This window comes from Muscardinus avellanarius (assembly GCF_963383645.1).
Source record: "Muscardinus avellanarius genome assembly, chromosome: 1".
NCBI lineage: Eukaryota > Metazoa > Chordata > Mammalia > Rodentia > Gliridae > Muscardinus > Muscardinus avellanarius.
The window spans coordinates 140,363,509-140,434,400 of NC_137786.1; the positions used below are offsets into that span (position 1 = coordinate 140,363,509).

The following is a 70,892-nucleotide window of genomic DNA, read 5'->3' on the forward strand; positions in this document are numbered from 1 at the left end:
AAAGAAAGGTGAAGTGACTTTCCTAAGGCCACAGAGCTAACACGATGCAGAGCTAGGATGCAGCCCCAGGCCCTCTGGTTCCTAAAAACATAACTAACATAATGTAGAGTGTGATGTGAGGTACTGTGGAAAATGGTCCCACTGGATGTCAAGTGGTCAGAGCAGCCCTTCAGAGGTGTGGTGCTAGAGTTGGCCCTAGACCAGCAGATGTTCTCTTCCATCCCACAACACACTTCACAGCCCCCAGCAGTTCTCTGCCCCTGCTCCTCAGTGTACAGAGCAAGGTCTAAGCACTAGATCAGCTATGGAAACCACACAAGTGCTGGGAGCGGCTGTCTTTTCTGTGTTCATTTTCTATGCTGCATCCCCAAAGGATCCACAGGCAGCTGGGCTGCCCAGAGGACATTGACCTTTCTCATGGTTTCCTGTCTGACTCCTGGAGAGTGGGTCATGCTTCCGATTACTAGAAAGTGCCCATTTACCGCACACAGTTTGGAATCAGCCTATTCTTGCTGCATGGGCAGCACAGCAACTACAAGAGCCGAGCCTGAAGCCACGGACCTGAGGAGGGCGTGTGCAGGAGTCCTCTCAGGCAGCTGATGGGCAGGCTGCCAGGAGCTCAGTGTGCTGCTGCCACCAGAGGAGGGCAGAAGGAACAAGATGCTGGGGCTCACTTAGTCTCCTAATCCATCCCAGCTACTGCATTTTCCCACGAATGTTTACTTTTTGAGTCATGTAAACTAGTAAGGTAATGCTTTTCAAAAGGTTAAAGCCCTATTTTTTAAATGATTACATGTGATAGATTTATTTAACTCATTATTGGGGGAACCAGTGGGATGACAAATCTTTGTCCAAAAAAGGATATAAGGAATACACACACACACACGCACACACACACACACACACACACACACACACACACACCACTGGAAGAGAGAATAAGATTGCTAAATTAGTTCATAACTTCTTTTCTTTCTCCTCCTCTTCCTCCTCCTCCTCCACCTCCTTCTCTTCTTCCTCCTCCTTCTCCTTATTTATTTTATTCTAATTTTTTGGTACTGGGGATTGAACTCAAGGGCATTCTATCCTTGAACCCAGGAGCATTCTACCTCCGAGCCACACCTTCACCTTTTTTAAATTAATTTTTATTTTGAAACAGGGTCTTGCTAAATTGCTGAGGGTCTTGCTAAGTTGCTGAGATTGGCCTTGAACCTGTGATCCTCCTGTATTAGTTTTCCATGTACTAGGATTGCAGGTTTGTGCCACCAGGCCTGGATGTCTGAATGTCTTACAGAACAATAAAATGATAAAGTTCAGTATCTTCTCCCTCTACTAAATGGTAGTAATTTTATGATATTAAATTTCCTATTTAGTAACATCGTGTCATAGGGCAATCCTTATGGTAGGCAAACTGTGAACAAATACAGTACTGCCTCAAGCCAATGGCTCTTCTCTTGGCTTGCTGTATATTTACAGTTGATGGATACATTATCTTAAAAGCTCAGAGGAATGTGCCTGGTCCTGTGCTATGGGGGATTCTGCATATTGCTGAGTATGTCTATTCTAATTACACATTCTGAAACTGGAGAAATAATCAGAGGGGGTTCAAGGATCCACTGGACCTCCTGTGAGAAGGACTTGAGCTAAAATTCTATGGATTTCCTGGTCCCCTTATATCTCTACTCTGTCTAGTGGACCACGGTGATGTTTTGCATCTCCTGGAATTAGCATTATTCAGAGCTATTATTTAGTAACCCCCAATCTGATTATTTCCTGCTTGCAATGTGTAGTCACCCTGGTGACTTTTAGCAAAGAAGGGGAGAACCAGTGGGATGACAAATCTTTATCAAAAAAAAGATACAAAGAAAACACACACACACACACACACACACACACACACACACACACACGAAGAAAGAATAAGAGTGCTAAATTAGTTACAAAACAACAATTTCTCCTCCTCCTCCCCTCCTCCTCCTCCTCCTCCTCCTCCTCCTCCTCCTCCTCCTCCTCTCCCTCTTTCTTTTCTTCCTTCACAGTATAAATGTTGTCAATGTGGTGGGGTTCTCCTTCAAGAGGACCCAGCCTTCTCCCATTCAAGAGGTTCTGGATCTGTACATTGGAGAGCCTGTGACTCTCTGTTTTGTTGATTCAAGTTGGACTTCTGCTCTCTTATCTAGAGCTTTTCTGTCTTTAGAGATGAACAGAACTCGGTAGACTGCCTGTCTACTTCTCTTCTGAGGATACCATGATCTACTAGCCAGTGTCATAGGTCTTAGACTATTTTAATAATTGCTTTGGTTCTGTTGCTCATTGTGCGTTAATTTGGGGAAAGAATCTATAATCAAGAGTGTTGAGATGTGAGTTCCGATCTTGCCTTTGCTACTAATCACCTGCGCAATCTTGGGAAAATTAATAAGCCTTTCTGGGCCATTTTCCTCAGCTTTTAAATATGGTATACTAATTCTTCCCTCCTTGGGCAGAAGGCTGTTGTAAGGACTGTAAAAAGCATTAAGGACATCTTTAACTGTGGCTCTTTGTCAACAGTGGGTGTGTGTGTGTGTGTGTGTGTGTGTGTGTGTTTTACTGGGGATGAAACCCAGGGGCATTCTACCTCTGAGCTTCACTCCTAGCTCTATTTTTTATTCTTATTTTGAAACAGGGTCTCACTGAGTTGCAGAGGGCCTCACTAAGTAGCTGAGGCTGGCTGCGAACCATGATCCTCTGGTCTCAGCCTCCCAAATGCTGGGATTACAAGCGTGTGCCACCATGCCCAGCTGGTCAACAGTGTTTTGAAACTGGTGTTTTAGATGGTGTGATTGGAGGTTGCAAGTTGAGTTTGACTCATGGAAGCACTTATTCATATAGTGTGATGAGTTTGTTGCCAGCACTTAAACATATGTGGATTTCAAATAAAAGCACAATTTCCTGTCTTCCTTTAAAATATTGGAGATTCTGGCACATTCTCCTGTAGCAAAAAATAGACTGAGGAGCTGCTTCTCTCCAGTGCACCAGCCCTCTCCTGCTGCTTTATCCTTGAACATTCACCTAGGGGACCCCGGGGTGCCAGGGGCAGAGCTGGGAACAGATGTGCGCAAAAGGTGGCGAGATGGTAACTGCAGTGTGAGAGGTGCCACCAACAGGACTGGGCCCAGTCTGAGCAGTACCTCAGAGCAGCCAGCTCTGCCCCCAACAAGGATGAGTCTTTTCCTGCTCAGCACCACCCCCAGATTCGTTCCTGGGCTTCCAGCCATCTTGCTTTGACTTTGGGGTGACTTTTCACTTCTTTGGTAGTGTCTCTAACTTCAGTTTTCGAGAGACCGATCTGGCTTGTCTAAGTCTAATCGCTTGCCAGATACAAAGGCCATTTCTACTCTTTCTTCAATTGCTACCGCAGCTGAAAATCTTGGCCTCGCCCCCTAATCGCTTTCCTCCCGTCATCTTGATGGGAACAGCTCCTTGTCATGCTTGTCACCCTGCTAGCATAGCCTTTATTCATTCAGCACCTTTTACAGAGCACCTCCTATGGTGTACATTCCATGGGAAGATGCATGGTGCTTTTCAAAGCTGCCGTTGGCTTAAGCAATCTGTTCCCACTGGAAGGATACCTGGCTCCCGGGCATCGCACAGTGCTCGACACTCTTGAACCTCATGAATGCCAAGCATCGCCTGCCTAACTTCCCAAGACATCTAGGGCTCCCTCCTCCCTCAGGATTACAATATTCCTTAGCTTTACTGGTCACCTTGCCTCAGCTCCCCCTGTTAGATTATAGGAGTGCAGAAGGAAGAAATCTTAATGGACTCAGGGGTCAAGGTGGTCTCTTTAGGAGGTGGCCTTTTTCCCTCGAAGTGCAGGTAGATATGGGCTACTGGGAATGGATCCAGGTGGGAAAATGGAGACACGCAAAGTTGAGGGAATTGGGGAAGATGAGGCTAAGAGGTTGGATAAGCCACGAAACAGACCTGCTCCAGTTAGAGCTTTGCTGCTCCACAGGAGAAGCACAGCATCTTTAGTTTTGGAAGACAGAAGGTAGAGAGGTAAGAAATCCAACATTTCCTTCAAGCAAGGTGATGACATGAACCTACAGCCACAGCTTTAGGAGGTGGTCCTGGTGGGAAGGTGCAGAATGGCCAGGAAGTGAGGATAAATCCAGGAGTGGGAGGGGAGACCCCAGATTCCAGCATTCTCCTGACTCCTGCCATCTCCTCCACCAGGCTCCCAGTCTGCCTGCCTGGCTTCATCTGCAGAAGCCAAGCTCGGCACAGGCCCTCTGGAAGTGGCCAGGGAGGAGTGGCCTGTTCCTATCAATCCTTGCCACCACAGGGAGACTCAAAGGGAGCCTGGCCCCGGAAGGCAGAGCAGGCTACCTTGCTGTTGCCCTTGGGTAGGGACAGTTAGCAACAGGCTCCGCATCACATCTGCATTCCTCCAGCTCCTGCCTCTGCTGGGGCTGGGATGGAGAGAGCTGATCTAACCACCTCCCCTGGAGGAGAAAACACTGTGGCAGTGACTCCTGGGCTCATTAGTGTGGGGAGCCTCTCCAAGAGGCAGCCGGCAGCCTCTGCGTTCCCAGAATAGCCAGGGAGTTCCCTGTGCTTGGCAGCTCCTGGGCTGCGGTGCTGGAAGCACAGTCGCTGGCTGGTTGCCTCTAAGGCTGGGCTTCTCCAGGTTGAGGCTAGACCCCCTGGCCTGCTTCTGCTTCTCCCTCTGGGCGAGGGTGTTCCACTGGCCTGCAGACTAAGGGTCTCACCACGGCTGAGAGAATGTCACGAGACTTCTACGTCTTTCTGTCTTAACACTTGTTATTCCTGGTGACTCACTCACTAAACCCCGCTTTGTTGGCCTCATCTCTTGGTGAGACGATGACTTCCTGGCCTTGTGCTCCTCTGGTCATAGTCTCTGTGGTCAGGCTCACCCCCAGAGGCCACTCAGGGTTCTTCTGTGGGAACTGCCACCATCATGGCCACAAATACCTGCTATACAGGTGTGGTGACTAGAACTAAAACTGGTCCCCTGACTGACAGGCCAGGAGGGCCCACATGGCTCCTCCTTTGGCCACTGGTCCCTGAGCATGGGCAGGGCTGGAGGTCACTTCCTGGCAGGACTGAATTTGGCACCAGGAGCATGAAGCCTTGCGAGTGCTCTAATGTGGCCACATGTGTATGTTAAGGAAGAGCAAGCTGGGGGCCAGAGGAAGGGAGGGATGGCTTGAGGCAGAGCCAGCTGCCAGCTCTCTTCACACACCCCTGCCCCCGCAGCTCTGTCCCACAAACCTCTCACGTCGCGTGCACCTCTTCATCCTGTTGCCCACCGAGCCTGGCGCGGTTGTTGGTATGCACGGTGAGTCGCGGGTGTGCGGCTGGCTGACTCACGTCCTCTGAGGCGGCTGAGCACGCGTGGCAGCGTCCTCTTTTCTTTTCGCCTTGAATAGTGGCAGAGTTTGCTCATTCTGAGTCTCACAGCTACTTCCATCCATGCGTAGCAGGACACAGCCGCAGGGATATGCCAGAAACCACAAATTCAACAGGAAGTCTGAGAGAGCGGACCCAGGAAAGGCGCGGGACGGGGTGAGGATTCTAAGATTCAAAATCAACTTCAGAGAGCCTGTGCAACCGCCATGGGGCCCGGTGAAACAGGGTATGGCTGTCCCCCTGTTCTAACCCCATCCCCATGCCAGGCCCAAGGCGTGAGGGCTGCTCTCTGTGAGGCTGGAGCAGAAGTGGGACAGGTTGGGACTTTGTAGCTCACCTCACCTGCGGCAGCCAGTCAGGCAGATGGGAAAGTGCCGGTGGTTTCTTGAAAACCTCTCAGGCTTTGAAAATTCAGAGACGCTTGCCTTACTGTCTGTAAGAGCATCCTCTCCACCTGTCATAGACACCTGGCTCCCAAATGGTGCCATTAATACTGCACATCTTAATAGGGCTTTTATCTGTCTGTGCATTACCAGAAGGCCAAGGCCAGCGGGACCTGGCTCTGACAACGACAGACGCATGTGGGTGTTGGAGCCAGAGGAGCCTGGATCCGAACCCCAGCTCAGCCATTTATTAGCTGTGCAGTCATTCAGAGTGTCAGGAAATGACCGGTGGTAGAAGTCAGCACTGTATTTCAGGAGAGGCAGCATCATCTCATCCCACACCAGCCCTGGGAAATGCCAGAGGTTTCTTTTCCTCTTTCTACAACAACTTTCATCAATTTATATTGTAAATTAGAGTCACAGTATTGACTTTGTAGGATTACTGTGAGGATTAGCAGTGATAGGAGTAAAATATCTCCCAGTAACCCATCTTGAATTCATAGTCATTGGTGGGGCCTGGTGCTAGGTGGAAAGAGCAGCTTTGCAACTAGAGACATGCAGGCTTCAGTCCTCCACAGTGCTGTCCTCACTGCACTAGTTTACTGAACCTCACTACTTCCATCTGTAATAAAAGGGTCAGTAATGTTTACTGTTTATGGTTGTCTTCAATGTTAGATAAGCCAGGCATGATGGTGCATACTTGTAACCCCAGTACTTGGAATGCTGATTGCAGGTTTGAGTCCAGCCTCAGTAATGTGGTGAGACTCTCGGCAACCTAGTGAGATCCTGTTTCAAAATTAAAAAAAAAAAAAAAAAAAAAAAAAAAAGAGCCGGGAATGGTGGCGCACACTTATAATCCCAGGATTCGGGAGGCGGAGGCCAGAGGATTCCGATTCACAGACAGCCTCAGCTACTTAGTGAGGCCCTCCATAACTTTGTGAGGCCCTGTTTCAAAATAAAGAATAAAAAATAGGGCAGGGGGTGTAGCTTTGAGGTTGAATGCCCTTGGGTTCCATCCCCAGACCTGCAAAAACAAAACTAAATAAATAAATAAAAATAAAATAAAAAGGGCTGAGGGGTATAACTTGGAGGTAGAGCGCCCCCAGGTTCAATCCCTAGTTACCCACCCTACACACAGAATTAGATCAAAAGATGTGTAACAGCACAGTGTTCCGTACACAGTTAATACTCAACAAACAGTACTATTGGTGCCATCGTCACGGTAAAGAAGTGTGTTTCCTTTAGCACTGCCAGCAGCCCCGTGCCTGGTCCTCAACGCAGTCAATAGGAACTGGCCATCTTAGCAAAAATGATGATAAGAAACTCTCGAATGGCGAGGGTCCTAGTTACTAAGGGTGGGGTCTATGCACCTTGGGCAGAGGAAGCTGCTCCGTGTGCTGCATCATATCCATCTGCGGAGGCCTGGGAGATCTGCTAAAAAGCCACCAGTGCAGGAAAGACAGAGAGAAGGACTCCTGCACCTGGCCAGCAGGTACCTTGCTGGAGCTCACAGACTCAGGCCTCTGGAAGCGCTCCCACAGCAGGGCCACTCCCAGCATCTCTGCAGGCTCTGGGAGAGGGATGACCTTGCTAGAGTCCCGCCCCACCACCAGACAGCTGGAACTGTGGATAAATTGCTAGAAATCTCCTGAAAAGTGGGGACATTATCAAGATTAAAGAGAACACCTGAATTAGGAGTGCCGCGGTGCCCAGGACACAGTAAGTGGTTGAAATGCTCGGTATAAAAATTGATCAATTAATAGACCTTTGCTCTCTTCCTCTGTCCCCATCCCCCACCCCTTGCACCAGCGGCCAGCACCTGCCTGGTACACCCCTGACTCACGTCAGGACCACACACTGTACTTGTGGCATCTGTGGACGGCTGAGCAGGGGAAGCTCCTCCTCTTGGCCCAGGTACCCTGCGTCCTAGCCCATGGGTGAGAGGAGAGAGGCTGCGGGAAGGCCCGGAGAGCCAGGGGTGCTGTGGCCAGCCACACAGCATCACACACAGGCACCGGGGTGTCGGAGTGCCTCCCACCTGGCCATTCTGGGATGCCTATTTTTTTATTTGAGATAATTTTAGACTTACAGAGAGTTGCAAAAGTAGTTCAGCGAGTTCTTGTATACCCTTCACCCAGCTTCCCCTAATATTAACATTTTATATAACTATGGTGCAGTTGTTAAAACTAAGAGGGTAACATTGATTCGATACTATTAACTAAAAGGGATTTTATGTGCATTCTGCCAGTGTTTCCACTGATGTTCTTTTCCTGGTCCAGCATCCAATGGCCTTCTGTTGTTGTATCTCCTACCTTTGGTGACCTTGAGACTTTTTTTTTTTTTTTGAGGGTCTGGAGATGGAACCCAGGGCCATTCGACCTCCAAGTGGCACCCCTGCCCTGTTTTTTATTCTTTATTTTGAAACAGGGTTTCATAGTCTCACTAAGCTGTGGAAGGCCTCACTAAAGACTTTTGAAGGGTACCGTTCAGGCATTTACATATTGTGAGACACCTTAAACATTAGTACCGGAGCGGGCAGCACTGAGATTTGCACTCTGGCATGAACACTTTTCTATTTTCTTCTGTGCCTCTTCTCTCAAAGCCTTTGCTGTTTTCAAAAATCTGTCCCCTGGAGTGAAAGATCCTACGCAGCTCTGGAAGCGGCAGTAAGTTCATCTGTTTAGTGTGGGGCATTAGCCGTGTCACCTCCTCTCTGTAAATGTGAACTCTCTTGTCTGACCCTGCCCAGCCTCAGCTTAGAGTCATCATCGTGACTCCCTAAGGACGAGGGGTCTCGCCTCTCTCACTGTTGATTCTAATATTGCTGCATATAATGGGGCTCAGCGACAGGGGCTGAGTAAATGAGCCACTGTTTATGGATGGTTTCCTCCTGTGGAAAGGACAGGCACGCATATTATAAAAGCGTAAGGTCTGTCTCAAGGAATATACTGCCCCGTTAGAAAGACCAAAACTAGCCGGGCGTGGCGGCGCACGCTTGTAATCCCCGCGCTTGGGAGGCGGAGACAGGAGGATCGCGCAGGTTCGAAGCCAGCCGTGCTGGTTTAAGAGACCCTGTTTCCAAACACAAAGTATAAAATAGATCTGGGAGTGTAGCCCAGAGGTAGAAGGGCTTCCAGGAAACCCAGTACCACAATAAATAAATAAATAAATAAATAAATAAATAAATAAATAAATAAATAACCAAAACTAGAAAACGCTAATAGACTTAGCTAAGCAATAGGGTAGAAGCCCTCTTACCTAAGTGTGCTTAATTGACCGGTTGAAAAAGATCATTAAAGAGGAAACTCATTAACAAATGATACTTCAAACATTTCATTCTACTGTAAAACCTTCATGCATGTTTGTTCACCAAATTTTTTCTTTGATTGTTGATTTTTTTTTTTATTTGTTTGATTTTTTCTTTGATTAATGAGGCAAAACTCCAAACAAAACTCTGTTGTTTGGAGTTTTGCCTCATCTCATTTGAATAAGTATACCCAGAATGCTTCCAATTTTTAATTTCATTTTTAAAGCAGAACAAAGCCTTAAGTTTAAAAAAAATAATAAAATGTAGAATCTTAGCTTTTTAAGAATTCTTAGGCTTATCTCATTCACATATAACCAGTCAGGGTTTTTTGGTTTTAGCAATTTCTCTCTCTTTTTTTTTTTTTGTTACTGTCCTTTCTCGTTTTAAATTTATATGTTTTGTATTAACAACAATTTTATTTGCAATTTTTCCTTATCAGAAAATTTCTCTGCTGTACTCCACTTTTCTTTTCACGGATCAACACTGCACTTTGGAATCCATATTTCATTGTTTATGAGATCACGTGATGGCTAATGCAATGTGCCAAGAGCCCAGGAACCACTGAAGGGCTTCTAATGTGTTTGTTCTTTCATCTCAACCCAGTTCCCTCTCTAGGCTGGCATGGACTAGATGCTGGAGGAGCTGTATATGAAGGAGGCACATATCTTGCCATTAATGAGCACAGGAGACAGAAAAGACAGACTTAACAGATTCTGATGCCACAAGCACCAGGAAGGACGAGTAACATACTGTGACACTGAGGAATAAGTAAGCAATCTTATTCTGGGAGAGATCAAGGAAGGTTTCCTGGAGGAGGTACCCTCCAATGGGCAATAGAGACCACAGTGAGAAAGGGATTTGGCTTCATTCTCCTGAACAACTCAAGCACACAAATGGGCCTGCTCAAGGAGGTATTGTCCTCTGACAAGGAAGCTGAAGGGACCAGCGGCTGCCAGGCCCAACTGCTTACTATCTCCAGCACACATCCTGGAGGGGAGCAGACTCTTCTGGCCTCTGCACCATTCGACAAAACCCAGAAGATTTTTTTAGAATTAGAGATAGGAAGGAGGCGAGGCGGGAGGACAGCACCAGCTTCTGCTGCGGCTCAGAGCCCAGAGCAGGCAGCAGAGTTCGCGGCAGGCCCCTCTCCCAGGCCAGCAGCAGCTCTGCCTATCAGGCTGGAGCAGGTGGCAACGCGACACCCTCCGTGTGACTCCAGCCAGGAAGATGAAGTGTCTTGTTTCAATCTGCGGCACTCAGTCCAGTTGCTGAAGAGATTATCACTCCCTGGACCACAAATGTAATTAGACAATCAATCATAGAAAGTCTGAAGCAAATAGAATCCTTAAGGGGAGGGATTTTTTTTTTTTAATCATCATGTCACTTTGAGTATCGGCAGGAAAGGAAAAGGGCCCAAGGGAGCCAGTGCTTCAGAAACAGGAGGACGGAGCCAGGGTGATGGCGCATGACTGTAATCCCAGTACTTGGGAGGCTGAGACAGGAGCATCGCAGGTTCAAGGACAGCCTCAGCAACTAGTGAGATTCTCATCAACCTAGCAAGACTCCATTTCAGAATATAAAATAAAATAGGGATGGGAGTGTAGCTTTGAAGTAGAATGCCCCTGGGCTCGATCTCTAGTAAAAGAAAGACAGGAAGAAAGGAAGAGAGAGAGAGAGAGAGAGAAAGAAAGGAAGAAAGAAAGAAAGAAAGAGGGAGGGAGGGAGGAAGGGCAGGAAGACAGGGGCCTCCTCAGGGAGGTGGGGCTCCAGCGTGGGCCGACAAGTGAAAAACATTCTTGCAGTGTCCAGAAGGCTCCTTGTGCCTCCCCAGCCTCACCCATGCTCACCTCTTGCTGCTACCCTGTGGTGGGGGATCTGGTGACAGGGTCCCAGGGCCTCCTTCACACACAGCCTCTGTAGTTCAGGAGCATAATAACAGCTCAGTTATCCCTGTCATAAACTCAAATACCTCTGGGACCTGGAAATACATGTAAACTGAGTGAAACCGGTTGGTTATGGGGACCTAAGGAAAGGGGGCAACTGTGGCAAACTTGAGATCACATGTCCCAGACTTCTGGGACTAGATGTGGTTACAGGAGGGAAGGGAGTCGTCCAAAGCACTGGGGTCTTGCTTCTTTCAAGCTGGGGCAACAGGGGAGAGCATGGTGGGTAGAGCATAGGGTGGAGATGTAGGCAGTGGAGACACAGCCCCTTCCTCGTGAGCAGGGTCCTTCTCCGTCTTCTTCAGTCCAAGTGAGCCTTGGGTAAAGAGGGCTACCTCTGCTTGTCCCAGCTAATTACTGCCATGCAAGAATGCCAACCCGTGTTTCTAAAACATGTCACCCATTCTATAAAAGAAGCGAGAGGTCTGCATTTTAATGTGAATTCTCCAAATTTTAAATGTTAGCAATAAATTCCAATTTTCCCACAATGCCAGGTGAGCTTAACAAATCATGTCTGCAAACTCAACATGGACGTAGGCTACCAGTTTGCAGCTTTTCGGTGTCAGGAGGATTAGCTAACAGTGCCATGTGTCCACTGCCGCATTAGTAGAAACCATAACTATGTATGAAACAGCCTTGCAAATAAGTATTTTTACCAGCCTGCCACAGCAGGCCTCCATTTCTTCTGTGCAACTGCTTGGAGTGACTGAGTGTCATGGTCTGCCCAGAGCTGCTTCTACCTGGAGCTTGTGGTACACTGCTCACCTGAGGAAGATAGTAAACTGTGCTTTCAGCTATGCACAGGTTTAAACGTGTTGGCTGGTGACTTTGTGAGCACGGGTGCATGGTTTGCAGGTGAAGCCGAGTGCCTTGGCATCGGAGGGTTCTTTGCACAAACTTGGCAGCTCAGGCTGATGCCTGTGAGGAGCTCCCCCTCCCTCTTGCCACAGCCATCAAAGCTCTCATCAGCCTGTGCCTCGGGGAGCTGTCACAGCCTCATTACTGCTAATTCATCTTCACTTAGTGCATCAAAAGGCTGATTTATAAAATTGGGTGGGCGCACAGGAAGTTTGATTAGCAACATTATGTTGTTTGCCATGACGGGCTCAGAAAACTTAGCTCATCTGGGTCCCAGGAGCTCAAGATAAGACCGAAGTGTTTATGTTCTGCCTCGAAAATTGTCAGATCAGAAGCTAGTGTGGTGGCTCCAGCCTGGGGTGTCCCCAAGGGGCACCTTCTCTGTTTCTCTGTCATAAGTGGCTCTCTAGGGTACAGTGTGTTGATGTGTTATCAGAAAAGGACCTGATGCGAGCGAGGTCCCTGGTCCTCATCACCTCTGTGGGTAATGTGACTCTCCTGTTTGGGAATTCTCCTTCCTCTCTCCATCTAAAGAAGCACACTGGGATTGGGATCACTTGTCTCTGCTGCTTCCCCAGCATTGCTCACACCAGGCTGCTGAGCAACAGATCCAGAGGTTCGGTCCTTTCCTCAGGCTTGGGAGGAAGAATGGGACAGAAAACCTCTCAAAGGAATTGTTCCAAGAAGCAGCTTTCCATAAAGCAACCTAAGAGGTGCCGCGGCCCAGGCTGCTCTCTGAATGTCTGGGGTCATCTGTGAGCACATAAGCTGTGGGTGGTGCCTCCACCGATGTCCAGAGGGAAGGGAGGGAGAGGTGCCGGGATAGAGAAGGAGAGAGAGAGAGGGAGGAAGGGGGGAAGGAGGGAGGGAGTGATGGAGGGAGGGAAGGAGGGGGAGAGAGAGAGAGAGAGAGAGAGAGAGAGAGAGAGAGAGAGAGAGAGAGGAGAGAGGCAGGCATCTGACTGGGAAAGCATCCCTCATAAAGGAAGGTTAAGAGAAGAGTTATTGCCAGGAAATGAACTGGCTGGCTGCAGACTGTTTATATATGCATGGTTCCCAAATGCCAGCTGTCGCCCATCTCTGCGGAGAACAGGACTGGGAGAGATGAGCAATACACATGTTTGTAGATTCAGGAGAGATTTGAGAGAGGGACACTTGTGGAGGCTCCTTGAGTTGCTTTTCTTTATGTGACTTAATTTCTTTGAAGATGCAGATGCTGACTGACAAGGCCGGTGACCAGGATGATGGTTCATACTTGCCATCCACTGAGCTTGTTCTATGAGCCAGAGAGATGGACAGGACAAAGCAGAGGCCCTGCCTATGAATGTTAGCTACAGTCCTGGTTATGAAAACTACCGGTTCTCTGAACCTGGGCAGGTCACTTTTCTGGTTTTGATTTTTTAATATAAATGTTTCATATAAAATTTACATTTTAATATAAAATGTAAAATGAAGAGGTTAGGTTAAATATTCCTAAGGTTTCTTCCAGCAGTAAAATTGAATATTCTACATTTTTTGAGAATAGGAACCAAGAGAATAGAAACAACTGAATGCCTCTTCTGGCCTAGGATCTAGAGACTGGTGTACTCACTCCATCTTCCAAAGAACCCCACAGGGAAGGTGATTTCCCCTATTTTAGAGCTGTCTCTTTGGGCAAGTGCTATTGGTATCAGATCCCACCAACACTATAAAGCTACACTTATCAAACCAGTAGCTCTCTTGATAGATGCCAGAATACACACTATTTTAAGATGCCCCTGCTCCTAAGGGCTCAGAGTTGCATCAGAGAGATAAAACAGATCCAGAGTGAAGTCAATAGTTAGATCAAGTGGATGGTACCAGTCAAGCAGCTCCTAGCTAAGAATATTGGTATGACAGATTTGTGGATAGCCGAAGGAAGGTCTGAACTGGGATGATAACAGCACACTACCACATCTTCTGTAAGACTTCAGAGTTTGCAAGATACTTTGACATTTTACTTGATTTTTACACTTTGGATTTTATTTGATTTGTCTGCCACTCTCTGAAATTAGGTATGAGAGCTCTCATTATTAAATTATTATTGACTATTAATTATTCAGCCGAGAATTAGAGAAGCAGCTCATGCAAGGGAACAGGATTCTCTTTCTGCATGTCAGACATCCCTACAGTCAGACAAACTAACTCAGTACTGATGATGGCCTGATATGTTACCAGGCCTTGGATTTCCCGTCAGCATTACCTCTTCCCTCAGGGGCAAACATGTCTCAGAGCTGTTGTGTCCTTAGAATTTACCAGGGAGGCTACAAGTCAGGTAGGGCTTCATTTTATCAAAGCTTTAAAGGGAAAGCTCGGGGTTCCTGCAAATCTGCAAAATACAGAATGAGAAAACCAAGGTTGCCTACCAAGTGCCCCACGTCTCAGGGCTTTTAGCGCAGAGCTATGTGGCTTCATGGCTGAGGTCTGTGCAATATGCAGAGGATTGGGGGCCACAGAGAGAGTTTCTTTCTCTCAGCACCCTTCACCCAGCTCACCTTTCCTGGGACCCTTGCACAATTTAGTTTCATGTCTCTGGCAGCTGTATCCCTTTTAATGACATTAGCTGCCACTTACTGTGCAACTGCCACATGCTGGCCCTTTTATCCACATTTCCTAAGTTAATTTCCTAGCTTCTCCAATGAGGAGATTACTGCCCTGCTTTACAGATAAGAAAATTGAGGCCCGGATTGATCGCACTGTCAAGGTCATGCTGTCTGATACAAAAACCAAAAGCACAACGAAGCCAGGCCCCATCAGCTCCTCTCCTTCCTTTTCTGGGGTAGAAGGAAGCCAGTCCTCTATATGCTAGCCACGGCTGAGCATGGGAAGGGGCAGCCATGCCGGGGCTCTGTCTGTGGCCCCAGCCTTTCACTCCCTTCTGCACTACACATATTGCCCTCCTCTGGGTGAGGAGCCGGGGCCTGGGTGGGGCCTAGACAGGGCCCACAGTGCTGCAAGAGAGGTAGGCCCACACTCCCAGGAGGAAGGAAGCCCTGGGGAGGAGCCAGGGGAAGGCAGCTGAACTGGCCTGCACAAAGAGCCCAGAAGCTGCACTGGCACCGAGGGAGGGTGAGTGTGCCCAGCTCTGGCCCACAATCTCCATCCAGCTCCTCCCAGAATCCAGCCTGTCCAGTGTCCCCAGAGTTCACTTGTCAGAGCAGCCTGACAGTGACCTGGACGCTCCCAAGAATGTGGCTTTTTTTTTTTTTTTTTTTTTTTTTTAGAAAACAGCCAGAAACTTGGGTCTGGCTGGACCTCCACTTTCCTCTTTATAAACTGTGGGGGTGTCTTCCTGGGTCATGTGATCACCAAACACCATCGGGGGTTGAGGCCCTGGACACAACCATGAAGCAACTGTGCTCACAGTTTACTAAGGCACTTTGGGCCTGGAAGACCTCACTCCCTCCTAGGCCAGATAAGAAAAAGAGTCTGGATTCTGAACGCAGATGGACCTGTGTTCTTATCCCAGTCCCCTGGGCAGAGCACAGGCAAACTCCCCTGCTCGGTACCTGCTTCTTTGCCTGCAATATGGAAATGATGTCTGCCCTCACAGGGCTGCGGTGTGGAGTAAGTGGAAAATAAATGCACAGTACTTTATACAGTGCCTGGAATGTAATAAAAGCTCATAAGCCATAGCTGTTCTATTTATCATCCAGGTGGGTGTTACACTCCACCTCCTGTCCCTACTAACTGAGCCACTTTCTTCTGTGAAAAGAAGACATGACCCATTAGGCCAAGGTTGGCGCCTCCTCCTGCAGGAGGGGCCCCAGGTTGTGGAAAGTGCTTCCAGGGCTCCTTTTACCAGTGCAGTGAGCTCCCAGGCTCCATCTGTGTGGAACAGAGAGTGACCTTTGTCAGGAAAGACTGACATGAAAGGAAGCCAGATTTGTTTGTTTATTTGTTTTGAGTTTTGGTACTAGGGATTGAACCCAGGGGCTTTTTACCTCAGAACCACAGTCCCCAGCCCTTTGACAAATGCGACGGGGTCTGGCTAAGATGCTAAGGGTCATGCTAAGTTGCCAAAGCTGGCCTTGTACCTGCAATCCCCCTGTCTCAGCCTCTCAAGTACTGGGTTTACAGGTGTGTGCCACTGCACTGGGCTGCACTCATCCTTTCTGGGAGACAAGAAGATGATGGTTAAAAGGCAGATTAGATGTTTTAAAAGTTTTATCATAGAAAATTTAAAACATATTTAAGAATAGAGCAGCATCACAACCCTCAATGTATCCATCACCTGGCATAATCACAATATATGACCAATTTTGTTTCATCTGTACCCCTCCCCATGTTTCTCAAAAAATTTCCTGTAAATCCCAATAATTCTGTAAGCATTTAACTTATAAAAAGATAAGGAGTCTAAAAATTTAGCCAGGATGCTTATAGCACACCTCAAAATTTTCACTGGTAGTTTCCAATCATCAAAATTCTCTTGTTTCAGATTCTCAATTGTCTGAGAATTGTCATGGATTTTTAACAGATGCTTTCTTTGAATCAAGATCCAAATAAGGCTCACATATTACAATTGGCTAAACCACCACTGAAGTTCTTTTTATTCTTCAATCCCCTACTCCCCCCACCCCATCTCTCTCTCTCTGTCTTTTTTTTTTTTTTTTTTTTTTACAATTTATTTCTGGAAAAAGAGGGCCGTGTTTCCTGTGGCATTTTCTGCTATCTGGATCTTGGGACTGTGTTCCTGTGCTGAAGTCTGACTATCCGTTTGTCTTTGAGGGGTCGGGATGCCAAATTGGCATTTGTGTGGAAATCACAGGCTTTAATCTCACCTGCCCCACCCAGCAGGGCTTCTTTCTCCTTTTTCAACTGAGAAAGAAATGTCCCTGGCTCCAGCCTAGGAGTAGAAGAAAGGGAGACATGGTGTGAGAGGTTTCCTGAGGGTTCCCAGCAGCGTGGTCAGGGACTGTGCTATTATTTGAACTGCGCCTTCTCTCTGTTTTTATAATCAGAGACGTCTTCTCATAAAGCAGAACAGTTTTCTACCAAATAGCCAGGATTGTTTTCCCTCCTTCTAGAGCAATAAGGTTCAGGATTTGTCTCCCTCTTGACTTTCAAGAGGATGTTTTCTCAATTCTTTCCTGAAATTAAAGTAAAGGTCAAGGAGGCTGGTCTGAGACCCAGCTCTCCCTCCCCTCCTGACTCCTGTCTGCGAGGGGTTGGCAGCCACGTGTGTCTAAGTGATCCCCTGCCTCCTTGGGCTCTGGTGACCTCCCCAGCCCCCAAGGCAAACTGATCTCAGCTTCCCAATTCTTTTCTCTGTGGGGAAAAAAATTGAAGGGAAGAAAAAAGGGGAGAGAGAAAAAAAGAAAACAGTGCCAATTCTGGGCGCCCTTCTGAATTTAGATCTTCTGAGCAATTTCTAGAAGTTCCATTCTCTGCAAGTGCTCCCTGTCCCAGGGAGGGGGTTCAGGCCCCACCCCTCCACCTGCTTCCCACCCGCAACTGTACTGCACCGCACACGCACACGTGAGCTGCCCCAGCGATTGGCCCCTTCCCTCCCTTCCCTCCCATGGTGCTGATACCCGAGGGTTTTTCATCAAAAGGCAGCACAGGCAGAGAACAGCACCCCTGCTTAGCGTCACGGCAGCCACTCTGCCTGCCCCTCCCGCACTGAGTCACTCCAGCGAACAGTTAATTAATGTGTGACACTTTGACAGTTTGTGAGGAGACGTTTTACGGAGCCATCAAAATCCACAGGGATGGGCTGTCAGGCAGACACCCCTTCCTGCAGCTCCAGACCCTGCCTCACCTCTCTGCAGACCCTGGGGCCTGAGACAAGGCCAGGCAGCCAAGTCCTGATGTCCTCCACTGCTGTCTGGGCCTCTGGGGTGTGCTCCAGCTCCAGGGCCACCTGGGAAGGCTGGTGACGACACCTGAGAAAGAAGCAGGAAGGCAGGGGAGTCTGGGATGAGAGCCCTGGAGTTGATGAGGCCTGAGTCCTGCTCAGCTCTGCTCTCCCCTGCTCCCAGCAAGTCCTCATTCAGACCCAGCTGGGCCAGGAGCTTGTGCTCTGGGCTCTCCCTGGGGACCTCCCCCATCTCTGTGGATGAGCTGAGCCTCAGCGTCACTCAGCGCTGGCTGCGCTGATGTGGGAGGATGGCTCCAGGGCCACCTTGGCTGCTGCAACTTCACTCCTATGATGAGGCGTTGATCTAGATAGAGTGAAACCTTGGCTCCCGGGCCTTCCAGCAGCCAGGAAGCCATCCTGCCAGCTCTGCTTTCCTGTCTACAGGACACACATCCCCACCTCACATCTGTCTCTGTCTGCACTCACTCTTCCTTTCCACACCAAATAACCCTGGGTGCTGCTGTTGAAGGTCCCACTCAGAACACCAGGGTGGACCCCAAACAGCCAGGCATCCAACTCTGGCCACTACCAGGACCAGGACCCCGAGGGCCAGCGGGAGATCTCAGAACAAGCTCCAGTCCCTCCTGAGAAGGATCCAGGGGGTAGAGGACCGCAGGATAAGAAAAGAGCCAGCCACTGGCTTTGCCCTGGAGTGAGAATCTAGCTCCATGGTTGTCTCCCCAACATTACCGAGCACCTGTTCCTACCAGGCACTATGCTGAGGAGGTGAGAAGACCGAAAGAGACAAGCTGGATATGATCCTCACATGGGGGAAGTTCACAGTTTGGAAGGAAGCACAGAAATTAAACAAAGAGATGAATAGCAACTTCATTATACCTGTGATAAGTATCACCAGGAGCACAGGTGTTGTGAAGGGATCAGGAAAGTTTCTATGGAAAGGCACTGGGAGGACAGTTCTGGGGAGGGAGGAGGAGAGGAGGAAGAGCCCATCGGGAGCCCACCGGGCAGGACTGGGTCTCAGGACTGTGTTGTGCTGGGTTTGTAGTTTTGGTGACAGAAAGCTAGGTGAATGCCCATGAACAGCTTCTCTTTTTGCCCTGAGGCTACAGAAGCAGGGAGAGGGAAGAGGGTTGAGCTGGTGCCTGGGCTGCTGAGCTCAGCAGGCCACTGAAGGCCCTGGAGATGGTGCCTACCCTCCTGGCTCAGGGTTATAGGGCCAGACACAGCCAGAAAGCTGTGTGAGAATTTTCTAGGTTGTACCACACTAGAAAGCAAACCTTGATGGTGTCCTCACAGATAAGGTGTCTGAACACTGCTGTCCTTGCAGAACTCCGAATCTGTGTGGGGGGGCTCCCTGTAGCCCTCACAGAAGCCTCTGCACTAGCCTACATCTCTGAATGGTCCAGACCTGTTTCCCCATGGCAGTGTTGAGGCTGTGGGTGGGGAGGGAGTCCAGGAGCCCAGGAGGGAGCACCTGTATTAGTCAGCTTCTGTAACTATAGCAAACACTTGAGACAATCACCTTAAAGAAGAAGGGTTCACTTCGGCTCAGAGTTTTAGAGTCCTAGCCTGTGGCCGATCAGCTCTGTTGCCTTTGCCTTTGGGCCTGTGGCAAGGAAGCACATGGTGGAGGAGGCTGCCCACCGCTGGCAGCAAGGAAGTGAAAAGAGGAGGAGGGGTCAGGGTCCCATTATCCCCCTCCAGTGCACACCCCTAATGACCTACGACTTCCACTAGGCCTGCCTCTTAAAGGTTCCACCACGTCCCAACAGAGCCAAGCTGGGGACCAAGCCTTTAACATATGGGCCTTTAAGGGTCACTCCAGGTCTAAACCATAGCAGCATCCTCCACATATTGGGAAAAAGAGTGACTGCCGACATCAAAGCCAGACCCACAGGCTCAACACCCAGCATCCCTGGCCCACCGGCCCAGAGGAGCTGGGAAAGGTATTCTGGGGCCAGAAGAAAGCAAGACCTGTGTGTGTTGGGGGGGGTGACCGCCCCCATCCCAACATTCTGCTCCAGTCCTCCCCTTCCTCTTCCTCCTCTTCCCTTCCGCCTCCCCGCCACCCCGCGGCCCTCCACACCCTTAGCCCAGGGATTCGACATTCAGGGGTGGTGGTGTCTCTCCATCTTCCCACTCCAGCCTTCCAGGATGGTGGGTACCACTCCAGCCTTCCAGGGCTCTAGAGTGAGGTCTAGTTCCTCTGCCCCTGCTGAAGTTGCCTCGGGCCAGAGTATGTTCTGACATTATTCTATTATTCTCCTTTTCTCTTAGGAGCGAGAAGGAATAGGGTACCTTTGCCCCACTCCCTTTTCTGTTTCCACCCCGCCTTTCTGGAATTGCTAGATGTGCTGGGGAACTGCTGGTCCCTAAGCCTGGTCCTTTGCCTGGGTGGCCTGAGTCACTGGCCCCGGGAGAGGAGCCCCTTACCCGCTCACTCCCTATTCCCACCCAACTCAAGTCACTCAAAGCTGCTTTTGAGATGTAAATGTAAAAGGCTTTTTCCCCTCTCTACTTGTTCACTGAAATGCTTCAAGTCTCAGAAAAGAAGTTAAAAAAAAATGATGTGTTTAAGACAGCAGTGTCTCACCCGCCATGGAGCCCAATAAGGGATTGTTACATTTTAATTAGACAATTAGATTCCTTCAAGTGCCAAACTTTCAGAGGAGGCGGCAGCAAGACTGAAGCTGAGACGGAAGCAGAAACAGGTTTACTGAGCTTCATGCTGCACCCAGGCCCTTCAGCCCCATCTCTTGGCTGCAGGGCCCAGATGGAGGGACAGAGGCAGAGGGACGGAGTGGTCAACAGAGAGAGAAAGGGAGAGAGAGTGGAGTCCTGTCCTGAGACAATGACCTTAAAGAAGAAAGGTTCACCTCCTGGGACCAGCCACCTTTTCTCCAGGGTCCCAGGCTGCCCCAAAAGATTGACCTTTTACTCTACCCAGCAGCCTGGGGACTCAGGGTGACCACACCTCTCAAGTTCTTCCTGAGAAAACGTGTCAAGTTTGGGTATAAGCTTTAAAGCAGCTTCCTCCCCACCAACAAGCTGTTCCTGCAGTCAGGTGTAGTGGCACACACTTGGAATCCCAGTACTTGGGAGGCTGAGACAGGAGTATCTCAGGTTTGCAGCCATCTTGGCAACTTAGCAAGGCCCTCTGCAACTTAGTGAGATCCTGTTTCAAAATAAAAAATTAAATGATAGGGCTGGGGATGTATCTCAGAGGTAGAGTGCCCCTGGGTTCAGGCTCCATTAACACACACACAGACACACACACACACACACACACACACACACACACACACACACACACAAACACGCTGTTTCTCTTTATAGCTGGGCATGACTGTGCCACATCCTGGGGTGTGACTGGGAGAGGCCCCCTCTGCTCCTCCTTACTCTATAACTTCCACTCCTGAAAGTACCCCCTTCCCTGCATCCTGTGGGTCCAGGTGGCTGGTGTAGCAGGGGATGTGCCTGGGCTGCCTGGGCTGGGACAGCTCAGCCCATCTCTCTCAGCACCTTTCAACAGGAGAGCTAGCTATTTTACTTTCTTTTTTATGGTACTGGGGGTTGAACTCAGGAATAGCTTATCTCTGAGCTATACCCCCAGCCCTATTTTACTTTTATATTTTTTGAAACAGGGTCTTGCTAAGATTGATGAAAACCTCACTACTTGCCTCCTGTCTCAGCCATCCATGTACTGGGATTACAGGTGTATGTCACCATGCACCGCTAGTTAGCTAGTTTTCAAAAGAGGACATACAGAGAAAATAGAAATATGTGTAGGACACGTAAGGCAAATGGCAGAAGCTGCTGAGGATGGAAACACGGGCTCCACATTAGCCTTGGGATGATTCTTTCTATACAGCTTGCCCCTTGATTCATTCCAGACATCTTGAGTGAAAACTCTGCTAGGAAGCTTCTGAATAGAGCCACTGTTAAAGCAGGCTAGAGCTAGGCCAGATGGTAAAGGGGACTCAATGGCGAGGAGTCCTGGGCACTAGAATGGATGATTCCGGACAATCTTTCAGTAGCTAAATCTTGAGCTAGGGCAAAACCGTAAGTACTGGAGACAGATGAGGGACAGACAATTTCTGGCACTTCGATGGCCCAAGGCTTGCAGGCCACCCATACAAATGATCTTCCCCTTATTTCTGGCTTCTACCCATGCAGCAGAGTGAAGAAAGTCTAGGAGGCCCCAGGGCACCCAGAGAAGCTTGTCTGCAAGCATCTTCCGGGAGTGGGGGCTCCCACCCTTTGTTGCGCAGGGAGATGAAGACGGTACCTTGGGGGAGGCAGCCTCTGACTAGGTAGGGCTTGGTCTCTGCAGGGTTAGACTGTCCACCCCTCTCCCTGTAGACATCTCAAATGGTTACCTCCTAGATCATGACCATACATATATTTAGTGGTCACTACATGCTCACAGACTGGAGACTGTGATTTGTAGAATTGCTAAGCTTTTATGCATGAGGCAGGAGCCACCTAGGAGGAAGATGGAGGTGGCATTTGGAGGGTAGTGAGCAAGTTGATCGCATTTTTGAAAACCTGAATCAAAATGCTTGTTCTTATGATAGATGTTTAAAAATATGTGATCTTATTTATCTAAAAATATTATGACTGTGAGAATAACTCACCTTGGGTTATACATTCAAAAAATGTATTTTTTTTAAAAAAAGAACAAAAAAATGGACTTTGGTGGCAAATGCAGGGTACCAAGGTCTGTGTGGCTTGTCATTCTCCCACACAAGCCTCAGAGTAGGCACAGAATGCACCTGGTTTCCTCAGAGTAGGGACCTAGGTCAGAATACCTGGAACAGCCCTGAGCTGCCTCTGTAAGAACGGTCCCTTCATCCCACCTACAGATATAAGTTCTAGCCAGGATGGAGAATCTGGAGGGACAGGTAAGGACAGAAGTCTAGGGGACCCTCCAGGTGTCTCTGGAGTAAAAAATACATCACCCACCTCCTCCCATGTGCCTCCAAGGGACACTCTTGGGGCCCAACAACCTTGTCTCTGTAACACAGAGACAGAAGGAAAAGAGGAAGAGATGAGCTGGAGCAGGGGGATCTGGGTCTGGGAGATTTCCTCAAGCCTCCTGAGAAAATGTCAGAAAAGAAATGCCAGGAAGACATGCTCTTTTATCCCCTCTAAGGTGCACACTCCCCCTCTCACCGTCTCATTAAATACCTCGGAAATCAGAATGCATTTACAACCACTGACATCTTAGAGCTGTATCAAGGCTTGATGGTGTTCTTTTTCTTTCCTGGTGGTACATTAAACAGGGGTGCATCTTACATCCCGCTTTGTGTTCAAGCCTGTGAAGTGTGCTGAGAGAGCTGGGTCCTTCAGGGATTTGCGACCTCATCCTGAGGGTCACATAGTCAACCAGGGCCTAGAGACAGGCTTTGCGGCATCTAGGAATTCTTCCCCGGTCAGTGTCCTCAGATGGCTTTTCTTCTGTGTGTGCATCCCTGGTGTCTCTTTTTGTATCTAAATTTTCTCTTCTTCTAAGAAGACAAGTCAGATTGGATTAGGGCCCACTCTAATCACCTTGTTTTAACTTAATTTCCTCTTTAAAGGCTCTGTCTCTGAACACAGTCATACTCCACGGTGCTGGGATTAGGGCTTCAACATGGGAATTTTGTGAGTGGGGACCAAGGAACACAGTTTAGGCCCTAGTGAGACCTGACATATAGCCCTCCCCATGCTCTCGGATTGCCTTACTTTGGGGCACTTGTGAATCTGGTGGCTATTGAGAGCAGGTACATTTCAAGTCTGGAGTGGTTTTCTTCCCAGTTCTACTAACAGAGAATTTGATTCAGCTCAGCAAACATCTGTTGACCATCTGCTGCCTGCCAACCCAGAGTATGAAAGCAGAAAGACAGTGTGATTTTGATTTGTTTATGAAGAGGATTTGTTTATTTTATGAGACATGAACAACACATGATACAGCTCATGAGAAGGTTACAACTCTCTGAAGAAGCAGACATGAGTGGAAAGAACTGTGGACCAGTGCTGCGGGATCCTGAGGAGGGTTGGAGACAGTCCCAGGCAGGAGATGTATGTGGATTCTGAGCCAGGCTTGCTTGAAAGGATGTGTGGGGACTGAGAAGAGTTTTCCAGATATGTTCCTCGTTTTTAAAGTCAGGATGATGATTAAAAGCCTCAGAGAGTTGCTTTGAGGATAAACAAGATAGTATATCCAAAATAACTTGGCAAACTCAAACCCTTTACAAGTATATAATGCTACCCACTTAGGCAGGCTCAGCATTTTGTTGCAGAAACAGAAGTCTGGTCTGGAGTGAGACCAGATGGGGTAAAGGATCCAGGAAGCTAAGCATCTTGGCATTTACCACTGGCCTGTCCAGGAGAGGAACTAAGGAAGTGGGGGGAGGGGAAAGAGTGGTAGTGGGAAAGGGGGGTGGGATCATGTGTGCTTCACATGTCTCGGGCCCCTGACAATGCTTTGCTCAGAGCTTTATGCCTGGCAGGTTCAATAGATGCTGACTGAATAAATGAATGTCAGAAGCAGCCCTGGTTGCCTGATCGATAGGTGTATCTACTGCGTGCTCCAAATGGGAAAAGGAACGAGTTTGCTTTGCTGAATACAGCATCGATGTGACCCAAGTGCCTCACTGCCTTAGCACTGGGAAGCTTGCTGACACACCGTGTCACCCCACATGGAATTAGCCATTTGCTCTCCCTAGGGACCCCAGAGTGATGGTTCTGGATAGAACAGCACCCCTACTGCTCTGCTGAGAGCTGGCAGAGTGGATCTGTCTGGCAGGAATGGAGGTGAGCAGAGCCTCCGCCATGGTTCCCTGTGGTCTAGCATAGCAAGTGTGCCCTACTTCTCCATTTAAACCTGACACCATGTTTAGCCCAAATAGTATAAACTGGTGTTTTTCAAGTCCGCTTGGGTAGCAAAGAGCCTAGAAGCCATGGTGCTTTGTGCAGAATGACTTGGGATGCCAATAAATTGAATTCCATCATATGAAATAGGAACACTTTCGTTAGTAGGAAAACTGACTATATTATATGGGCATTACATTTTGATCATAACCAAAATACAGGCTGTCAAGTTCATTGATGCTTGACATCCCCCAGTCTGCACCTGAGCCTCTCAGCTTCATTCTTCTCTGTTAGCAGGTCACCACCAGCCTCCCAGAGTCCAAGGCAGAGATTCTGGAGTTATCCTAACTCCTCTCTGCTCGTCCCCTTTCTCTCCAATGACCAAGTTCCACGAGACTGACTTCTAAGTTAGCTCTGATTCTGGACATATCTCTCCATCCTCACCCTACTATCTTGGTTTAGTGACCATCACCTCTTACCTTAGTCATGGCCACAACTTCATTCCCCTCCCAGCTTTCATCCACACCACAATGACCAGTGGCCTTACTCCAATGGAGTCACTTATCTGTGCCAACCCTTCCAGGAGCCCCCAAGCTGACAAGACCCAATCTGGCCTATGACTGTCCCTCCAGTTTAATTTTCTCCAACATCACTGTCACACCCTGGCATTTTGACAAATGACTATTTACAGTTGGAACTGTGTTACATTCTCCCTGCTTGAAACTTCTTCCCCCACTCAGTGGTTTCAACTCCTCTTCCTCCCTTCTCTCAGATGACACCTCCTTTCAGAAGTCTCTCCTGACCTGGGATGAGATGCCATTCCTCAGGGCTGCTATTGGCTGTATCCTGCCAATTGTCATCATTTCTTACTTGGATTCCTGCAATATCCTCCCACTGGTGTCCTACTTCCACTCTGGGCCTCTCCCCTCCGTCCCCGATGCTGTAGTGAAAACCATCTCTCTGCAGACAGATCGGATCATGTGGTTCTCACTGCTTTTCGGATCAAGCCTCCTCCTGGCCTGACTTTGGAGGCCCTTCTAACTATGTGCTTTGCATATGCTGCTTACAATCTAGAGCCTTCCCTGGAATCCTAACTCTTTACCAATTAATTCCTACCCACCCTCAAATGTCTGTTGAACATCACTTCCTCCAGAAAGCCTACCATGAATACCTAAGCTAGGTCATATATTATTCTCTTTATATATATTCTTTTTCCTAGTCCTTACCACCAATTAATTGCTTGATTAGTTGGCTGTTTTTTCTCCTAGAATGTGAGCTGCAGGACTATGTATATATTATTGTTCCTGCCTGTGTTTTCTGGCAATATATAGAACAATGCCCAATAATTGTGGGGGAGTTGCTGGGATTTGAACCTGGGGACATTCTACCTCTGAGCTATACCCCAGTCATTTTTTTACTTTCTTATTTTGAAACTGTCTTGCTAAGCGGCTGAAGCTGGCTTCAGACCTGCAATGCTCCTGTCTCAGCCCCCCAAGTGTTAGGATACAGGCATGTGCCACCATGCCCAGCTTAATAAATATGTATAGAATAAAAAAATGAATACTTATTTCTGTTCCTACTTCTAGAAGTTTGAACTCCTAGATAACTTATCTTAAAGTGTGTAGTGAATGGTTGTGCTTTTAAGTGAGTTGAATGAATGAAAGAATGATTGTTCAGCTCTTTAATTTATTATACTTAAAACTGTATGCTTAAGCTAGGCGTGGTAGCACACGCTTGTAATCCCAGCATTCGGGAGGCTGAAACCTGGAGGATCGTGGTTTGCGGACTGCCTCAGCTACTTAGTGAGGTCCTCTGCAACTCAGTGAGACCCGGTTTCAAAATAAAGAATAAAAAGTAGGGCAGGTGGTGTAGCTTGGATGTTGAATGCCCCTGGGTTCCATCCCCAGACCCGCAAAAAAAAAAAAAATAATAAAAATTACAAAAAATAAAAATGTATGCTTATTTAGTCTACTCTCTACAAGAGCAGCAGAGCCCAACATTCTAAGAAAATTACTGGAGATGTAGCATGCACACATGAATATATCACTTGGAATTCTCAATGCAATATATAATTACAGTGCACCAATATTAATAAAATTACTGGATGTAAAGGTTAAAATCCAGAGGTTGGACAATCCTCTTTATCTACAAGTGTCTGGCTTTCACCCCAGAGCCCGCTGTGGTAGGCAGGGTGCCTCCAGTACTCTCCTGCTCACTCTGTGTCCATTTTCCCTGGCTAGAGCCTTGCCACCCAGTGGCCCCGCTGCCCCGATGGATCCACTGAATCTGTCCTGGTACGATGATGACCTGGAGAGGCAGAACTGGAGCCGGCCCTTCAATGGCTCAGAAGGAAAGGCAGACAAGCCCCACTACAACTACTACGCCATGCTGCTCACCTTACTCATCTTCGTCATCGTCTTCGGGAATGTGCTGGTGTGCATGGCCGTGTCTCGGGAGAAGGCCTTGCAGACCACCACCAACTACCTGATCGTCAGTCTCGCCGTGGCTGACCTCCTCGTCGCCACGCTGGTCATGCCCTGGGTTGTCTACCTGGAGGTAGGTCTCACCTTCACCGTACTCCAACCCCCGCTCCAAGAGGGCCCTGTGCTGAGCCCACACTCTAGCTCCCGGTTGGTTTCTACCAACACCTGGCGTCTCCTCTACTCTGGTCTCTCCCTCCACTCTGGGTCTAGTTTTCCTCCTTCTCTAGTGGATATCTCATCTCCTTGATAATCACAACAAACACCTCTAAAGTGCAAAGTGCTGGACCTCGTGGTAAGTCCTTTATCCACAGCATTTCTTATATATTTCCCGCAGCAGCTCTGAGAGGCTGGCATTATCACCACTTTGCAGATGATGAACCAGGTGGTCAGAGAAGTCTGTGGCTTCTCCAGCATCACACAACTGATCTCTGGCCCTGGTCTGGGTTCATTAGGTCACATTGGAAGTGGGGGCAACTAGTGAGGACCCCCAAGGCGGGCACATGCCCCCGCACCTTCATCGCTCTCTCCCTATGTCAGAAGTGGGGCTGCCATTCTATACTCTTCTTCTCCCCTCTGCTTCCCAGTCTGCTCAGGACCTCCAGGTAGAGGCTACTGTGAACAAAAATATGTCCCTTTTCCTCATGAGGAAACATGTGGCTCCCTACTGTCCACCCAGGACAGAGCCTGGCCTGTGCCTCGAGATGGGGAGTGTACAGCCCCTGCTATGGCCCTCCATGACAAGCTTGTCACAGACACTAACCAGCAAACGCTCTTGGCAATTCTGGTCTTCATGCAGCAGTCCTCAGTTTCCAGACCAGGAAATGGAGACTTCGAGAAGAAACTGTCTTCACCCAGGCCTTGTAGCAAAGGGAGTTAGAAACATCTCTCTGTAAGCTCTGTGGCCTGGGACACTTCCTGATGGAGAAGTCCCTAAGTGGAGACCCACCTGCAGGGGGACACTTTCCAGACTTAGTAGGAGCATCTAGGGGATTACAGTGGGTGCAAGCTGGGTCCTGTCTCTTTATCTGCCAAAGATTTTGGGGTAGCCTGTTCAAGGCTGAAGTTGATGTGGATTCTGTGTGCATAGGAAGCTGACCAGGCATTAGGAAAGGTCCAGCTCTCAGCTCACTGAGACATCACCTCATACACCCAGCAAGGGAGGGACTGGCCTGTGCCACAGAGAAAAGTCCTTGCCTCGGAGGCAAGGCTTTTATTGTTTAAAGAAAGTACAAAACCACTGTAGGTTTGAGCATAGGAGACTACTAAAAGAAGTGGTGTGTGTGTGTGTGTGTGTGTGTGTGTGTGTGTGTGTGTGTGTGTAGGGGGGGAGGCTGGTCAAAAGTGGCCCTGCCTGTCCCCAGGCCCCCAGGGGCTCTTGTGCACCTGTTGTTCCTACACGATTACCCCCAGGGAACTCTGGTTCATTATTCTCTTGGTTTTGCTAAAACAGCCAAAACAGGGTAAAACTTTCAAAATTACCTGATTTGAAATAGTAAAGAAGAGCCAAAAGGAAACAATAAAGTAAAAAAAAAAAATGCAGGCAACAACAGACGTAGGGTCCATCTTTAGCCCAATGTTTGTGAGGGCCCCTGGACTCTGCCCACCCTATGTCCTGTCTGGGGGCCTCTCCCTGGGCAGCTCTTTCTTAATTCCTAGGTTCTGTCTACTTCTACTTCCTTCCAAATGGGGATCCAAACCTCAGACTGCCAGGAAAGAATGGTGGGGAAATGGGAGAACAAATAACCTCGCTGTGTCTCAGTTTTCTTGTCTAGAAGAAGATGGAGATAGTGATCTACCTGGTAGGCTTGTTTAAGAATCTAATGAGCCACTATATAAAAAAGTACTTAAAATGGTGACTGGCATTAAGTGAACACATGACAAGGGTGATGCTGATGAAGATGACGGCTGATACCCAGTCCCCACCAGGAAAGAACACTCCTCTTCCTCTTTGTGCCCCATCTCCATGCCTAGACAAAGAAGGGCCCTCTTCCAGAGCTCTGGGCATGAATCCCATTGGCATCCAGACCCTCCATCCCTATCCAGACACTCAGTTAGGGACAAACCTGTAACAAGGTATACTGGGGTTCTCAAGAAGCTAAGGCCTTCAAGCAAAAAAGTTTTGTATTGCAGATTGAACGCAAGGGCATTCTACCTCCAAGCTACACTCCCACAGCCCTATTTTATTTTTTATTTTAAAACAGGGTAGCCGGGCATGGTGGCGCACACTTGTAATCCCCATGCTTGGGAGGCAGAAACAGGAGGATTGCGCAGGTTTGAAGCCAGCCTCTCTGGCTTAAGAGACCCTGTTTCCAAATAAAATATAAAATAGGTCTGGGAGTATAACCCGGAGGTAGAAGGGGTCCATCCCCAGTACCACCCAAAAAAACAAACAACCCCCCCCAAAAAAAAAACAGGTCTCATTAAGTTGCTGAAGGCCTCAATAAGTTGCTGAGGCTGGTCTTGAACCTGCAATCCTCCTGTTTCAGCCTCCCAAGTATTGGGATTACAGTCATGTACCACCATGCCCATCGAACAGATATTTTAAACATTCTTGTTCACCATTATTGTAGAGGGGAAACTGAGATTGAGCATTTTGGGGGGCAGGGAACAAAAAGGCATTCTCTCGGGGAAGTACTGAAACCCTCCTACAGAATGCCCATTAAAACAAGAGCTGGGCATCAATCCCTGCCTACAGGGCATGGTCTCAGCCGTTTATTCTTCCTAGAGAATATCCCAAGTGGATTCTCACCCAACATCCTGTCAAAGTCTCCTCTCAACCACATATTATGCAGTCTAAAAGCCACTTTTGCCCATAATGTTCTATCCCATTCCGTTCCTAGCAGTATTAAATGCCCTCAATAGCCTGCCATGCCACCACTGGTCTGTCTCCTGACCATTCTGCACAGTCTGTTTTAGAACGAGAGGACCAGGTCTGAATCCTGTCTCCCCTCCTTTCTACCTGGGTGGTGGGAGAAGAAGTTCATGAGAGATGACACCTGGGGACCACTTGTCTGCACTGAGGAGCTACAACCCTCTGAGGAGAGGCTCACCGTGTGCATTTTGTAGAAGAGAAGATGAGGTTGAAAAGGTGAACAAAGACCTCAGAGTTATTTACTCACTCGTTCAACATGGCCGAGCACTTTGTGCTACCCCCATCCTTGGGTCTGGGGTCTCAGGCATCAGCCTGTCATGAATGGAAGAGACCTGGAGGGCCAGGACAGTGTGTCTGGTGGGGGCAGCCTGGTGCAGTCCCTGGAGGGAAGGGGACACATGGCCCAGCCTGGAGGTGTTGGGTTGCAGGAAGAAATGATGCTTCAGGAAGAGTTACCCAGGAGAGGGAACGAGGCAGAGCCACCGAGCAGGTAGTTTTGAGAGAGGCAGCCATGGCCCTTGTCTTCGGATTTGCTGTCTTCATGTTACATGTCTAGAACAGTGCCTGATACACAGTAAGTGCTTAGCACTGTAGTAGTAGTTAGGGTTAGGGTCTAGTGGAGCCAGTTCAGAGCCCCTTGTGTATGTCTTAGCTTCATGTGAGCAAAGTGTCAATGAATGATGCTCAAAAGTGCTGAGAAAAGAGCTCTGGGCACAACTAGGAAACCTAGGTAGTCCTTCCTTGGCTACAAATCTCCAAGACTTTGGCCAAACCTGCTTCCTTCTATGACCCTGAATTTGCCCACCCTTAGAAAGGATCATCTCTTTTGTTACACTTCATGTTTACCAGGTATGTTTCACATTTGATGTCTTTTGACAAGCTAGATGATCACTTCCAAGACAGCTCAGGAGAGAGCTAGGGATATGGTACCCAAAGAACTTGCCTCATGTTTCAGCCCTGCTCAGCGCTTGCTGGGGGAACTTAGCCACACTCTATGGCCCCTCTGAGCTTCAGTGCCCTCCTCTGTCAATGAGGATAAGCAATGCCTTCTTGTAAGAGTCTTAAGGACAATAGATGAGATGATGTATAGTGTATATAGTAGATGTCCTATAAAGTGACAGCCGATACTTTTCTTTAGGTCTTTGAGTCTCTGTTCCAAACAGCTCACCAGAGCAGCTGCTCCTGGAACCATGGGAGAAACTGCTCCCTTCTTCAGGGCTCCAGGCAAGCCAGTGGAAAGAGATGTTTGAGATTTCTCTGAAGGAGGGCCTGTCTGAATTGTTGACAAACAATTCTATATCTGAGAGTCCAGGCTAGAGCTTGGCACACATTAAGTTTCTGGACAATTGCATGTAACTAAGGACAGTGGGGAGGAGAGTAGGAGAGAGAGAAGATGGCAGAAGAGTCTGGCTATCTCAGACCTGGTCCCCAGGGACATGAAGGCAGCTCCCAGATACCCATCTCAGCAGGGGCTTCAGGGTAGATGTGAACCAGATGGCTTTGGGACCCTACCCGCTAGTACCCTGAAGGTAGACTGTGCCAGAGAAAGCTCCACCCACAGCTGAACATCTAGCTACCATCTCCTGCAGTGCAGGGGGCCAGAAGAGACCTTGCAATGGGTTCCCAGTTGTGCCCTGAGAAGACAGTGCCATGGGAAAGGCTTCCTGTTTCCAGCAGCTGCACGGCCCATTATTTAGCTTAAATGCCAATGTTTGGTTTTATGCCTGAGAGCAGAAGAGAGGGCAACAGTGAGAACGAGTCATGTTATAATTAGCCCCTTTGCTGTACCATGTAGGACACCGCCAGTTCTGCCTTGCTCTAGCTCCTGGAGGGGCCTTTGTCCTCCCCTGCCCTCTGGGTGGAAGCCAAAGGTATCCTCAAGGATTGGGGCTGCCATGGACTTACAGAGCTGCTGGGGCCATCTGTGTGTGTGTGTGTGTGTGTGTGTGTGTGTGTGTGTGTGTGTGTGTGTGTGTATGGGAGGCACAGGAGTGTACAGATGTGTGTATGGATTATATGCATACAGTGGGAGAAGGATGCAAAAGGGTCTTGCCAGGAGCCAGTCTCATTTCCCATTGGACCAAGGACAGGTCACTACAGCAGCCCCTCCCTGGCACATCCTGGTGTTCCTAAAGGTCTACCCAGATTTCTTTCATTCTTTAATTAGAACAAAGAACAGACATTTCCCCCCTCTCTGTTTCATAGAGATTAACCATCTTCACCATCATTCTTAACAGACAGCTCTGGGTCCTACACACCAGGCTAGGCTGGAAGGGCTTGCCTGGCTCCCCCAGACCCTGGGCCAGCGCAGGACCAGAAGCTGAGCCAAAGGCCATAAGCAAGTCACTGTGCGTATCTGAGGCTCAGTTTCCTCACTGTAAAAGGCGTGTTCTAAAATTATACCTGGGATTGAATTTACAGAGGTATGGTTGAGTGGCAACACAGAGGTCAATGCCATCGGGAAAACAAAAGTCCAGTGGTGTTTACAGCTCTTCCAGGAACGAGGGTCACATCGTGCCATGCTGGCCCCAGGCAAAAGCACCAGGCTTGGGTCAGGAGGCAGACCCTGGGGCGAGGACAAAGCCCAGGCACAGCCTTTCTTGGGGTTGGTTTCCATGGGAAATGCAAGACAGAGTGAGCAGTTTAGGATTATCAAGTCTGAATGATTCCAGTGGTTTGGGGCCACTGGACTTAGGACTTAGAGCAGGAAAATACTGGCTTGCTGTAAGGGAGTACAGAGGGAATGGCGGGCTTGCATTTGAGAGGTTGTGGGCTCCTGAGTGAGTCACTCACTATGTGTAGGAGTTAGCCGGCCCTGGCTAAGACGGTCTCTCCCTGACTCTATAAAGCCCCCAAATACCAGAGCATCCAGAACACAGAACATAAGAAAATACAGTAAATATAGCTGTCCCTGTGATGAACAGATGCCAAAGAGACAAATTCTGATTCTAAGAAGACACATGGTGGTCACAAGCAATCCCACGAGTGTTATACAGACCAAGATTCAGTTGAGCACTCAATTTAAGTGGGTAGTCTTTCTTCTGACACAGCTCTTGGCACAAGGAAGGCTTAAGTGTCTGGGAGGAGAGAAGCCAGGGGCACAGCTTCAAATCCTCCCAACATTACTCCCCTTTACTGTTCCTCCCCCTCACCCCAGCTAGAGACCTGTAAGAGTCTCACAGTGTCCTCTGAGCATGTGGCCTAAGCTGCCCCAGGATGACCGAGTCACAGGACCTAAGCTAATCTCCCCACTTCCTGCTGTCCACCCATTTTGTGGCTTTGTCCCCAGGTGGTGGGCGAGTGGAAGTTCAGCAGGATTCACTGTGACATCTTCGTCACCCTAGACGTCATGATGTGTACAGCAAGCATCCTGAACCTGTGTGCCATCAGCATCGACAGGTGAGGTGCCCCTGGCCATTCACCTGAGTGTCTCAGCCTCTCCTCAGGGTCAGTCTCTGTCTGTGGCTGACTGTCTGCTTGTGAGTCGATGTGCGCAAGCGTGTGCATGTGTGTGGGTGCATGTACGTGTGTGTGTGTGTGTGTGTGTGTGTGTGTGTGTGTGTGTGTGTTTGGTTGGGATAGTAGAGCTTCTACAATGAGAGGCCATCTATAGACAGTGAGGCCAACAAGAAGACCCAGACAGTGACTGGAAGGAAAGACTAAGGCCCAGCTCTATCACCTCCTGCTCATGTGACCTTGGGCAGAATGTGGAAGCTCCTAGAACTCCGTGTTTCATTTTTCTAGACACTGGTGATAATGACACTTGCTCCTTGGAGCTGCAGTGTTTAGTTTGCATTTTATTTCAGCACCGGTCATATGGTCAAGGGGGCCCAGCCATGCCCACTCTGCTAAGCTGTATCTGTGGGGCTGTTTACTAATCTGCACAGATGTGCCACCCAAGCTCCTGGAGGCCCTGGCACTGCTCCTCTCCTAGGATTCTTGGAAGATGAAATAAGTAAATGAATGAGAAGTTCTAGGTAGAAGGACTGTAATCAGCTGTTGTTATTGTTTTTTCCTGCTAACTCGGGCTTAAACCTTGCTCTGAGGGGCTTGACTACCAATTAGTCAACAAACGCTTCCATCTGCTGTGAGCCCAGCAGTGAGTGTCAGGGGCAGTGAGTTCACTTTTAAATGTGCAAAGATCCAGGCCAAAGCCCCTCAGAAAGCTTCAAATCCAAGCAGGTCCACTACAATGATAGCTCAGACCCAGGAGTCCACAGTGGCTGGCCATTGGCTAGGTGCTTGATTAGGCATTGCTAGCAGCTGTCCTGCTGCCCTCAGTGTGGGGACAGGGGAAGGCTGAGTGAGAGTATCAGGCAGACTTCACAGAGGTGCTCTACAACCCCAGGGAGCAGGACAGTTGTGTTCCCAGCGTGTGAATTCTATAGAGCGAGGGGTCACTGGGCCTGAGCTCAGACGCAGCCCCTCACCCCGGGCCGTTGCAGGTATACAGCTGTGGCCATGCCCATGCTGTACAACACACGCTATAGCTCCAAGCGCCGCGTGACCGTCATGATCGCCATTGTCTGGGTCCTGTCCTTCACCATCTCCTGCCCGCTGCTTTTTGGACTCAACAACACAGGTGAGTCTTTGTCTGCTTGGGGCTCCAGTGGCTCTGAGTCCCTCTCCTGGGCAGGACCCTGTAGGGGCTGAGCCCCTGGCATTGTTATGGATGGAAACCCAGGGGGATCTGAAGCCAGGCAGGGTTTCCTAGGCCCAGCCCAACTCAGAATTATTCCAGGTTGGGCTAGAGAGGTAACCACAGCCTGAGGCACAGAGGAGTTGCACGAGGAGTGCAGAAAATGGTTCTGGAGGATGTCTGGCCATTTTCAGCTTTGTTTATTAAATTGAAGCAGGCCAGCCAGGTGTGGTGGTGCATGCTTGTAATCTCAGTACTTGGCAGAATGAGAAGGGAGGACCACAAGTTCAAGGCCAGCCTCAGTAACTTCCAAGACCTTGTTTCAAAATTTGAGAATTTTAAAATGGGCCTGGGAATGCGTAGCTCAGAGCTAGAAGGCCCCTGGGGTTCAATCCCCAGCACAATAGAAATAAGTAAGTAAGTAAATAGATAGATAGATAGATAGATGATAGATTATAGATAGAAGCAGGCCATACAGGCTCATATACTGCACATGTGTGTATGTATGTGTGTGGTGTGTGTGGGTGTGTGTGAGCCATGTGCACACATGCACATGTGCTATGCATGTGGCAGGACCCACTAGACTTCCATCCACACTTTTGTGAAGAGGCTACAGCCAGGTGGGTCAGCTGAGATCAGGTCAGGCCAGGCCTGAGCCACTTGGAGCAGGAAAGCTAGAAACAGGAAGTGCTCCCACCTGTGGGAAGCAGGGTCTTTCGGGAGCACATCAGACAGAGAGGCACTGGGCACGTGCCACCGTGCGGCTGCTGCTTGGCAGGGAGACGAGAGCTATGTTGGTGCCTCCTTGGGAGACCACAGCTGGGCAAATCACAGTGAAGCCCTGAAAGTGTAGTGTGAAATCTAAGAGTCACATGACTCCCAAGAAGCAGGAACAAAGCCAAGTATGCTTGAATTGATTCAGGAAAGCCTTGAGTTAGAGGACAGGCATGGCAGACCTGGGAGAGAACGTGGAGCCTGTGGAACAGTGCGGTACATGTGAGCTCAGTAAACAGGATGGAGTTGCCTTGTTCCCAGCGTTTTTATTTAAGGTACTAAAGAGTGAGCCTAGGGGCATTCTACTTCCAAGCTGTACCCCATCCCTTTTTATTTTTAGTTTTATTTTCTGGTTTGTAACAGTGTCTGGCTAAGTGGCTGAGGGTTTCTCTAAATTGCTAAGGCTGCCCTGGAGCCTATGATCCTCCTGTCTCAGCCTCCCAGATACTGGAGTTACAGTCATGCACCACCACCCCGGCTTGTTCCTAAAATTAGAAGGTAGCAGGCCTCGCCCCATGATATAGGGAAAGCTTCAAGAATGGTTTACACTTTGGGAAGTAATTTCGGTACGTCAGTTCTTCTGAATATCCCAGCTCAACTGATGCACTCGGAGATGACAACACTAATAATCAAGCAGCGGGGAGTAGTAATAAGAAAACCTGGAAGCAGTCAGCCCAGCTCAGCTTTTTGTTCACAGTTGTGGCTCTAGTGCTCCGATTTACACCACATGTTTATTTACATCAAACGTTTCTAGGCAACCATAAACATCTAGTCACATTCTCCGTAAGACTGCTCCTTGTTTCTGTCAAGGAGAGATGCATGTGCTCGGGTACCAGGGCCAGGGGGTCCTGCCGATGCCCACCCCCGGGGCTATCTCCTTCCCACAGACCAGAACGAGTGCATCATCGCCAACCCCGCCTTCGTGGTCTACTCCTCCATCGTCTCCTTCTACGTGCCCTTCATCGTCACCCTGCTGGTGTACATCAAGATCTACGTCGTCCTCCGCAAGCGCCGCAAGCGGGTCAACACCAAGCGCAGCAGCCGAGCTTTCCGGGCCAACCTGAAGGCCCCGCTCAAGGTCCCCAGCGGGACCCCTCCTTCCCTCCAAGCGTCCCTGACTAACCTTTCCCAGTGCGGGGTGGGGGTAGGGGCTCGTCCCACGCTCAGGCAGGGACGTGGGACTTCACAGCAAGGTTAAGGTCCAGGCTGGAGGAGCTCCCGGGAGCCGGGCAAGGGCACGGGCCTGTTTGGAGTGACCTGACCTGTCTCTCCAGGTGTGGGAAGTGGGGTCCAGGGGGGTGGGCACCGACCGGGAGAAGTTGCTCGAAGACCTTTGTGACTATTGAATGCACCGGTTCTTGCTTGGTGCCTTCGTTGGCGCCCCTCTCCCTCGCTACCTATCTCCTCCTTTCCTACCCTGGCCTCTCTGTCTCCCTTTGCATCTCTCTGTCTCCACCATCTTGTTTTCTTCACCTGTCACAGCCTCTGTCCTTCCCTTGGTGAACTCCTCCTGCTTTCTCATCCCCTCCTGTCTCCTGCTCCTCTCTCCTCCTCCTCTCTCATCTCCCACTCTACTGTCTTGTGAATTCTCCCCTCCACTCAGCTTCCCAGAGGGAGGCAGTGTGTGGGTGTGGAAGGAACGAGAGTTCTGGGGTTAGACACGCCAGGGTCAAATCCTGGCACCACCGCTTTCTTGCTGAATGGACCTGGGCAAGTTGCTTCACTTCTGGGAGCCTCAGTTTCCTCATCTGTTAAGTAGGAACTGCAACATAGACTTCCGCAGGGTGGTTCTGAAGATTCGATGTGAGGAGGGACGGGAGCCTGTGCCTTCTAGCATGGTGCCAGCCCTAAGCAGGTCTTCACAAAATCAGGGTCCTTTAGCCCCTTGCCCTGCCCTCCTCACCCAAGCACTGACTGTCACCTTGCCCCGACTGTCTCCTGTGGTCTCTCCTGATCGCTGAGCCCCTGGTCTGAGTCTGCATTCTCCACAGACCGCCCTGCCATGGGTTTCTGTCCCCTCGCTACCTGCCCCCTCACTGTCTCGTGTGACCCGTGTGCTGGCTCACTCCACAGGGCAACTGTACTCACCCCGAGGACATGAAACTCTGCACCGTTATCATGAAGTCTAATGGGAGTTTCCCAGTGAACAGGCGGAGGCTGGTAAGTGTTCAGGCCAGGGACCCAGAGCCAAGTCCGTCTGCCTCTAGGGGAGACAACCGGCCATGGCTCTGAGGCCTCGCCAGCTGGTCGAAGGGAGAAGCACCTCTCAGCATCCCCCACCCTGCCTCAGCTGTGGGCAGACGCACCTCCAGGCAGGTGTGGAGTGAGGCACTGCCATTCTGCAAGGCACAGATACTTAGAAAATTGTTGGGAGAAGGCATTTGACCCAAACAACACAGTAAAAGTGAAGATGTTGGCATATCTCTCAAACACTTACCATGTTCCTATAACCCCATCAAATCCTCACCATGACCCTGGGAGGTAAGTCTTACAGATCATATCGATCTTCAGTTCACAGAAGAGGAAACAGAGGCTCAGAGAGTTTAAGTAACTCACCCACGCCTAAGCAGTTGGCGGCAGAGCACATATTTGAACCCAGATCTATGTGACTTCTAAATCCACAACCGTGTTCTTTCTACCGGCATGTGCTGTCTTATAGCCAGGCAGGCTCTGGGGCTAGGGACTGGGATCTGGGCAAGGCTGGAGCAGAGCAGACACGGGGGCTGGCAGAGAGGTACCACCTGGAAGTAGAGGCCAGTGGTGCAAGATCACAGCAGACGCAGGCTCTGCCCAGTGATGGCGCCAGGGTCCAAGCCGCAGTTCTTTTTATCTCCCAGGTAGGCAGAGAGCTGGCCAGGGCACCTACAGGGGGCTCTCATGAAATCCAAGTCAGGTGTTCTTTGGAAGTAGGGTTCCTACCATTCAGCTGCACTAAAGGCAAGACTCGAAGGATCTGTTTATGAAGCAGATGCCAAAACAGGGGCTCAGGATGGGGTCCAGGCAGCAGTCAGTTCTACCTCTACATAGCTGGGCTGCATTTCAAAAGCCAGGACTAAGCCCTCTAAAGCATCAAATGAGAGTCTAAGGAAGAACTGGGAGGCCATAGGTGATCCACGCCAGGCCCTGCAGTGCAGGCATGGGCCGCAGGGGCCAGCTCTTTGGTTTCTGGATCAAGAATTGGCCCATGAGAGTGTGCTGGTGCAGGTGGCCACAACCATAAGCCTGTCCCTGTGTTTGCACCTGTATTTCAGCCTGGCAGGGAGGACAGGAGTAGGTGCCCTACTAAGCAGTTAGAACTTGAGTTCAGGGAGGCAGGAGTGAACATCATTCAGGGATCTGTCCCTAGTGGCCAGTCTGGCACCTGGCACATAACTGGCACTCAGTAAGTGTTGCTTAGGCAACAGAAGAGAAGTCCCTGAGTAGTAAGATCCCAGAAAATGGTGGTGGGACACTGAGACTGCAGAAGGATTGCTCTAGGAAAGGGGCAGAGATGATCCTGTAGGCAGAGACTGATGTGGATCTCGGGTCCTATGCCCAGACAGTCCCTGCCTCCCAGCCATCCTCCTCCCTGACTTCCCGTTAGGGTGACCCTTGCATCCGCAGGAGTCTCCAGAAGGAAAATCAGGGGCCGATGGATCAGGGGAGACTGGAGAGCTGACACCAGAGAACTCCCTGGGCCTCACCCAGAGCTCTCTGCCTTCGGTGCAGGAGGCTGCCCGCCGAGCCCAGGAGCTAGAGATGGAGATGCTCTCTAGCACCAGCCCGCCAGAGAGGACCCGGTACAGCCCCATCCCGCCCAGCCACCACCAGCTGACTCTCCCGGACCCATCCCACCATGGCCTCCATAGCACCCCCGACAGCCCCGCCAAACCAGAGAAGAACGGGCATGCCAAAGACCACCCCAAGATTGCCAAGATCTTTGAGATACAGTCCATGCCCAATGGCAAAACCCGGACCTCGCTCAAGACCATGAGCCGCAGGAAGCTCTCCCAGCAGAAGGAGAAGAAAGCCACTCAGATGCTCGCCATTGTCCTCGGTAAGTTGACACTGGCTGCTGGCCACTGCCCTGCCCTGCTCAGCCCAGGCCAGGCCCCTCCTGACCATGACTGGCAGACCATGGATTGGGCACCTCCTTAGAAACAGGCCACACCCACTGACCCACAAACAGCTCGTTAGATTGATTTTATAATTGTGCTTCTTTTATAGACAAGCAAACTGCAGTTACATAACCTGACCAAGGAAGACCTGGGGTTTGAACTCAGGCAGTCTCACTCCAGAGTCTATAAGCTTGGTCAGTCTAGTATTAATGTCCCAGAACCTCATGTCCCTGGACAGGCTGCTTTCTCTTTCTGGTCTCTCCATCTGTAGTGTAGGTTACCTTTCAGGGTTATTGTGGTCGGGTGGTACAGGGTTGGTAAAAGCATTTTATAAGCTACAAAGCAGTACACTGACATACATAAGCATTATTGAGGTGCTTTTGTGACTATTGCTATTATTAAGAAACTGAGCCAGGCGTGGTGGCCCCCGCTTGTAATCCTCATGCTTGGGAGGTGGAGACAGGAGGATTGCACAGGTTCGAAGCCAGCCTCGCTAGCTTAAGAGACCCTGTTTCCAAATAAAAATATAAAATAGGTCTGGGAGTGTAGCCCGGAGGTAGAAGGGTTCCATCCCCAGTACCACCAAAAAAATAAATAAATAAAAATAAAAAAAAAGAAATTGAGAAACTCACATCTGTATTTAACCCAGACTCTTTGGGACCAGAACCATGAAAAGTTCAAAAAGGACATTGAGAAGTGGCTGCCAATATAAATGGATGGCCCTGCCCACTATATAAGACTTTTGAATAAAGTTCTCCTAAGAAAACTCTTTAATAGGTAGTTTATACTTGTAATCCTAGTACTTGGGAGGCAGAGACAGAAAGATCACAGGTTCAAGGACAGCCTCAGCAAATAGCAAAATCTTCTTTTCAAATAAGAAATAAAATTGGTCTGGGGGTATAGCTTGGAGGTAGAATGTTTCTGGATTCAATTCCCAGTACAAGAAAAAAAATAAAGAAGGAAAACTCTATAATAAAAGTCAAGGCTGGGCACAGTGACACCATCTGCAATCCCAGCTTCAGCAACTTAGCCAGAGTGTGTTTCAAAATAAACAAAACAGAATAGAAAGAACTGGGGGTGTAGTTCAGAGGTAGACCACCCTTGGGTTCAATCTCCAGTGCCATAGAATAAATAAATAAGTAAATAAATAAAAAGTCAAAACCCCAGGGGTGGACTCATAGCAGTGGTTAGAAAAGGAGGGAGTGATATGACCCAGCCATCCAGGTAGCACCTGTGATCCCTTTGATCCCTTAGCTCTGCTGCTTGAAAGCAGAGGCCTTGGGTATCCCAGAGCTGTCACAAATCTCGGTTTCTGTCAATCTCACAGAGATACCATAAGAAGTAAGCAAGATTAGCACTTTCCTTTCCCCAAATGTGTGGCTCACACTTTCAGGGACACACTTCCTCTGTTGTCAGCTTGAGGGAGACATGTTCTCCAGGCAACAGGGAAGTGGAATAGATATTTCCTCCATTGACTGACCTGGGTCAAAATGCTAACAATGGATTTGCTTCCCACCCGCTTATCCTTCCCTAGGGGGTAGGGATTATTATACCCACTTGACAGAAGAGGAAAGTGAGGCCAAAGGATTGCAGGGACCTTTCCCTGCACAGGAGTATCAGGGCAGGTCTGTAATCCAAGCCCAGGGCTCCTCCTCCAGGGGTCCTGGAATGCAACCGTGGTTCCTGGGTGGGTCTGCTGCAGAGGAGCCCGTCTGTCCTCACCCAGCAGGGCCGGCAGCCTGGCCTCCCCTTGGGCTGGGGCCAGCCTGACAGTGCGCTCTCCCCAGGCGTGTTCATCATCTGCTGGCTGCCCTTCTTCATCACACACATCCTGAACATACACTGTGACTGCAACATCCCGCCCGTCCTGTACAGCGCCTTCACGTGGCTGGGCTACGTCAACAGCGCCGTGAACCCCATCATCTACACCACCTTCAACATCGAGTTCCGCAAGGCCTTCCTGAAGATCCTACACTGCTGACTCTGCCTCCTGCCTGCACAGCAGCCTGCTTCCCGCCCCTGCCAGGCCGGCTGGGCCTCCTCCCTGCGAGCGTGGGCCGAGGCCCGCAGCTGGGCCTTCTCTCCACCCCGCAGGCCCTGCAGTGTTAGCTTGGCTCTGCGCCCCTGCCTGCCCGCATACCCTCACTCAGCCAGGGTAGGGCTAGGGAGCCTGGCACAGGGTGAGTGCGGAGCTGGACCCAGGGCTCAGGGCAGCTCACAGAGGCCCCTCTCACCTCTAGACCCCTCTCCTTGCACCAAAGATGCAGCTGCCTTCCTTGATCTTTGTCCAGGGCACTGGGATCTTGGGTTACTAGGGCCAGAGCCAAGGCAAAGAGGCTGAGCACACCCATTTGTTGGGCTTGGCCTGGTCTTTGCTGGCCTGTTGAGGGCAGGCAGCCAGAAGGAGGGACCTATCCCACTCCACAGGGCCCACACAGGGAAAGTGAGATTCTCACCAAGGCCCCGGGTAGCAACAGTCCTGGGAGACCCATGTGTAAATACCAGAATGCACAATGGACCCCAGAAAAGCCCAAGCCAAAACCTTAACTCCCTCCCTACCCCAACGTGAGTTTCCCCCTCCTGAAACGGCCCCACCCCATTAGAGCACCCTCTGGAGAGGAACCTTAATCTCTAAGGGTCCTCAAGATATGTGGGAGAGAAACATAGCCCCACCCCAGCCATCTCTGACACCTCCTGACAGCCCTTGGACTATTCTTCCCCAGGCTGGCTGATGCTGGGAAGCCAGGCCTGTATCTGGGCCTGTTGGGGGCTCTGAGGTTCTTTGAGGGGCTGCTTCTTCCCACAACCTGCAGAAAACCTCTTTCCTTTCCTGTACTTTCTGGCCTTTTCTCTCTCCTGTTCCCTTCTGGTGCCTCTGCCTTAGAGAAGCCCATGGCTAAGTGGCTGCTGAATACCATTTGAGCTGGCCTGGCCCTGCCATGAAGGAGGAGGGGAAGCTGTAGCTTGGGGGGAACCCCTGGGCCCCAGACTCTGTAACATCACGATACATGCACCACACTAATAAAACTTTGACAAGAGTTCCTTTCCAGGGCCCTGGGTGGCCTGGAGCAGTGTGTCCCACAAGATCCTAACAGAGGAAAGCCAGGCTCCCACCCTTCTGCTGTCCTGGTGCCCTCCTCACCCACCAGGGAGAGAAAGCAATGCGGAGACGGTGGCCTGGTAGCCATAGATAGGCCTTGACTGTGTCTCCTCCCTCGTCCCGGCTCTGTCTCTCTTCGGGATCCCTGTTGCTAGAGCAGGTTGTGGGAGGCAGGCGAGGCCTGAATGCTGGGGCCTGGGCAGTTCTCCAGACTAGTCTGCAGCTCCCACCCCCCCTGGGGTTACAATGGCTCTCTCCTCACAACAGAAATTTGGCTCTTTAAGAGAGAAATATAAATCAACCCGGTGAAAGAGGAACGTTCCTCCCACCTGGAGAATAACAGCGGTAATAACAAACAAGGTGGGGCACCCACGGCTGGCTGGGCCGGGAGCTGTCAGGGCATAATTTGCATGCTAAATGCAATATTTTTAGCACCAAAGTTTGGAGCACTTTACTTGCCCTGAACATTTAATTATGGACTTTGATCTTGTCCTTGAAAATGAAGGTAGCGCGCTAAGCCCCAGGAGCAGCTCCTCTCCCCAGGAGCGGCCAGGTAAAGCTGGCCCTAGCTCAGGGCAGCCCATGATGTATGTAGTCATCACTGGCTAGGGAAGGCATCAGACCCCTGTGGGGTTCAGAAATCCAACGGACCTCTCAGCTGCTGATGCCCACCCCATACCCGACCCACCAACACGTGCATGCATGCATGGGCTCACATGCACGGCAACTCTGTCTATGGGCCATTTTGACCTGGGTGGGAGCTCAGAGGTTCATCTCATTAGAAATCCCACGAGGGCATACAAGTTAACTAACTGTGCGAGCTGAAGAGATGACAGGGAGGCAGAGGGAGAGAATGCAGGCAGGGAAGACCCAGAGAGGGAGGGAAAGGAGCCCCAGAGAGCTGGAACCCTGTCAGAGAGAAGAGGGGAAGAGGGCAGGGCAGGGGCGGGAGGCGGGGCAGGAGAAAGTTGCCCACAGTTGTCACGAGGCTGCAAGTCTTTCATTCAGACAGCAGATTGACAGGTAGAGTGGGCAGGGGGAGGGCCGGCGCCACCCTCTCCCCCCTCAGCACTTCAGGGCAAAGAGATGGGAGGAACGGGACCTGGAGCACAGAGGTGGCAGGGGTGGCCCAGGCTCTGGTCCCTTTCTCTTAATGAGGTTGGTGGGGTGGGGGGGATAGAAGCCCTCTGGAATTTCCCTCTGCCCTGCCTTTCCTGTGCTTCTGTTTGTACACGTTTCTATAGAATGCCTCTTTTTTTTTATTACTGAGGATTGAACCCAGGGGCAGTCTATTGTCTGTTTCTGAACTATACTCCCAGCCCTTTCTTCTCCATTGTGGGTGGTTTTTGTGTATGTGTGTGTGTGTGTGTGTGTGTGTGTGTGTGTGTGTGTTTGTTTTTTGATCAGGGATTGAACCCAGGGGCATTTTACCTCCAAACTACACCCCAACCCTTATCATTTAATTTACTTACTTACTTATTTATTATTTTTGAAACAGGGTCTTGCTAAGTTGCTGAGGCTGGCTTCAAACCTGTAATTCTCCCATCTCAGCCTCTCAAGTATGGGGATGTCACATATGCACCACCACACTCAGCTAGAATGCTTTTTAAAGAAAGACCCTTCATGTGCCTTTCCAGCAGGTGGAGTGGTCAGCACCCCCTGTCCCACCCTTCTTTAGCACACAGCGAGGGGTCACCACAAAGGGGCCAGGGCCAGATGGGTACTTTGCTGTATCATTGAGATGGGATGGACAGTTACAAAGGAACAGATACAGTTGCGACAGTCAGTTTTTGAAGCTTTCGGCCCTTATTTTTCCCCAGGTGGGTCTAGAGGTGTTCCAGGTGGCCATAGCTAGGGGAGAGGTTTTGGAAAGTTGCATCCTGCTCCAGGCATCAAACAGGTGGTCAGGATCCCTGCCTTCATGGGCTCACAATATGCTAGAATGACTGGCATTAACCCAACACTCACAGGATAATGCAAACGCTCTGCTTCTCATGGCAGAGCCCAGGAGGCCACGGCCAGGGTTGTGGGAGGGCAACAAACACAGGCAGGTGCAGCACAGATCCAGGGCACTGTTCTGCTGGGGATAGGTGACCCAGCAGCCCTGGAGGGTCTTGGCCTAGAGCAAGCAGATTAAGAAGCCTGGCTGCAGGGAGAAGCTCAGATGTTACTTCTCAGCTGGGCTTTGGGCAGGGGCAGCCAGGTCCCTGTCCAGAGGCATCTCCAGTGTCTACACTTATCTGGGGTCTCTTCCCAAACGTCCCTGTTCCCAGAGGCTGTGTGGCTGCCTTTACCTGCTCCCTGTGCCCGCTGGCTCACTGTCCTCCTGGGTCCAGGACTCAGGCTGTCTGTGACTTTAGCATCCAGTTATGCAGGAATGACTGTGGGATTTGCCCTCCCGGATCTCGGATCTTGAATGCTGTCTTCTACCCCTGTCCTCCCAGGGCCATTCCCCACTATTCACGAAAGAAAAGCCCCTCATATGGGAGGTGGTTTGTTGATGGCCCAGCTAGCCTTGACATCCAGAGCTCCGGAACCTACATGCCATCCATTACTCACAGCTTCCTGACCATCCCTGAGTGCAGCTGGAATGGGTTAATATAGTCAGAAGATGTTTTAAGAAACAGCAAGAGATGCCGGGCGTGGTGGCACACGCTTGTAATCCCTGTCCTTGGGAGGCGGAGACAGGAGGATCGCTCAGTTTCGAAACCAGCCTTGCTGGCTTAAGAGACCCTGTTTCCAAATAAAAATATAAAATAGGTCTGGGAGTGTAGTCCGGAGGTGAAAGGGTTTCCCAGTACCACCAAAAAAAAAAAAAAAAAAAAAAAAAAAAAAAAAAAAAGAGAGAGAGAGAGAGAGAGACAGACAAACAGACAGCAAGAGAAAAACTGCATGGGACTTGAGATTTAGGGTAATACTCTAGGGAGCTGTGCTAATAGCAGTTGGCTGTCCCGGCAAGCAACTGGGGCTGGGCTGGACACAGTTATGGTGGCCAGAATCTGGGTGTCTGTGTTCTTGAGGGTTCTCTCCTGACAACCAGCTCTGCCACGCTCAGGTTCTGGGAGTTCCAGTGAAGCCAGAAGCTGATGGGGAGAGAACGGAGCATCTTTGGAGCAGAGAGAAGCAGCCTGGCTTTGTGGGATTAGGGAGGAGGGGGAAGGAGCTGATAAGAGTAGCTTCCAGTTCCTTCTTCCATCCCAGTTCTGTCCAGGGTGGCCCAGGAGAGGAAGCGGGGTTAAGACCTGATGGGTGGAGCCTTGGCCTTTCTAGAGAGATCTTCTCTTTCCAGTCGGAGCCACAGGCAGCCACTTACCTCTATTGAGACTTAAAAATCTGATGTCCTGGTCACAGCAGCCACATGTCAAGTGCTCGGTGCCACAGGCAGCTAATGGCAGCTACTGAGTGGCCAGATACAGAAGGTTTCCACCCACCCACGTTGTCCTCTTGCACGGTGCTGGCCCAGAATGACTTCAAGGCTAGAAGTTTAGGTAACTTCAATTAAAATGGAGGATGAAGTTTAAGGAACAGGCTTACGGAGAAAGGCTGAAAGAAATGTTTAGTTTGGGACAGTTTGGATTTAAGGATTCTATAGGACCTCCAAGGGGAGATGGCCAGCAGAAAATCGGTGTACTCAGCTTCTAGTACCCACGTCCCTAATCTCTCCAAACGGCCTGAAATTCCACTAAGTACCCTCTTCTTAGGAATTCTAAGGGCCTCACTAAAATGCAACTATAAACATTCCTGGGGAGCTTCTAGAAGACAGCTGTGTTGAAATGTGACGCCGTGTGTGTCTGCATCAGTGTCTGGCAAGGGTGGCTTGAGAAGGGAGGAAAGGTTTCATGAAGGGGCAGTGAAGGGCCCATGTTGACCAGGGCTGGCCTGAACCTGCTACCTCTGTTATCTCTAGGAGGACAGGAGTAGAAGAACTGGGTCTGATAACCTCCGCCATCCTGCTGAAATGATTCCCAGGGACAGTTCTGACCACATCCCCATGGGATTCTTGCCATTCATTGGACAATGGATGTCAAGGATATCTACTTTTCTAACACCTTTTTTCAAGGTCTTTCCTCAAACTCTTCCCCAAAAGATTAGCAACGCCCTACCCTTCCCTGTGACTGTTTCAACCATACTGATAGAACTGTACCCAACCGGCTGTGAAGGTATAGCCCCAACCCTCTCCTTTAGCTTGCCTAGATTGCCTAGGCTTGAAGCTAGGTTCAGATTCCAGAGTGCCACCATTGTTTTGGGAAGGACAGAACTCCTAGAGGCATTTTGAACCTGGGGAGAACAAAGGGACTGGGGCTGCTGGCTAGCAGGGAGTGGAGGGCGAAACAGCCTGCTGCATCACCCCTCCCCCCCACCTCATGACTGTGCTAAGGAAGGGGACAGGAAGCAACATGGACGCCTCCTGGTGGTCATTCCCAGAATGGGCTGCTCTTCAGAATCCCTGGGGATTGATCTCACCTGGATTCTACCCTGGAGATTCTAGTTTACTTAGTTGAGGGTCGACCAGGCATTGGTATATTTAAAAAGCATGTTACCAGGAGATTTTAGTGTGCAGGCTCAACCTACAGGTGTTGCTCGAGGACACCAACCTGCTCCGTGCTGCTCCTGGGCTCCATGGACACCAAAAAGGAGTTATATACTGTATAGGATCCTGGATGAGGCAGCAGGTTGTCTCTGCTCTGTCTCTCTCACTCCGTGCTAGTGCCAGGATGCTGACTGGGAGCCCCATGCCCAGCCCAGAAGAGAGACACACAAAGATGGGTCAGAGCTGGCTGGTATTTGGGACAGAAGAGCCCATCCCTTTCTCTGACACATCCTTGAGCTGGAGGGGCTGTGCAGTGTGGAGAGGCAGGAGGACCCCCAGGGTGTACGTCTTACTCCATTCTTTCCAAATGACTGGCTGTTTCCTTGGAAGCCCACTGGCCACTGAGACAGGGCTTCCATAATCCACAGTTAGCATGAGCTGCTCCAGTCCTGCCAACCAAGGAGCCAGGCCAGGCCAGCTGATGTGAGACTGGGGTGCAGTCATGAGTCAGAGTGGCTGCTGAGGAAAGTATCTGCCCATTCTGCAGTACATATACCAAACCCAGACAATCTACCCCCAACATACACACACACACACACACACACACACACACACACACACCCCACACTAATAATGCTGTCCCTATATATGCCCTGATCTCACAAATTAATCCATCTCTAATGGAGAGACTCAGATCCACAGCTTTATTGATTCCAGGGCTTGACGCCTGGCTGTGTAACTGGACATAGAGAAGCATGGGGCCAGGGACAAGGAAACCGGTGTCCCACATTGGATCACTGACCTAGAGCTTAGGCACTCCCTTTCTTCACCACCCCCTCCCTCCAAAAAAGAGACCACGTAGAGACTAGGCATTGGCATCAGAGTCGCCAGGAAGGTATGGTCAGTGTGGTGACAGGGCTGGTGTTAAACAGTAAGTGTGCATTTCCTCCGAACTCTGGGCTGTGCTCCCTGTGCAAAGCAGGTGAGCCTGGCTTTCCTACCCCAGCCTGCAGCAAGGGGCCAGGAGCACAAGAGGCAAGCCAGGAGTACGCTTCTCTCACTCCTTGAGCCCCTTTGTTTTCAGATGGGTTTCCTAGGACACAAGGGTCCCGTGAACTCGGGGGCAGGTGGCAAAAGGTGGCAGGAGTCTTGGAGCTGGAGAAGGAGCTCACCTTGGGGGCTTGCATCCATGTAGAGGAGGGTGAAGAGCCAGGGGACTGCAGGGATGACTGCTAGGAGGCACAGAAAGCAGCTGTCCAAGGCAGGGCCCTGCCCCAGCTCTGGACCCAGTGGTACTTCTCCCCTTCCCTCCATCGCCCAGGACACCAGGTTCCTGTTCCCTCTCACGGTCAAACAGGTAGGCAGGAAAGGGGTCTCTTTTTTCCTTTCAGCAGCCCATCCAGACGAGGAGACCCCAGTTTGTCTAAGCTTCCGTCTGGGCTCCTGGCTCCGCAGCACCCAGAATGGCCAGTGAGGGCTCTTTGCCCTCTAGGAAGGCCACGATGCTCTGTTTTTGGCTCCGGAGGGCCAGCTGTATGGGTGTACAGCCCGCGCCATCCTGGATGTCCAGCTGGGCCCCAGCCTTGACCAGCACTTTGAGGATGGCTGTGTTACCCTGGAGAGCAGCCAGATGAGCAGGTGTCCAGCCCACCTTGTTGCGGGCACAGACATCTGCCTGGTACTCCAGGAGATTGATGACACTCAAGAAGGAGCCCCTCTGGACCGCAAGGTGGAGGGGAGTCCAGCCTGACTGCTCAGCAGCATTGGGGTCAGCCCCACACTGCAGCAGTGCAGACACCACCGCCTCCTCCCCGTGGCGGGCGGCCAGGTGCAGGGGACTCCAGTTCATACCTCCCAGAGCCCCCAAGTCTGCATGGCTTTCGGCCAGCAGGTGGATGATCTCCAGGTGGCCCTTGTAGGTTGCCAGATGCAAGGGTGTCCAGCCCTGTTGGGTGGGCAGCTCGAGGCTGGCCCCGTACTTGAGCAGCATCTTGCAGATAAGGTATTTGCCCCTGGCAGCGGCGGTGTGCAGAGGTCCATAGCCACCCTGGTCGGGGACATTGGGGTCTGCCCCACTCTTCAGCAGGTGTTGGATGGCTCTCACTTTGCCCCTCTCCACCGCCAGGTGCAGTGGAGTCCTCAGGTTTCTCTGCTGAGCGTCCAGCTTGGCCCCCTGGCCTGTTAGCAGCTTGACCAGGCTAACGTGGCCAAAGTAGGCAGCCACATGGAGAGGAGTCTTGCCCTCAACCTCACAGAGGTTGGGGTCAGATTGGCGGGAGACCAGCAGCCGGGCTACATTCTCAAAGTTGTTCTGCGTGGCCAGGTGGAGCGGGGTCCAGCCCTCATGCTCCTGGGCATCCACGAGGGCCCCATGGTCCAGGAGCAGGCGGGCAGTGCGGTCGTCCCCATTCTGGGCTGCAAAGTGCAGTGGGACCCAGCCGTCCTCATCTGCCAGGTTGGCATCCGCGCCGTGGGCCAGGAGCAGAGCGCAGAGGTCGGGCTGCTGGTCCTGGGCGGCGATGAGGAGCGGCGTGTAGCCAGAGGCCGTCTGGCAGTCCACATCCACCTCGTGGGCCAGCAGCAGCCTCACCTGCTCCACGCTGCCCTGCACCACGAGGAAGTGGAGAGGAGTGACCTTGTTCTCGTACACCTGCAGCTCTTCATCGCTGGGGACCAGGCTCCCGCTGTCGGAGAGCCTCAGGGCCCGCTGCAAGTCATCTCCTAAGTCTGCTGGGAGGAAGACAGGTTGGGGAAAAAAAAACTCCTACAACCACCCCAGAGGTTATCTTCACCATCCTCCTGCCTCCTGGAGGCACTATCCAGGAACAGACTAGATGGGGAGGGCAAAACCTTTCCTGGCATCAAGGACCTCTGTGTTCACCCTGGTTATGGTTAGAGTTTCAGCTTCATTGTGTGGGAGAGCTGCGCATGCAGTTCTTCCTGCTCAGAGGAGGTAGAGCCCAGGCTCTGAAGGGCCCCAGTGCACACCCTCACTCCATCCCCTCAGCATCTGTCCCTGACCTTAGCCAGTTCTCTGTCTCTCTGAGCCTCCATGCTCAGTTAGTTCAGTAAAGGGAGACGGGCAGTACCCAGCTCACTCTACCAGTGTGAGGACAAGCGAGATGGGTAAGAACTTTCTGGACAGGGCCTGGTAGGAGGTAAGTCCATGTAAATTGGAAATATGTTGTGCTATGATCTAAAACCCCTCCACTGTCTTCAGGCCTCTCTTCCTCCTGCCCTACCTAGTGGTGTATTAGAATGAAACAACAACCATGTTCACTGCCCAACCCACACTGGTCCTCATTTAGTTTGTCTGGGATGGGCCTTAGGCATTTGTATTTTTTCTTTTAAATTTCCAAGTCATTCTACTGTGCAGCCTGTGTTGAGAGTCAGTGCTCATCCCCTCCTAAGTTGGGAACAGGGAATCTGGATGGAATCTTGGACCTGGATGAAAAGTACAGGCAGCCCCCCCTCCCCCCAGGGTATGGGCGCTACTGTCCCCTGAAGCTGGGTTCTAGGAAAAGATCCACCACTCTGGATGTGGCAGGAGGATGGGGAAAGAGTACGGCTGGCCCCACTCTCTCCCAGCTAGGAACCCTCTGGTCTCCCCCAGCACCTGGACTCACCGCTGTCTGTTAGCTCCTGGCTGACATCCTCGTTGACCTGGGGAGGTAGAACCGGGAGGTACAGGGCAGATCATGAAGGCACTTCTGACTTGGGCTGTCCTTACAGACTTCCCTCTCTCCAGCTCTCTCTATCATTCCTCAGGACTTACATGCCCCCGCCTCCCACCCCAATCTGGGAGACTCCCTCCTGTGCCATAGCTCCCCCAGCTGTTCTTAGAGGAAAACACTGATCAGAAGAGACCCAGTCACAAAAAGGTGGCCAGGGCCTGGCTTTTCCTCAGGGACACATGAAGTGCAGGTGAGTCTGCAGGTTCTGCAGGGAGCCCCCAGCCAGCCCCTGGCGAGTTCCCGCTTTACAGTAGGGGCAGGAGAGCAGAGGAGTGATTTTGATATTCCCAGTGTGACAGCCCAGGAGAGCAGAGGCTTCCTTCTATGGGACCCCATGATGTAAGAGGAGTCATGTCCTTCCTAGGTGCTGTGAGCCACGGCACCCCCAGTCCTTAGAGTGCCTTGGTGCAAATGGAGAAAAGGTGTCCATTTGGATGCAGCAGCCCCAGCTGGACTTCCCGGCTTGGTGAGCAGAGTGGGGGCTGCTTTCAGCCTTCACTTGTCCCTCAGCCGAGTCCTGTGAGGGACACGGCCTTTGTACACATAAAGTCCCTCTGGAGACCCTGGAGGTTCACATTACAAGCTCTGGGCAGCATGGGAGTGGGTGGCCTAGCTGCGCACCCACCTGCTGGGGCTGGCATAGCAATGGTTTGCACGACACCTTCCTGGCCAGGGCCTCGCTGGTGAGGTCAGCCACAGGGCTCTGGAGCAGGGACAGCAGCATGTCTGTCTCGACTGTGATGTCTGCTCACCAGGGAGAGAGAGAAAAGAGGCAACAGTTGGCAGGTGGCTTTAGATACCCTGACCTCGCTGCTGTCCCTCCCCACACCCACTTCTTGTTCTGCACACAGAGGTAGGAAGCTGAGCCCCAGCCTTGGCTTGGTGGGGACACATTTGGCAAGTCACCTACCCTCTGAGGATCCATCCTTTTCCATAGGACAAGGGCGCAGGGCCAGGTTATCTCTAAGGTGCTTGTATGTGGGTATGTTTTCATGGTCCCTAAAGGGCCAGATAATTTCATTGTCCCTTCCAGGCCTGTGACTCTGTGATCTAGTAACGTTTTACAAATGAGGATGCTGTAGTTCTGAAAGTACTGAGGTGGCCCGGGAGCTCAGCAGCAGGACTGGACTCAGAGGCAGTGAAGGTTTCTACTGGACCTGCTGTGGGCACAGACCCGAACACACACAAACCAGAGCCCTGTCCTCAGTGGCCAGTGCTTCCAGCCCCATGATGCAATCTACCTGGGAAATCTCTCCAGGCCCTTCCTGGCTTCCTTCCTGGGCTGACTCCCCCCAGGCCTTTGACAGGGAAGGCTGGATAAACACCTAGAAAGCATGGCCTCTTCGTGGGATCCTGGTCCCAGCAGCGTCTCATCAGGTCCACCATCTGCTGGGCCTCGCCTGGCCACTCATCAGAGACAGGCTGCAGGGAAGGCCGCATCCCTGTGGCCACTTGGATAATGATGGTCATCATGTTGAGTCCTGTGGGAAGAGCCAGGCTCTGTGGGTGCTAGGAGGCAGGGCAGAGGGGCTGGGCAAGAGAGGGGGTGCTGAGAGGACCCTGACACGGTAGAGACTCTATAAATATTTGGTGAGTAAACAGCTAGATTTTGGAGCCACTTGGGGCTCCAATTTGAGCAGCTGAATCTCTGGCCACCTCCGAGATCAAGACGGGACATGAGCCCATGGAGCTGGCCTCTGCTGTCCTGAGGTATCAGGGCAGACAAACAGGCCTAGCCAAAGGCTTGGACTAACTTTGCAAGGTTATCCACCCACACTTCCCAGCAGGCTGCTCACCTGCATCTAGGTGGCAGAGAAGACAGGCAACAGCGCTTTGGGAGCAGGGGAGTTCAAGCCGCAAAGCAAATCTAGGCTGACTTTTGTCTTTCGCTTTACTAGTATGTGAGCTCTAGAAGCTAGGGTCTGGGAGGCAGCAGAGTGAGGTAGGGATCCCTGAAGATCACACTTTCCCCAACACAACCTGTCTGTGGCTTGTCCAGGCCTCCCCGGTCCCTCCCAGGGCCCAGCTGAGGGAGCTGCCCCTGCCCCAGACATAGCGATGGCCACCTGCTACCTGAATACGGTTTCTTCTGAGTGAGGAGCTCCCAGATGACAATCCCGAAGCTGCAGATGGAGAAAATGTTCCCTGAGAGACTTTGTTGGGTATCCACAATCACCCCAGCCAAGGGCCCACAGATCCCACAGTCCCACCCAAAGCCCCTGGAGCCAGAGTTCTCCTGATCCCTCCCCTCCCACCTGGGCAGGGAGGGCCATATCTCATCCCTATCCTCCCACTGCACCGGCTGTAGGTATGTGCCGGAGCCCAGCACCGCTCACCTGTCCATACTGGCTCACCTGTACACATCGTACTTGGGCCCCAGGGCCTTGCTACTTTCCAGGAACATCTCAGGGGGGATGTAGCTGAGTGTGCCCCGCAGAGCCGACCTCTCAATGTACTGCATCCGAGTTGACTGTTCCATCCACTTGGACAGGCCAAAGTCTGAAATCTGAAGAAAGCCAGGCAGCGGGGATGGGGTCTCCATAGAGCCTTGCCTCCAGCAGCAAGTCTTGGTTTCTCCCCCTCCCATCACGCCCCTGCTCCAGTAGAGTAGTGGTTCTCTACCCCACTGTCTCCCAGCTCTACCACTCACTACCTGGATGACCCTGGACAAGCTGCTTCCTCATCTCTAAAATGGAAATAATAGCCGGGCGTGGTGGCGCACGCTTGTAATCCCCGCGCTTGGGAGGCAGAGACAGGAGGATCGCACAGGTTCGAAGCCAGCCGCGCTGGCTTAAGAGACCCTGTTTCCAAATAAAAATATAAAATAGATCTGGGAGTGTAGCCCGGAGGTAGAAGGGCTTCCAGGAACCCCAGTACCACAAAAAAATAAAAATTAAAAATAAAAATTAAAAAAATAAAATGAAAATAATAAGAGTACTTAGCTCAGAGGGCTGAGTGAGGTAGTATGCCAAGAAGCCCTCAGCACAGTAAGAACCCTGAGTTTCCAGAAAGACTAGGATACAGATGCCATCTTCAGCAGGTGCCTGCTCATCATACCTCTATAGACCCTGAAATGCTTATATCAGGTAGACTTATTCCCCTTTTGGTCTTAACCGTGAGTTATTCATTCACCAATTGGTCATTCATTGTGGTTCAACTAGATGGGGGACTGAGACACCCCTCCTCAGTGTACCCTCCAAAGGTCATATCCAGTTAGGGGGTACACTCACTAAGGAAATAGTTTCACAAATGATTATATACTTGCAACTGGGGCTTGTAGCAGAGTGAAGAAACAGAGGTGCAATGAGTAGCCCGTTGAGGTGGATGAGGGAAGGCCTCCCTCAGGAGGTGGTTTAAACTGTGAGTGGAAAGGTGACCAGACCTTTGCTAGGTAAAGAGAGAGGAGTGGAGGAGCAGAATGTATAAAGTTCCTGGGGAAGAAAAGAACATGGCACATTTTAGGAACTAAAAAAAAAAAACAAAAAACCACATAATGGCATTTCTTAGGGACTGGCTCATTTACACACATCCCCACCCCAAGCAAAGAATACAAGGGGTAGAGATTCTTCTGTCCATTTTAGCTTCTGAGATCAGGCACGTTCAGGGCCATATGGCTTCTATCCATTTCAGAAACGATGAGCTGAGGCTCGGAGCGCACTCTTGTAGGCATCCCCATCCCCATCCCCATCCCCACCTGCATGCATCAAATTTCACTGCTCACCTGTCTCTGTTTTAGATGTGATCCCTGCCTCCAGTATTTGTCCAAGGAGAGAATCCCTTAAAACTCTTGACGGGCCAGTTGGCACGTCGATAAGCCTGCCCACCTGGAGGAGACTCCAGCATGAAAAGGGGCCAGGGGCCTGGCCAGGCCTTTACCTTGACATGCATGTTGTTGTCCAGCAGGATGTTGCCCGGTTTGAGGTCCAGGTGGAGCAGAGGTGGCTTAATGCTGTGCAGGAAGTTCATGGCCAAGCCGGTCTCGTGGACGATGCGGAACTTGAGTTGCCAGCAGAGACTGTGGGTGGGCAGCATCTTCTCCAGGGAGCCGTTGGCCATGAACTCCATCACGATGCCCAGGGGCTGCCTGCACACTCCGTAGATAGATACAATGTGCTGAAACTTGACCTTCTCCATCTTGGCTGCTTCTTCAATGAGGCAATTCACATCAGAGCTATGGAGAGAGAGCAGGGAGCAAGAGAAGGGTGGGAGTGACCCCTTCATTAGGAAATCAGCCAGAAAAACACACAAGCCAGGCATAGTGCCAAGGAGAAGCCCCAGAGAAGCCTCAGGAGCTTGCCACACAGAGAAGAGAGGCCTGAGGGGACCAGTGGACATTACTGAAGCTCAGGTGGCCAGCTGTCAGGCCGGCAGGACGTGAGTTCTAGCAGCCAGCCCATTCTGCAGAACTGGCCACAAAAAGTACTAATCTCAGCCTGCCATTTGTTCTGCCTGCTTATTTATGTGTTTGTCTCCCCCGACAGGTTTCCAGCCCCCTGGAGGACAGACATTATGCCCCAAGCTTCTGTTTTAAAATATCATCTATTGCCATTTTGATTATGAAAGTTATACATAGATCTCACAGAAAACCTAGGGAATACAGAGCTATAAAAAAGAAAATTAAATCGCCAGAAATCCAACCTTGTAGGGTCGGCCTCAGTTTATATTTTAGCATATCCTTTTATGATTCACTTTCGAGGTATCTCTTTTCCTTTCCCTCTCCCTTTTGTTATTTTTCCTCCTCTCTTTCTTACAATCAGAGCTTTGGTAGCCCCCCACCCCACCCCCCACATTGTCATTCTCTTGAAGCAGGGTGTTTAATGGTTGCACGACATTCCATTTTATGGATGAACTGTAATTATTCTCCTCTATACTTCCCACAGCACATTGCCATGCACTGCACAATACATCTTTGTTGGAGTGAACTGAAGTCAAGACTTAAGAGAAAGCCTTGCAAAATAGGCACTTGCAAACCCTCCCTTCATTTCACCCTGCGTGCCCAAAGAACAGTAAATATGCAAATTTGGGGACCGTGGGGATAGAGACTCAGGGGAAACAACATTTTTTAAAAGCACATTATTTGCAAAACTGCGATGCCACTGTCTTCAAACACTGTCAGAATCATGTTCACAGGGCCTCCCTGGGATCCTGCCCAAGAGCCCAGGTCAAGGCAAAGCCGCCCGCTCTCCAGGAATCTGGCTCCTGGGTTTCTCTTGTGCTCGCCCTTACTTTTACTCTTCCAGATCATCCCCTCCAGCTCTGACATTCTCGCTCTCTTTCCTCTCCTCCCCTTGGGTTCAGGGCAACTAGACCAATATAAAATGGACAAAGCCTGGGGCTTGAAGGTCACGAGGTGCTGCTGGCTCCAAACCCCAGTTTCGCCGCTTGCTCATCTGCGTGATCTCAGGCAAGTGAGTGCTCTGGGCCTCAGCTTCTACACCGTAGAGTGGGAGTACCAGTTCCTGCCGTGCACAGTTCTCATTCCTGCTCAGACTCCCCGAGGGGCCGCTGCCCTGCCCCTTCCCACAGCTTTCACCACCCCTTGTGTCTTGGGTCTGAAGTCATTGCTTCACTCAGCACACGTTGCCATATCTCTGAGCAATGTCCAGCTCCCCGCTGATGGCTCAGATAACCCCCCTCTTTTTCTCTCTCTTCCCTCAGCCACAGGTCAACATCCTCCTGGATTTCTCCCCTCTTTCTAATCCCTGTTTCCTTTCCAAGCTCAGAATACTAGAGCGCTGAGCTTGGTTTTAGGCACTCTCTACTCCTCGTACTTTAGTCCATTGCACCATCTCCAGATGGACATTCGACCCTCAACAGGTCTGAAGCTAAGCTCTTGATTCTCCCCTAAAACCTGCTCCTTCCAAAATCTAAGCCAACGGGGGCGCCATCCTCCCGTCCACAGACAAACATCCGGCTGCATCCTGATCTTAGTCCTATGCCCAGGTCCTGGGCCTGTCCTGCCAGCTCTACCTTCCAAATACAGCAAGACCCTCACTCTTCTCACTGCCTCTGCCCCGCACATCCCAGCCCACGCGTCCTGTCTGCTCCCTGGTACCCTACAATCTAGTCTCAGCCCAGCAGCTAGAATGATATTTTGAGAACGCACATGGTAGCATGTTGCTGTCTTGGCTAGAGCCCTCCAATCCTCTCTTCTTCATCACAGTAAAAGCTAAAGTTCTTACAAGTCTGACAGAACTCTCCAAGATTGGTCTCTGGTCTTATCTCCTACTTACCCCCACCCTCACTCTGCTCCTCAATGGGGGGCTTCTTGCCCCCACCACAGGACCTTTGGACTTGCCACTTCCTCTGCCTATAACACTTTTCCCTCATAGAACCACATGATTTCGTGGTCCTTCATCTGCTCCAAAGAGCTGCTCAGATGGTATCTGATTAATAAATATTTCACAAACAAATCTATATAAAATTGCAACCCTGCCCCAATACCTTCATTCACAGATGGACCACAAATTAATATTTCTATACCATATGTGTTCTTAGAATATAAGACTACTTATCTCTTCTTATATATTTTAATCAAGAAATATCAGGTAGTTATAACTGCTATAAATACTTTCTCTGGTACTGAGGATTGAACTCAGGACTGTTCTATCTCTGAGCTACACCCACCCCCAAACATTTCTTATTTTAAATTTTGAAACAGGTTTGTCCTTGAATCTGTGATCTTCTTATCTCAGCCTCCCAAGTACAACGATTACAGGCATGTACCACCATGCCCGACCAATAGACAAAAATCTTATTTGTTTATTTTTGTTTATATTTATTGTCTTCCTCCATTTGATTGTAAGCTCCATGAAGGCAGGGACTTGTTTTCTTCAATTAGTCCTTAGAATGAGCGAATCTCACCCATGCCTCAGCTTCAACTACCACCTAAAACGATTTTTGGTATTGTTAGCTCTGCCCTATACTCCAAAGTCCTCTTGGCTACCCCTCTTGGCTGTGTAAAGGCACCTTACACTAAAAAATTATGAAGCTTGATTTATGATCCTGGGCCTCTTTTCATGGTTTTTACTTTGTCAACATCACCATTCAGCAAATATTTATTCAATTCAATGATTTGCCTCACACTGAAATAGAGTGGTAAACAAAATAGACACAGGGCCAAGTGGACATTCTAGTGGGAACTCTACTCCTTGGGCAAGCCAACATCCTGCGGGCTCTGCCAACCCAGCACCACGGGGGGGGGCGGGGATTTCTACCTCCTAAATCTTACTTGACCCATTCCTTTCCCTCTATCTCCATCACCAACACTCCAGCCTAGGCCTCAATCATCACTTGCCTGGGTGAAGACAACAATTTCCTGCCTGGACCAGCATCCACTCTACCCATTCCAGCAGGTCCTCCTTACTGCCAGCCTGAGTGATCTCTCCCCACCGCCATCACCCCTTCCTGGCTGTGAGCCCTCGGTGGCTCCCCACTGCTCCTTCACTCTCTCCTCCAGCCACAGTGGCCTTTCCCCATCTTTTTACTTACCATGCCCCTCCAGCCACAGGTCCTGTGCACTCTCTGGCCTTTCTTGGGAAACCTCACTTACTCAACTCACACACATCCTACTCGTTCAGCTCTAGAGTAACTTCTTCAGGAGAGCCTTTTTTTTTTTTTTTTCTATCTCTGTCAGACTTTCGGTCAGTGTTTATTATCAGAAAGCTCCCCTTACGCATCTCACAGTAGCACACATATCTACATGTGGGGTCATCTAGATCATGTCTTTCTCCTTCTTGGATATAAGCTGCAAGAAAGTAGGGACGTTTCTGTTGTGCGCACCACTATCCCCAGGTCTAATAGTAGGAGAGCAATAAGCATTTGTCAAGTAGAGGAAGTCAGGCAGGCACCGCATCAACGCACGAACCACTCCTAGACTCTACGTCACACTAGCAGGCATTCATTACCGTGTGTTCCCTGTCCCCTAGCCCCTTTCTACCCAGGAACCCCCAGAACTCGGGAAGGAAAAATGGCAGGAGTTATCATCCATGTCCAGCAGCGTGGCCATGCCAAGGCCCTCTGTTTCCTTTTGTTCTTCATCTCAAAGGCCAGCAATGATTTGAACAAATCCTAGAATAATCTGACCATACTCAAAGCCAACAGGTGGAAGCAGGGGGAGGGAGGTGGGTGAGACTTAGGCTTCTCCACTCTTGGTGAGGTGGGTGAGGGCCCAGGAACTGGCCCGAGTGGGTGGGGCCTGAGGCTTAATCTGGAGAGTTCCCATGGTGACCAGAGGGCACAGGACAATAACATCTCAGTAAGAGGCCAAAAGGCTTCTAGTGGCTGCCCCAGGGGACCTTGAAAGGAGGTCATGGCTTCCATACTCTCACTTAGCATCCCCTTCATGGCTACGGGGATAGCAGTGCACAGGTAGCACAGGGGAGCCCATCCCAGTGGGAAGACAGAGGTGAGTGGAACAGTATGGAAGAGATTGTAAGAGGAAAAGGGAGGCGTGACAGAATGTAGCTCTCATGCACACGATGAGGGCCAGGGACAGAAATGGGACAGGGATCATAGTGCCCAGAGGAGCTTTGCAGCAGGGCCTACAGAAGAGCAGCAACAGGGCAGGGCCCAGGCAGCCATGGGAGAGAAGGTGGCTCCTACAGGTCACTAAGCAAAGTGCCACACCTTTCAGGAAGCCCAGCCCTGCTCTGAGAGTTTGGGGTGGGAGGAGGGTAGCAGGGGCGGCCAAGAGCCATCATGGCGCCCAAGGGCAAGGAGGCAGGACAAGTTTGAGAGGTCAAAGGCATCCGGCAAGGGTAGTTCCCCGCTTGCCTTTGCCCTCTGTTGACTGCACAAACAGGTACACTGTCGCCTGTTGTGTTTCAGGCTCAAAGACATATCTGTGCCTGGCTGCTGGGTAGAACTTAGACCTGCCCAGACAATCCTCAGCCTCAGCCCCAGCCCGCCCCTTCCACGGGGCTCCACGGGCCCAAAGCCTGCCCGGCCTCAGTTTCTCCTCTGTGAAGGGAGAGGGGCAGGGCAGGTACCTGGTGGCCTCGTGCTGGAGGCAGGGGGAGCACTTGATGGCATACTGGGTCCTCCAGCGCCTGTGCCGAGCCTGGAACACCTGGCCAAAGCCACCGCTGGCTATGCGGCGCCAGTCATCCTCGAAGTCCTCGCGGGTGAAGAGGGTGAGGCTGCCCAGCCGCTGCTCCACAGGGCCGGCGGCCATGGGGTCTGCGGGGCTCTGCTGCCCGGGACCTCGCCTGGCAGCCACACTCACAGGCCGGGACGCTGCAGGGGAGGAGCAAAGGAGCCTTGGCTTCCTGCTCCTCTGCAGGGGCCAGCCCTCCCTCCTTCCCCGCCCAGGAGCAGGCCTGCTCTCTAAAGGCGGGGAAGCCCAGCCCCAGCCCGAGGCTCAGCAGGTTGGAGGGTGCTGGGCCTGGGAAGAGGGGTCTGCCGCTTAGAAGCACCCACTGCTGCAGGGTGGGGGAGCTGGGCAAGGACATGTTACCAAGGCTAGAAGCAGAAGCAAGGCCAGAGAAGTTGGCGCTATCTTATTAGACTCAGAGCTCAGTTGAAGTTGGCTTATGTTTTCCTGTCGCTCATATGGAGAGAATTTCCACAGGGTCCAGGACTATGCTAGGGGTCTCTGTTGTGGAGTGTGGAGTTCTGGACCCTCACCTCTCCTCAGCAAGCACAGAGTTAAAAAAAATTTTAATGGATCTGGTGTGTTTGCGCAAGTTTGTAATCCCAGCATTTAGGAAGCTGAGACAGGAGGATCCTGGTTCAAAGACAGCCTCAGCTACTTAGTGAGGCCCCTTTGCAACTCAGTGAGACCTTGTTTCAGAATAAAGAATAAAAAAGTAGGGCTGGGAGTGTAGCTTGGAGGTAGAATGCCCCTGGGTTTAGTCCTCAGTATCACAAAAAAGTTTAATGGGCTTTTTTTTTAGGGGGGGCATGAATCTGACTGGTTTCACACTTTCTTTGTTATTGTCTTGTTTTTGTTTGTTTATTAACCAGTGTTGGTGTGCTAAAGCTTCCTTAAGAGGGTCCACAAGAGCAGAGATGGGTGTCAGGTTGGACTGTGGTGACTGGAGTGTGGCTCCTGTCTAGAGAAGCTTCCCTTCCTGACACTACTCATGGCTCAGCCACAGAGGAATCTGCACTGGCCTGGGCAGCCAGCAGGGAGGTGGACCCCTTGACTCCTTTGCAGGGTGGGCATGGTGCACACGGGCTGAAGCAGGCTTCATCTGCTGGGAGGAAGGGCAGGCAGCAGGAGCTAGAGGACTTCGGAGCCCTATTGGGCTGTAGCAGAATCTGGCCTGAGAGCTGAAAGAAGAGACTTGGGGCAGAGGGGAAGGAAATGTCCTAGAGAGCCAAACTTGGATGCTAGACAAATAGGAAGCCTGGTGGGTACCGGAGACCAGATGGCAGAGGGCAGGGATGTGTCCCAGGGAAGCAGTGGTAGCACACTGGGTGGGCATCCTTCCTCTCCCCACACTACCTGGTTCCTTCCCTTTTACTGGTCTGCCCTGTGGGCCGGGGTACCTTGGTAACATCCCGGGATGCAAGAAGAAAGGTGCTACAGGGTGGGCCCTTGGCCGGTGGAATTGCTCTCTCATCCAGGAGACCCTCGGAACAGAGAAAATTAGAAATTCTTCAATAGATGGGTCTCCTCGGGGCCAATGGGGACAATGACGGAGCAGGTCATGACTCAGAGCCTGCTGTTGCTGGAGGAACTCTGCAGGGCTATCTACCTGTCCCCTGCAGCTGGACAGATAGGCTGAAGTCCACAGGCAGTGCCCAGAGTGACCAAGCACAAGTCTGAGGAGCCCACCTGCCAGAGGAGGAAATGCCTGGCCTTTGGTTCCAACCTGTAGGGCCCTTCACACATGCCACAGACCTCATCAGACTTCTGGGGAACAGTGTAGACATGGCAGGTGAACAGAGACGCCTGGCAAAAGCTAGAGAACTTGTTCTTTCTATAATGTCTTCCATGCAACCTTCAGGATGAATTCTGGTGAGCAGATTCAGGCCTGAAGATAGGGCCTGGAGACAGTTGTCATGGGAACCAATGATGGCCACTATTAACCGAGTGCTATCTTTGTTCTAGAATCAATAGCCACTTTACCTGCTGCATGTACTTTATAGATAAATTCTCATTTAAATCCACAACAATATTATGAGGTCAACATCCCGCTATTTAAAGACAAGAGAAGTAGGCTTGAACACATCAAGTAGTCAATGGCCACATAGCTCATAAGGGATAGTTGATATTCAAACCCAGGTCTCTTGGTTCCTGTGGGAATGGTCTGGGCATACAGGAGTGGGGGTGGGAGGGTAAACTTTTAAAAATATGGGAGAAAGGAGGGTGGGAGTCATGCTTCCTGGAAGAGAGTAGAAGTGATGGAAACCACATCAAAAGCAGAATATACGCCAAAGACAATGTCAGAGGAAGTTCCCAGCTCACTTTTGCTGAACCAAGACAGAGCACAAAAAAACTGATTGCCCAGGGCACAGCGCTGCCTCCCTATGATAAGTGGGGTGTGGGGCTGGAAGACAACAGAGGACATTACAGTCAGGAGAGCAGAAGGTCCAGATAAGGCCGCTCACCTCTGCTGGATTGGTAAACCTGGAGAGTGGGAAGGTAGACCACTGGCCAGCTCTGATCAAGTCCTGCTCAGATCCTGATGTCTGACATTCAGCAAGAACTGCCTCAGCTCTTGGAGGAAATGGAGGGTGAATGACCTGCATCTCTTCTGTGGTTCACCTCGGTCCATTTATGCCTGCAGCATCTCTCTAGAAAGAACAATAACCCAGAAGCTGCCAGTGGCTGTGTGCAGAGACAGTCACAGGAGCCCTGGAAGAAGCTTTGTCCCTGGAGGAGAGGACACCCAGGGCTCGAGGGAGGCTGCCAGGATCCCAAATAAAGCACAGCTCTGAATTTCTCCCAGGGGTGGAAGTGCAGGGATACACAGCAGCCGGGTGTTACTGCTTACCCACCTGTTGGAACCCCCAAGCTGTGGGTTCTGACATCCCTGGAGCTTCTGAGGAATTAGGCAAAATAGATATATAAAAACATTTACCTGTAACAACTGGAGTCATAAGACTTGGTAAGTGGGCCCTTTTCTTTATATCTCTCAAAAGTAGGTCAGGACAAAAGCCTAGTAGTCTTTGGATAAATTCCAGAAGAGGGGACCCTTCCTGAGTGCAAAGTTACAAAGGCAAAGTCCTCCTGGGATCCTCTTGAACAAGAGGTCAGGGACGTGGGAAAGAGCAAACTCAATCCAGAGGCTCCTGGCTTCTCTCTAGGGACTGGAGTGCCAAAGTTCCTGGTCCTGACAACTTGGGAAATCTGTAGCCAGCAGGTAGAGAGAAAAGAGGGGGAGAAAGAGGCACTTTCAGCCTCCTATGCCTATTAGAGAACACTAATGAATGGAGATGGCTATAGTCCAACTAGGACCCCAGCCCCCCCTACCCCCCACCCCCGCCCAAATCAGAAGGGACTAGCTATATGGGTCTTGCCTCAAAAGGCTTGGATATTTCCTAATGACTGTTATTGATGCATTTTATTCTGGCTGATTGAAGATGGAAACTTTCTGGATTTGCAATTATTAAATGCCTTTTGTGCCCGTGTGGTATGTGGTTGTATTTAGGGAACTTAAATTTTTAGATGCCACTCCCATCCCAGTGAGCTGGTGGAGCCTTCTGCAATACACTGGGCGATGCTGAAATCCAATGCCAGCCTTTCCCCAAACCAGAAAGACAAGATATTTGCCTGCAGGGAAGTTTCCAGGTCTGCCTCTATTCTCCACCCTGCAAACATGTCAAAGGGGACACCTGGGCAGGCCCTGGCAGGCTCCAACCTCTGGCAGCCAGTGTGCCCAGGTGAGGGTAAAGCTGGTCAGGATAGAGGAACAGGTAGGTGTAGGAAGTGGGGACATGTGCCCAGGAAGCAGGTCTCTCCAGAGAGAAAGGGATGGAACTGGGCGAGAGGAGCAGGAATTACGTGTAAGACATGAGAGTCATCAGACTTGTATTAGCCCTCGATTTTCTTCAATTAGCAGTTGTTGGGCCTTGGCCACATTCCCAGTTCTCTCTGGGTTTTTTCATCTGTAAAAATAGGATGATAATAGTAATACCAATTCCAACAGGTTGTTGTGAGGACTATACCTTTAAAAATGAACTTAAAAGCTGGGCTTGGTGGTGCACTCTTGTAATCCCAGTCCTTGGGAGGCTGAGACAGCAGGATCCGGGTTCATGGCCAGCCTTAGCTACTTAGTGAGGTCCTCTGCAACTTAGTGAGAACTTGTCTCAAAACAAAAAATAAGAAATAGGGCTGGGGGTGTGCTCGGAGATAGAATGTTCCTGGGTACTGCAAAAAAAAATCCACTTAAGTGAATGTCCATATGCAAAATGGGAACCAACTTAAGTCTCACAGCTTATGCAAAAGTTAATTTCAAATGCATCTTGGACTTGTATAGAAAATGTTAAACAATAAACTTCTAAGAAGAAAATGTTCTTGACTCAGGTTGAGGCAAAATCTGTTAGGGTTAGTATAAGCACAATTCATAAAATGAGAAAAGTGATAAGTTGAACTTTGTCAAAATGGAAAATGTTCAGTCTGTGAAAGATCCTGTGGAGAAGATGAAAAGATAAATGGCAGATGGAAAGAAAATACATGCAAACCACAGATTAGACAGAGTGCGAGTTTCTAGAGTATACAGAGAACCCTTCAGAGTTAATGGTAAACAAACAAACAAACAGAAGCACAAAGCATCCAATTAGAAAATGGAGAACAGATGGTTTCCTGAAGAGGATAGACAGATGGCAAATAAATGCACAGAAAGATGTTCAATATCCCAGTCATTTAAGCAAATGCAAATTGAATCCACAATAAGCTATCACTACATACCTATCAGAGTGGCTAAAAATAAAAATAAAATATAGTGACAACATCAAATGCTGATGAGGAGATAGGGAAACTCCTACACTGCTGTAGGTCACTCCTACATTGTTCTAGAGCAGCCACTGTAGAAAACAGTTTGGTAGCTTCTGATAAGATTAAACATACAATTCCATACAACCCAGCAGTTGCACTCTGGGGAATCTATCCCAGAGAAATGGAAATTTATCTTCACACAAAAACCTGTACACAAATGATAATTACAGGTTTATTTGGAATAGCTTAAATTAGAAAAACAGCCAGATGACATGCAACAGGTGAATAACTAAACCAACCAGGATAAATACATGCTATAGAACACAACTCAGCCACTATTGACATACACACATAGCTGTTTGGGTGACTCTCCAGCGAATTGTACTGAGAGGAAAAAACCAGCCTCAAAGGTTACATACCATAAGATCCCATTTATGTTACATTCTGCGTGCGTGTGTGTGTGTGTGTGTGTGTGTGTGTGTGTGTGTGTGTGTGTGTTACTGGGAAATGAACCCAGGGGCATTCTACCTCTGAGCTACACCTCCAGCCATTTATTTATTTATTTTCTTTTGAAACAGGGTCTCACTAAGTTGTGGAGGGCCTCGCTAAGTTGCTGAGGCTGGTGTTGAAACTACAATACTCCTGTCTCAGCTTCCCAAGTACTGGAATCACAGATGTGTGTGAGCATGCCTGACTTATTATTACATTCGTGTGTATGTGTGTGTGTGTGTGTGTGTGTGTGTGTGTGTGTGTGTTACTGGGGGTGGAACCCAGGGGCTTTTCTACCTCCGGGCTATACTCCCAGACCTATTTTATACTTTATTTGGAAACAGGGTCTCACTAAGTTGCTGAGAGCCTCACTCAGTAGCTGAGGCTGGCTTTGAACCCGTGCGAGCCTCCTGTCTCAGCCTCCCAAGCGCTGGGATTATAAGCGTGTGCCACCACGCCCTGCTTATTACATTCTTGAAATGAAAAAATTGTAGAGATAGAACACAGATTAGTGGTTCTCCAAGGTGATGAAAAGCAAGGTGGGTGGAGCTATGAAAGAATAATACTAGGTGTCCTTATAATGAAACTGTTCCATATTTGAATGTAGGATGGTCACAACAACTTATGTTCTAAAATTGCACCAAAATAATATTTGCATGCACACACGCATGTGCACGCACGCACACATTTGAATATGCATAAAACCAATGGAATATAAGCAAAGTCCATGGACTGCATCACTGTCGATTTCCCAGTTGTGATATCATGCTATATCAAATGATATCTTTGGGGAAAACTAGGTAAGGATACAAGGAATCTCTGCATTGTTTCTTAAAATTGCATTTTAAGAATGTAATTTGTTAATCTATAATTATGCATTTGTTTCTTATAATTGTGCTTTTGTTTATAAATATCTCAAACCAGAACATTTTAAACAATACATATGAAACCTTCTTTCTCCACCTCTCCCTTCTCCAGTTCTTATTTCCAAGTGATGCTACAGCCTCACAAGCAAAGTGTTTCCAGAACAAGTGAAAGGGAATAATACAGCACCGATCACACAAAGCCTGGAGGCAAACACCTGGCCCCAGTGAGCAGATAGAACCCTCTGGAGGGAAAGGCCACCATCTTAAAATGTCTGAGGCAGGGGTGGGGGCAGAGAAGTGGGAGGAAGCCAACTAGTTTACTCTAGGACTCAGTACTCTCACCCTGGGCATTCATTCAGACACGCTATAGCCCATCAACAAACCCAGAACAAGCCCCGGTTAACTTATCTGAAACATCATTACTTCTCGGCATCCACAGGGGATTCCAGGACTCTTTGCAGATACTAAAATCTGTGGGTGTTCAAGTTCCTTACATAAAATAGGATGACAATAATATCTTAATAGAACCTAGGCACATCCTCCTATATACTTTAAATCGTCCCTTACATTACTTACAATACCTAATACAATGTAAAACCTATGTAAATAGTTGGTGTACCATATTCTTTAGGAAATAATGGCAAAAAAAATCCATACATGTCCAGCACAGATGTAATTAAAAATGTTTCCGATCTGAAGCAGATTGAATCCATGAGTGCAAAGGGCTCAGTGTAGTCATCCTGAGATAGTCAGAAACAACATCAATAGCCCGTCCTTCAAGCCATCCCAGGGCCCCGTCTGTTTGGTGATCTCCCTGAGACCCAGGGCACAATGTGCCAGCAGTTGAAATGTGCAAATATTCAGAGGCAGCTGCCTTCAAAGGCCAGGGATTCCAGGCAAGCTATGTGGTGGCCATGGAAAGCGAGATGTTCCCGGAGAGCCCGCAGCTTATCAGATGCACCCAGATGGCTGGTGCCTGGTTTGCTGGCATGGAGACCTGAAGCGTTATTTCTACCCAAGCATGTGGACTCAGTACTGAATACTTGAGGAAAATCTTTCTTCTCTGGTCAAGGTTGAGTCCAAAAGCAGGTCTGAGAATGAAGTAAGCCAAGATGTGATGGGCACATTTCTCAAGTTGGCAGAATACAGATTTTTCCACATTAATATGAAAACCGGTCTCCCCTCTGAAGGGCTCTTTGAGGAAAGCTATCTAGAGTTAAGAAGTCAGAGATTGAGGCCTTACTTTATAGGATACATAGTCCTCACTGTCAAAAGTTTGGCCACGGGTTCTTCATGGTGTTGGGTGATTATGACCCTAGGTTGGGTCCATGTAAAAATAAGAAACAAATAAGAATCCTGCCACCTCAGGCAGCTGGAAGAGGTTCCCAGCCATGGCTGAGGCCTAAGGGGCACCGATTTCACCCTGGGCCTTGTCAGAGCACACCCAGGAGGTAGTAATGGAGTTTAAAATGGAATCTCTTAAATTTAACAAAAAGTCAGGCAGGGGATGTGAGGAAATAAACTTGACCTTCCTATTTGCACCAACCTTAGAGGAAAAATATTCTCCCAGGTCAGGCTTGTTTCCATCTCCCTCCCTCCTCTGAGCCCTTTTGGGATGGGCAAGAGCAGAGAAGAGCAGGGCTCAGGATGGAGCTGTACCCTGAAAGGTGGCTTTCTTGGGCTGTGCAATAGGAAGCTCTGGGTGTTTGCTGACTCCAGGAAAAGAAAGGGACTCCTCAACAGAGACTGACAATGTCGTGCTTTGTGTGTTTTCTGTTTCCCTGTTTAGAGCTTCTCTTTCTCCTTCTCTTAGGGGTAGAGAGCAGTCAGACATACTTTGAAAACACAAGAGGATGTTTGTGTGTTTGTTCACCATTTGGTAGAGGTGGGTGGTGGTAGAGAATACAATTCCCAAGAGTTAAAGAAACTTAGACTGGTAGAATTTAGCTCCTGGACAGGCATCCTTCTTGTGGCTGTATCATCAGTTGTCAGTGTGTAGGAAGGAACTAGCCCATTTATTATTTGGTGAATGAAGGAATGGATGGAAACTCGGGGTCAGAGGCTGACTTCTGGTCTTTATCTAGAGACTTCTCCTGTGAGATTCTCTGGGAGATTTCTGAGTCGTACAGTAGCTGGACAGGTTTTTCCTTTATGGTTTTCTTCTACTGCACCCCAGGGCTAGCCTGCCAAGGACCCCCAGAGGGTCCTCCTGGGAGAGATTCCTATCACCACTACTCCTCCAGTGACGTTTCTTATGATCATTTACAATGCTTTGTGCATGTTTTTATAAATACAGTTTTCCAACCAAAGGACTTTTCTGATTAATAAAAAGCAATTGATGGTGACGCTTTAGGGACCAAAGCCTTGAAGAATAGGGCCTGCCACGGAGTGACACATTGCTTTGTACCGGGATTCATCCAGAGTGCTTCACCTGCACTCATTATCAGCTCATTTAACCCTCCTGACAACCTCCCGAGTTAGGGACTGTTAACACTGCCATTTCTACAGGTTTAGAGAAGCCTGTGGTCATGCAGCAGGCAATTAGTTGACCCAGCACTTGAACCTGGCTTGCCTCTTGCTAAGGCTTCTGCTTTTCACATGTATCTGAAACAGTCTTGATAAAATCAAATATGAGCTATCAGACTGGGAGGCTCATTGACTTGGAATGTCAGGCCTGAGTGGTAGGACCTTCCAGGGCACAAGTCAGCAGTGGAGATCAATGACACACCCATTCTCTTTCAACACGGAACAAAGAGGGAAGAGTTTCCCCCCAGTGGCTGAGGGGGTGTGTGAGCTGGAACTGAAGAGATGAGGCTTTGACTAAGGTTCTGCTCATCAAGATTTTACCAAAAGATATCTTTGGAATCTGTGCCTGCGGGAAGGACAGTACTAGCTCAGTCAAATTTGGCTTCTGGAGAAAGTAGAAGTATCTCTTTATTTCTCCAGTTTATACAGATAGAAAATTCTGTCCCTGGAACTGTCAAAAATCATTTTCATTAGTAAGTAAGAGGAACAAATTATAGAGGTGATAGTTATTCGCATCTGAGTAAATAAGACAGAGTGAAACAGACGGAGTTTCAGGCTGGGAAGAGTATGCTTTGAAATGGATGTTCTTGCCACTGCAGGAATTATACAGGGGGATCTGGAAGAGAGAGGCATCGATGGCTGGCCTTGGCAGCAGAGAATGGAAGCAATTTGCAATAGAGGAGTTGAATTACTGAGGACAGAATTGAGGCATCATCTCCTTTCCAGGTATACGTGGCCGGAAGCACCTGTTGCAGGCACAGGGTGTGAGCCTGGCTCTCCATAGAACCAAAACGGGTTTAGACAGGAGTGTATGAGTATTTCTGGATGGTGGCAGTAAATGATGTGGGAACAGGTAACCAAATGGAAAACATGTGAAGTGTTTTGTTGATGTTTGGTTTTTTTGTTGTTGTTGATTTTTTTTTTTTTTTTTTTTTTTTTTTTTTTGCTTTGAGTAAAAGACTCCTGTTTACATGGCTCGATGAAGTAGAATGCATTCTGGAAGCAGAAAGTGAATAAGGGTGTTTATAGAGATGTCTGTGGTCAGTCAGGACAAGAAAAGTGAAGGATGAAATCAGAGCACATTTTCTTGCCTTGGCTTTTGTTGTAAACAGGGTTTCATTAATTTCTCCCCATCTTCTTGTCATACTCAAACCCATGTCCATCCTTACATGTTGTTCTTCTAACACAGGGAAGGGGCAGCTCAGATATGTCCCCTTCTGGGAAGATTTCTCCTACGTCAGGACCCTTGAGGGGCCAGATGCCCCATCTCTGCCACATAGATGTTACACTGAGCCCAATAGGGTGTGATTCTTCAGCATGGCCATCTTTTTCCTCTTGTCTGGGCACTCCTGGGGTCTGGATATATAAGAGTCTATCCTATTCATCTGCCAGTGCCTAGAATCTGGTGAAAACTTAATCAACAGAAGATTGTGTTCACTATGGTATTTCAGCTTACACCATCATGAGCAGGAGGGGATGAGGAGACATGGGGACTTCGAAGCAGGTGAGGGTAACCAGACTTCATCCCAGGCTGCACCTGGTGAGAGTCCCTTACTGCTTTCCCTTTCCAAATGTCACCATTCAGGCAACAAGTATTGACTGAGCACCTATTATGTAATCAGCACTTATCTAGGTATCCGATCATCAGTGATCAGAACAAAGAAAAATGGAGTTCACATTCTGGTGGGAAGAATGCAAACAAGAAGATGTATATTTTAATAAGTAAATTATGTAGTATGTTAGAATTACATGTATCTATTAAGATAATTGTTGCAGAAAGAAAGGAGCTTGGGAAAATAGGACAAAAGCACTGAATGTTTAAACTGAAGATGTTAGGGGTAAGTGGAATTTAGGCAAGAAAAAAGGGAAGCCGGTGTGGTGGAACACACTGTAATCCCAGTACTTGGGAAGCTGAGATGAAAGAATTGAAGGCTCAAGGCCAGCCTCAGCCTCAACTACTTAGTGAGACTTTCTTTCAAAATAAATACAATAGGATTGGGGGTACAGGTCAGAGGTAGAATGCCCCTGGGTTCAATCCCTAGTACAAGAAAAAAGAAGAAAGAAAAGAAAAAGAAAAAAGGGACAAGGAAAATCAGATAAAGGGGAATTGATAAAGGTTCTTTTGGTAATAGTGACAACTCTAACTTAAGCAATGGGGGATTTGTTATTTCACATGACCAGCAAGCCCAATGATGGTCTCAGATCTACCTGGAGCTGAGGAATCAGACAATAATATCAGGCTCTGCTTGGCCTCGCCTCTTGGTGATGCTTTCCTCTGTTCTCAGTAAAGCCCACC

General features: G+C 49.8%; 2 protein-coding genes across 3 annotated transcripts; one reads left to right on the plus strand and one right to left on the minus strand.

Moving 5' to 3' along the window:
- Window positions 1–26,868: 26,868 nt before the first annotated feature.
- On the plus strand, window positions 26,869–41,443 carry DRD2 (dopamine receptor D2; the record flags this gene model as incomplete). Of its 2 annotated transcripts, XM_080698413.1 has the most annotated exons (7): window positions 26,869–27,153; window positions 33,242–33,351; window positions 34,398–34,534; window positions 36,253–36,443; window positions 37,439–37,525; window positions 39,074–39,401; window positions 41,250–41,443. In XM_080698413.1, 7 exons carry the CDS (start codon window positions 26,869–26,871, stop codon window positions 41,441–41,443), a joined length of 1,332 nt encoding a protein of 443 aa, XP_080554539.1. The 2 variants fall into 2 exon arrangements, with proteins under 2 accessions (XP_080554539.1, XP_080554540.1); XM_080698414.1 differs by lacking the exon at window positions 37,439–37,525.
- A 7,073-nt stretch (window positions 41,444–48,516) lies between these two features.
- On the minus strand, window positions 48,517–60,002 carry ANKK1 (ankyrin repeat and kinase domain containing 1; the record flags this gene model as incomplete). The annotated part of the gene is made up of 8 exons (XM_080719948.1): window positions 48,517–49,820; window positions 50,720–50,756; window positions 51,453–51,571; window positions 52,153–52,308; window positions 52,901–52,950; window positions 53,182–53,333; window positions 54,704–54,998; window positions 59,818–60,002. 8 exons carry the CDS (start codon window positions 60,000–60,002, stop codon window positions 48,517–48,519), a joined length of 2,298 nt encoding a protein of 765 aa, XP_080576074.1.
- Window positions 60,003–70,892: the final 10,890 nt, after the last annotated feature.